This window comes from Salvelinus sp. IW2-2015, unplaced genomic scaffold (assembly GCF_002910315.2).
Source record: "Salvelinus sp. IW2-2015 unplaced genomic scaffold, ASM291031v2 Un_scaffold1259, whole genome shotgun sequence".
Taxonomy (NCBI): Eukaryota; Metazoa; Chordata; class Actinopteri; order Salmoniformes; family Salmonidae; genus Salvelinus; species Salvelinus sp. IW2-2015.
In genome coordinates this window covers 1-72,089 of record NW_019942804.1, presented here as the reverse complement: position 1 = coordinate 72,089, position 72,089 = coordinate 1, and the positions used below count along the sequence as shown (strand labels likewise).

General features: G+C 42.2%; 3 protein-coding genes across 6 annotated transcripts; all 3 read right to left on the bottom strand.

The window, feature by feature from the left end:
- Positions 1 to 7,536: 7,536 nt before the first annotated feature.
- On the bottom strand, positions 7,537 to 11,799 carry LOC112070215 (delayed-rectifier potassium channel regulatory subunit KCNS3-like). The gene is made up of 2 exons (XM_024137638.2): positions 11,650 to 11,799; positions 7,537 to 10,144 (listed from the first exon to the last, which is right to left on the bottom strand). Exon 2 carries the CDS (start codon positions 10,047 to 10,049, stop codon positions 8,544 to 8,546), a length of 1,506 nt encoding a protein of 501 aa, XP_023993406.1. The 5' UTR covers positions 10,050 to 10,144; positions 11,650 to 11,799; the 3' UTR covers positions 7,537 to 8,543.
- Positions 11,800 to 15,868: 4,069 nt separating this feature from the next.
- On the bottom strand, positions 15,869 to 60,192 carry wdr35 (WD repeat domain 35). 2 transcript variants are annotated; one of them, XM_024137635.2, is made up of 28 exons: positions 59,848 to 60,192; positions 59,374 to 59,491; positions 58,040 to 58,111; positions 57,869 to 57,961; positions 56,714 to 56,842; positions 56,282 to 56,415; positions 55,938 to 56,103; positions 46,571 to 46,710; positions 46,088 to 46,213; positions 41,723 to 41,908; positions 40,757 to 40,792; positions 40,300 to 40,360; positions 39,273 to 39,417; positions 34,583 to 34,652; positions 34,347 to 34,400; positions 34,119 to 34,228; positions 33,632 to 33,851; positions 33,160 to 33,240; positions 32,724 to 32,860; positions 26,901 to 27,104; positions 26,482 to 26,628; positions 25,729 to 25,861; positions 24,951 to 25,061; positions 23,472 to 23,636; positions 22,713 to 22,853; positions 22,047 to 22,203; positions 19,085 to 19,325; positions 15,869 to 18,262 (listed from the first exon to the last, which is right to left on the bottom strand). In XM_024137635.2, exons 1-28 carry the CDS (start codon positions 59,869 to 59,871, stop codon positions 18,112 to 18,114), a joined length of 3,552 nt encoding a protein of 1,183 aa, XP_023993403.1. In that variant the 5' UTR covers positions 59,872 to 60,192; the 3' UTR covers positions 15,869 to 18,111. The 2 variants fall into 2 exon arrangements, with proteins under 2 accessions (XP_023993403.1, XP_023993404.1); XM_024137636.2 differs by lacking the exon at positions 40,757 to 40,792.
- Positions 60,193 to 60,955: 763 nt separating this feature from the next.
- LOC112070212 (matrilin-3) lies at positions 60,956 to 69,344 on the bottom strand. 3 transcript variants are annotated; one of them, XM_070438876.1, is made up of 6 exons: positions 68,941 to 69,344; positions 66,064 to 66,633; positions 64,702 to 64,827; positions 64,184 to 64,267; positions 61,766 to 61,877; positions 60,956 to 61,557 (listed from the first exon to the last, which is right to left on the bottom strand). In XM_070438876.1, the coding sequence occupies exons 1-6, from the start codon at positions 69,122 to 69,124 to the stop codon at positions 61,509 to 61,511; spliced, it is 1,125 nt and encodes a 374-aa protein (XP_070294977.1). In that variant the 5' UTR covers positions 69,125 to 69,344; the 3' UTR covers positions 60,956 to 61,508. The 3 variants fall into 3 exon arrangements, with proteins under 3 accessions (XP_070294977.1, XP_070294976.1, XP_070294978.1); XM_070438875.1 differs by having other exon boundaries at positions 64,184 to 64,270; positions 68,941 to 69,343; XM_070438877.1 differs by lacking the exon at positions 64,184 to 64,267.
- Positions 69,345 to 72,089: the final 2,745 nt, after the last annotated feature.

Below are 72,089 nucleotides of genomic sequence, written 5' to 3'. Positions count from 1 at the left end.
ACCGTATTGAGGGGAGGATGGATGGGGCCATGTATCGCGAGATCAATAAAATGCAAATTAATTACTTAAAAATCATACAACGTGATTTTCTGGATTTTTGTTTTAGATTCCGTCTCTCACAGTTGAAGTGTACCTATGATAAAAATTACAGACCTCTACATGCTTTGTAAGTAGGAAAACCTTCAAAATCGGCAGTGTATCAAATACTTGTTCTCCCCACTGTACGTATGAGATGAGTAAAGCAGAATGTAAACATTATTTAAACATTATTATAGTGACTAGTGTTCCATTATTAAAGTGGCTAGTGATTCCAAATCTATGTATATATATATATATATATGTATCAATGAGTATAAAGATTATTCTGCGTTAGAAATGAACAAATTATTTTTATGATGATGCATCACTGCTACAGTTCCATGGCTTTAATTAATAGCTAACTAGCAGAAGAACAAACTCGTCAGCCAGTATTAGGTAAGGGAGTATAATGCAGTTTAAATGCTGTATTTACAACTACAAGAAATCTAATCTAAAGTGTATCACACATACAGTGGCCGTGTCCGAATACACATACAGTGGCCGTGTCCGAATACACATACTTGCATCCTAATAGTAGGCCGTTTTGAGAATGTGGAAAAAATTATAATATGCAACATTTCGAAAATCGAGTATACTTTAAATGCCCGGATGTCATAGTCATTTTGGCTTTGACAACAGCTGATGAATTAGATATTGGGACGTGCTACCGAAATCAACGAATAGCGAGAAACAAAGCAATCACCTATGACAAAAATGAAAGCGCAATAGTAACGTTTAGAAAATGGAGTATGKTTTAAATGCCAGGATGTTATACTCGTGTAGGCTGTCCATCTAGTAGGATTCGATGCACAYTTTTCCACAATGCATTGGCTGCGAGTGGTAGGCCCTAGTTCTCTTCAAGTAGCCAACAACAAAACTAGGCTACCTAATTGGGAAGACGCCCAAAGSTTCTGCGCTGATGTTCAAATGTAGGCTTAAGTCGTTTTGGTTCTCCTTAAAATGATCACGAGCATCGCATCGTAGGCTACATCTTTGAAAATATATAAATTTAATACCCGAAGTGGATTTTCTATTTTCTCACTGAAAAGTGTTTCTTGTTTTTTTGGGGGCCTTCATCAGAGCTTTTAAACTAAATAATAAACCATCTGTTGATTTCTGAATGTGTCGGTCCCGGGGACTCGGCCTGTGGCTGCATCACTGATGTCATGTTGATCAGGCCTTTTGATTTGAACAGCTTGTTTTAGTTTTGTAGGCTACTTATTGAATTATTTAATTTATGGGTCAAGCCTTAGCAATCATTCTGATCTTGTTCCCAATGATCAGTGCTTTAGTTGATGTATTAAAACCACATGCTGTCCGGTGGTTCCACGTTTTTCTGTGCAATAGCCTTTTGATTTGAACATTTGAAARGTTTTWGTGTTTTTATTTTTKATATAATTTATATATGTTACAGCACTTTGGTTTCACTAATAAATATGTTGAAATGGAACCAAATGATCTGTTTCTTTCTTCAGTCCTTTTCAAATAGGATAGATGGGCTATATGGCAGAGGTGTGGACTCGAGTCACTTGACTTGGACTCGAGTCAGACTCGAGTCACAAATATGATGACTTGCAACTCGACTTTGACTTTAACACCAATGACTCCTGACTTAACTTGGACTTGAACCTTATGACTCCACCTGACTTGATACCCTCCCCAAGCTGACCTGATACCCTCCCAGAGCCCAAATATAAAAAATTATGCAATTAAAAAAAGTGTGCAGCGTATCAACTCTTCATTTAACGGATTACAGTTTGAATCGGACAGCAGCCAATCAAATTGTGCCAGCTGAGAAAAAGTTGTGCGTTGCTATGCAGAGGAACATAGGCRGGTGAATTCAGATGGAGTCCTTGGAAAGATGATACCCAAAATTATTATTTTCGGATACAAAGACGAAGCTGTATCAACAAAACGGAWTGCAACTTGCAAAACATGCGGGAAGAAAATTACAGATGGAGGCGCAACAATTTCCAACTTTGTTCGACATTTGAAGCTGCACAAAGAACGGTAAGTTGTGGCTAATATAGCCGACAGCTATATATTTTATTACTTTACTAGTGTATAATGTAGGCTAACGTAACGTTAAATCAATGAGCCTGCCTCCACACAATCAGTCAGTGTGGGAACGTGATCATTGCACCCAAGATTGAGCTACAACTGGCTAGGCAGTTGGTAGCCTAAATCCKGTCTGATGTTACTGCTGTTCCTAAAACCATTGACATACGTTAGCCTACTGTAACCACACAGTGTGTGTTTGTGTTAAGGTTGGGCGATTGTGTACAAGCCTACATCGCCCGATTGCGCCCCATAGCGATCCTCAATAGTCATCACTATTGGAGGGGTGTGTCTTTCTCATGGCTACCCATGTATTTCCATGGAAATTTAACGTTTATTTGGAAAGTTATAAATATATAGATATTTTTAAAAGCATTCATGATTTGTGTAAATGTAATATACTATTACTCTTGTTAAAAATATGAAAGGGTATTACATTTGGTGAAGAGCACATTATGACTTGTTTAGGACTCAAAATTCAAAGTTTAGGACTTGAGACTTGACTTGATACTTGACGGTCTTGACTTGAGACTTGACWCGGACTTGCCTGTCTTAACTTGGGACTTGAGTGTTAAGACTTGAGACTTACTTGTGACTTGTAAAACAATGACTTGGTCCCACCTCTGCTATATGGTCTACTAMGGTATAGGTCTAATGTGAAAGTCTGCCTATAACCAGCCTGAGTAGACCTATCACTCCATTCCTATTCTATTCAGAGTTTAAAGAAACGAATCACATTGGAAATGAGCTATTATCAGGATGGTTAATGTGATGCATTAACCATCCATTGTTAAAATCCACCCTCACTTCGGCCCGACCCACCTCCTCAGCCAACCAGGAGCCGCTACTGCATTGCGACTGTGGCACACTGCATACTGTTTACTAAACACTAAATATTATGTGACGATGAGTATATTGTATGCAGTTTAAGTATGTAGTACGCTAGTATGGGTATTCGGACATGGCAAGTGCCTTCAGAAGGTATTCATACCCGTTGATTTTTTCCCCCACATTTTGTTGTGTTACAGCCTGAATTTGAACTGGATTCAATTGAGATTTTTGTCACTTGCATACACCCAAATACCCAATAATGTCAAAGTGGAATTATGTTTTTAAGAAATGTTCACAAATTAATTAAAACATTAAATCTAAAATTTCTTGAGTCAATAAGTATTCAACCCCTTTGTTATGGCAAGCCTAAATAAGTTCAGGAGTAAAAATGTAACAAGTTTCAGTAGGCATAGTATTGCTGGTATGAGAACATTGTCAATTATATTGCTCTGCCACATACAAATATTGGTAAATAGATTAGGCTTATAATATTGTGGACGACAATAACGGTTTACTGCAGCTGTCTACTACAACTGTGATATTCAATCATCAACCAACCTCTGGGGCTACAATAAAAGGTCACGTCATGGATATCGCGAAAGGGGAATGACACACACTCTGCAGTGCTGATGTAAACGTTTGTTTGAATGTCAGTTTCACCACCAGGCTACTTAGCCATCTCTGACAATTGCAGCTTGCTGCCAAAAAAGGCCAATGTCATTTCAATATACGCTCACATCGGTAGAACAGTTTGTGCTTGCCTTAGCGTGTCCTCATTTCAGTAGATGCTTCTCATGGTCTGTATTCACCGTTTGCTGTGGTGGATAATAAATAGGGAAACATCTGCTAACAGAAAACATAGACATTCTATATGTGAATACGTGTGCCTACTAAACAGTAACCCTTTTATTGCTTTTTCTTTCAAAGTCCCATCTTTGTTGCATTCATGGAATACTTCCAGACTTCCATTTTAAAGACAAAGAACCTGTGTGTCTGGGTAATACAGCCCAGCTACTCTGATGACCAGAGCTTTCAGACATTACAACAGTTGTGTTTGTGTGTTTTGGGGAGCAGACCTGAAGACAAAGTCTCAGATGGACTAATAATGTACTATTCAAGGTGATAAGCGTTGTCAAAAATCCTAAGAAATACAGATTTTGATGTACCTATACCAAACCAACCTCATTTACAATATTTTAAGTGGTTCCGCTTCTGCCACGTTTTAGAGTAATAGCGTGGAGAAAAACATAATTGACAGACGACACTAGTAAATACAGATTACTTTTATACTTGTAGAGAGTTACCTGCTGCGACAGGTGCGATTGGAATTGAGTTGAGACACTTTCAATTTGATTTGAACAGAGACACTTTGATCAATGATCGCCTCCTAAATAAGATCAAWTCAATTGGATTAACAGTGGCACTTGGAAGCACTTTTGTCTGGGTCATTACACTGTAACTCTTGGATGACCGCCTTAATGTTTGGCCTTTCTCTCTCTGATCGATCTGATATACACATCTTAATCTGAGAAAAKAGAGAGACGTCCCTCTGAGTGCATTCAGGAAGATCAGATGGATGGGATGAGGAGAAGTGAAAAAGAGAGACGAGAGAGTGAGAGAGAGAAATAGACAGGCAAAGCACATTTTATGCACCTACGAACAATATCAAGTTGTTGAAATTGCGGTAAATTAAAAACGTGTTCAAAACCCTTAAGCTTCACAGATGGCGTAGAAAACAGTCATGTGTAACAAATGTTCTGTAGACTGTATGTTTGTGCTGTATGTGTGCCTGTCATATTTGCTGAGCAGTGCCTTTTCTGGCATGGCTAACTGATGTGGGAAATATGTTATGACCTAAAACAGGTAAACGTGCCATAACTGATTGTTACAGTGCATTCGGAAAGTTCAGACCCTTTCACTTTCCCACATTCTGTTAGGTTACTGCCTTATTCTAAAATGGATTAAATACATTTTGTCATCATTCTACACACCATACCCCACAATGTCAAAGCAGGTTTTTGGAAATTTTTGCACATTTATGACAAATAAAAAACAAAAATACCTTATTTACATAAGTACTCCTTTGCTATGGGACTCGAAATTGACATGTTTCCACAACTTGATTGGAGTCCACCTGTGGTAAATTCAATTGATTGGACATTATTTGGAAAGGCACACACCTGTCTATATCAGATCCAACATGTGACAGTGCATGTCAGAGCAAAAACCAAGCCATGAGGTCGAAGGAATTGTCCCTAGAGCTCCGAGACAGGATTGTGTTGAGGCAYGGATCTGGGGAAGGGTACCAAAACAATTATGCAGCATCGAAGGTTCCCAAGAACACATTGGCCTCCATTATTCTTAAATGGAAGAAGTTTGGAACCACAAAGACTCTTCCTAGACCTGGCCGCCCGGCCAAACTGAGCAATCGGGGGAGAAAGACAACCATCTCTGCAGCACTCCACCAATCAGGCCTTTATGGTAGAGTGGCTGGTTGGAAACCACTTCTCAGTAAAAGGCACATGACAGCCCACTTGGAGTTTGCCAAACGGCCCCTAAAAACTCAACAGACCATGAAAAACAAGATTCTCTGGTCTGATGAAACCAAGATTGAACTCTTTGGCCTGAATGGCAACCGTCACGTCTGGAGGAAACCTGGCACCATCCCTACGGTGAAGCATGGTGGTGGCAGCATCATGCTGTGGGGATATTTTTCAGGGTTAGGGTTAGGGAAAGATGAACGGAGCAGAGTACAGAGAGATCCTTGATGAAAATGTGCTCCAGAGTGCTCAGGACCTCAGACTGGTGCTAAGGTTCACCTTCCAACAGGACAATGACCCTAAGCACAGCCAAGACAACGTGGCTTGGGACAAGTCTCTGAAGTGTCCTTGAGTGGCCCAGCCAGAACCCGGATCTGCAAAGAAGAATGAGAGAAACTCCACAAATAGAGTTGTGCCAAGCTTGTAGCGTCATAGCCAAGAAGACTCAAGGCTGTAATTGCTGCCAAAGGTGCTTCAACAAAGTACTGAGTAAAGGGTCTGAATACTTATGTAAATGTGATGTCGGTTGTTTTTTATTTATTTGCAAAACTCATACTTTATTACAGCAATCCCCCTATGCTGACTTTATCCTTAAAGCACACATACAGTCGTCTCTTTCAACTATTAGCATAGAACAGAAATGCAGTAGCATGCCATGAAGTACAAAATATACTTCTGTTTCAGTCACTTTCTTCTTTCCCACTGGTTGAATTAGTGTTGTTTCAACATCATTTGTCAATGTATTGTGACGTGGAATCTATGTGGAAAATACACTGAACAAAAATATAAACATKTAATGTGTTGGTCCCATGGTTTCATGAGTTGAAATAAAAGATCCCAGAAATGTTCCATACGCACAAAAAGCTTTAGAAGTATTTCTGTCTGTAATAAAGCCCTTTTGTGGGGGAAAAACTCATTCTGATTGGCTGGGCCTGGCTCCCCAGTGGGGAAGTTTAATTAAATCTGAGCATACTCATATCATAAATTATGCTAGTTAGGTCTATACTGTATAGCATTTGCAAAGTCATCAACAGCAATTGTTTCAATTCAACAGAAAATGTAACTAAAAAATAGACAATACCATTTATTTTTTCATTATTTTACTAGGCAAGTCAGTTAAGAACAAATTCTTATTTTCAAGGACGGTCTAGGAACAGTGCTTTGTTCAGGGGCAGAAAGACAGCTTTGTACCTTGTCAGCTCAGGGATTCGAACTTGCAACCTTTTGGTTACTAGTCCAACACTCTAACCACTAGGCTACCCTGCCGCCCCACAATAGGCTAAAGGTTTCAAGCTCTGAGTGATTTCAAGTGTAATGATATTTAGTGATATTGAATTGTGTTTGGTTGTCAAGGATATTTATCTTCTGYTTGGATGGTTCCATCTGTACCACTGACTTAGTCTGGCTTTAATTCTAGTTTTTCTACAAATTAATAATTGATATGTCGCATTCACTTCAACCATCTCAACCAAAAATTAAAGTTAAAGAATAGGATTAAATTAAATCAAAGTTACATTTAAAGTTTGATTTAGTCCTATTCTTTAACTTGGATTGTTGGTTGAGATGGAGACAWGAATCCAACATATCCATTATTCATTTGTAGACAAACTGGAATTAAAGCCAGACTAAACCAGGAATTAAAGCCAGACTAAGTCAGTGGTACAGATGGAACCATCAGCAGTGGATTCTTTTGATCTATTTTTTACTTAACACTTATTTTTCTTAAAACGGCATTGTTGGTTAAGGACTTGCAAGTAAGCATTTCACTGTAAGGTCTACACCTGTTGTATTTGGCTCATGTGACAAATAAGATTTGAGATAAATCTCCTCCAAATGTTGATATTTGGTTGCGTTCTCAACCAAACACAATTTAATATCACTTTTGTAAGACAGTAAATAGCCTAAAATTTAGGCTGTTTTACAAACTAATGTAACATTCGACCTTAAAATGAGTAAAACATCCATGGCCACATTTAGAGGTGACTGTAACTATACATGTCTTCTTATGTAATCATATAAAGCGGCATGTTCAAGATGGCATGCAAAGGTCACCGCAGGTCAGTGGAGAACTTCACATTGCTGTAATAATCTGTCAGAATCTCAAACGCCATTGATCACCATGCAGTCCTGGTTGTTTGGTTCTGCTATTAGATGAAGCACAGTGACAACACATGAATCTGTTGTATAAATAAACAACATATCTGACATTGTTTTCCCATTTTAACTTTGCTGTGCTTTTAAATAGTTGAAAGCGCAGTGATAAACATTTGGGTGACAAATAAACCAAAAACCATACATTGTTTTTCCATTGGAATTTGGTTGTGAATTTAGATGGTTCAAGGCATAGTGATAACACATTGGAAATGCAACACATTTTTGTCTGTCTTTTTGAGTGGGTGAAAATAGCTTGTAATCTCATTGATCAACGTCTCAACCAAATATGACCTAATTATCCATGTTGAAATGACGTGGTGTGCCCAGTGGGTTGTTTCAAACAATGGCTGTTTCGTTCCATATGATTGGACCCMAAAAAAATATTGATTCAAAAGAAATGTTAACAGAAACTGCTCAACTTCAAAGTAGGTTCTCAAGTCATGGATGAAAAACAGGCCAATTTTTAGGCCTAATGGATCATAGTCTCTAAGGAGGAGAGTGTAGAGAGATCACAGTGTCTAAGGAGGAGAGCGTGAAGAGATACAGCTCACTTTCACCCTGAGAACCATAAAGTGCTTATTGCCATGTCCAGCTTATTTTAAGAAGCCTCAGGTGAAAACAGGGTGGCCCTATTTCACCTCCCTGCTCTCAACTGTGGCCACACTGTAAGAAAGACAGCATCCACTGTTCCAGTCCCCGACTTGGAACCCACAAGGCAAAGGAAACCGTGGGAGACTAAGGAACACCTGGAGAAGATCTGCAGAGATGCAGAGATGGAACTACTCATGGAAAGAACCAAAAAAATAATAAGATCATTTGTGGATGACCTACAGTATGCTCCTCAATGAGTAAAAAAAGGTTTAAGTCGAGTAAGTTAAGCTCTCAAGTGTCCCTCAGGATACAAGTCGTCTCTCCACCCTGGATGCTCGACGCGTCCGTGTCTTCCTCACTGCCGACRCTGCTCCTGACAGAGATATTGGTGATGAATGAGTTCATCTTTAAGGTGTACTGGTCGCCGACATTAAAGTATGTTAGACTGGGGTCGGGGATCTTAATGTCGTTATTATTATTGCATTGGTCGGTCTCATTATTGCTCTGATTGGCATCCATGGCCTTTTGCCTCTGGTAGTACATGGAGAACTTGTTGAAGATAATGGTGATGGGCAGGGCCACCACTAGTATCCCACAGACGATGCATATGGTGGCCACCAGCTTCCCTACAACCGTCACCGGGCAGGTGTCGCCGTAGCCCACTGTTGTCATGCTAATAGTGGCCCACCACCAGCCTACGGGGATGGTCGTTATGTCCGACTCTTCTGACTCCTTCTCCACAAAGTAGATAAGCGCAGAGAAAATGGATATACCCACAGAGAGAAAGAGAATCAGGAGGCCCACCTCGTGGTAGCTGTGCCTTAGCGTGGCACCCAGTGAGCGCAGCCCCACCGAGTGACGCGCCAGCTTGAGGATGCGGAAGATTCGCATCAGTCGCAGGATCTGAACCACCTTGCCCACGTTCTCCAGTTCCTCGTTCTCCTCGTCCACTGTCTCAAAGGCCAGTGTGGCGTAGAAGGGAACGATGGAAACAAAGTCGATGATGTTGAGAGCGTCGCTCATGAATTTACGGGCGCACGGCGCCACTGCCAGCCGCACCAGGAACTCCACAGAGAAGCAGATGACGCACACAGCCTCGAAGATGGCCAGCACCGGGTCTTCAATCTCCTTGTCGTTGAGGTCCACCTGGTGGAACTCAGGCATGCTGTGGACGCACATGGCCACGATGGAGGTCAGCACCACAGCCAGCGAGGCCACGGCGATCCCCTTGGCCAAACACGAGTAGCCCGGGTTCTCCAGGTGCAGCCAGATGTTCTTGCGGACCTCCGAGCACCAGGTACCCTCGAACTTCTCCAGGTCCTTGTCCATAGTTGAGAGCTCCTCCATGGACGAGTCAATGCTCCCAAACTGCTGCTGCTGCTCACCACTCCTCCGGTCCCAGTCCTTGTCCTCTGCAAACTGTCTCTGCTCCTGAAACTTGTTGCTGCAGCAGGAGTCCAGGTGGAGCGCCTTGATGCCCCAGTACTCAATCTCCTGGCTGAAGGAGAAGACGCACAGCTCCTCCATCAGGTGGATCTTGCCCGTGTGGTAGAAGTTGAGGACATTGCGGAAGAAGCACGGGTTGCGGTCAAAGTAGTATTCCCTGTCGGTGGGGCTGAAGTCGTCGCAGAGCTCCAGGATGGCCTCCTCAGAGACGCAGCACAGCAGGCGTCCCAGGCGGGTCCTGGGGAAGCGCTGCAGGATGCTGCGCTCCACGCGCTGCTTAAAGCCACCCACGTTCAGGTTGAGGAAGCTATCGTCCGGGCCGCGCCTGTGAAGGATCTGGCCGTACTGCATGGTGGAACTGTGGCATGGGTGGTGCCTTACAAGAAGGTAGAGGAGGTCACTGCTCAATGCTGGCTCAGGTCACTTCCCAGCTGAGGATCCATCACCTACACAAGGAAACAGGATGTAGACATCAATGACCGACACAAATCACAGCATTATTAAACTATATCTGTTTCAAACTGTGATATCAAGATGAAAACAAAATTATTTGCACACTTTTATAAGAAAAGCTACCCTCGTTTGATACATTGTGTGAATGAATACTTCTTGCACAAAAGAGTTTGGTTCTGAAACTCACCAAACAAATAGTACATTATTGGTGTACTGTATCAGAAATAATTGTAACTTATAAAACATTATATACTGAACAAAAATATAAACACATTATGTAAAGTGTTGGTCCCATGTTTCATGAGCTGAAATTAAAGATCTCAGAATTTTTCTCTGAAATGTTGTGTACAAATGTGTTTACATCCCTGTTAGTGAGCCTTTCTCCTATGCCAAGATAACACATCCACCTGACAGGTGTGGCATATCAAGAAACTGATTAAACAGCATGATCATTACACAGGTGCTGAGGACAATAAAAGGCCAGTCTAAAATGTGCAGTTTTGTCACACACAATGCCACAGATGTCTCACGTTTTAAGGGACCATGCAATTGGCATGCTGACTACAAACATGTCCACCAGAGCTGTTGCCAGAGAATTTAATGTTAATTTCTCTACCATAAGCCACTTCCAAAGTTGTTTTAGAGAATTTGGCAGTACGTCCAACCTGCCTCACAATCGCAGACCACGTGTAACCATGCCAGCCCAGGACCTCCACATCCGGCTTCTTCATCTGCGGGATCGTCTGAGACCAGCCACCCGGACAGCTGATAAAACTGAGGAGTATTTCTCTCTGTAATAAAGCCCTTTTGTGGGGAAAGATGTATTCTGATTGGCTGGGCCTGACTCCCCTGTGGGTGAGCCTATGTCCTCCAAGGCCCACCCATGTATGCGCCCCTGCCCAGTCATGAAATCCATACATTAGGGATTAATGAATTTAATTAAATTGACTGATTTCCTTACGTGAACTGTAACTCAGTAAAATCGTTGAAATTGTTGTATGTTGCGTTTATACTTTTTTTTCAGTATAGTACTGTGCCTTATCATTGTGCTTACATTATCTGTTCCACAGTGTTGGGTTAATTTAAACCCAAATTGAGATATCATGCAACAACAAAAAATTACGATCTTAAACAATAAATATCCCATATTCATGCTACAAAAACTGTGCTTCATAAACGCACGCTATCCAACTTTTTTTTTTTTTATCCGATTTAAAAAGTATAAAAGATAAATTCTTTGAGTTTCTTCATTTATTCATTTTTATCTTAGAAATATATATAACAGACCCAGAGAGAAAATTATAAAAAGCAGTTAAGACCAAGAACGTACCTAAATCAATTTAATAATGAATAATTCGAAATATTCAGAAGAGTTGCATCTGAAGTGAACGCGACACAATACAAACTATAATAAAACCAACAGCACAGTTCACTATCTAAATAAGTAATGGTAGACTCCCCACAAACAACAACAACTCAACAGAGTCACATAGCCTACCTGTCTTTATATTAAATGACATTATTCCAGAGGCAATATATACATTTTGGCAAACTTATTTTGCTGAAAGGCGCTTCAACTCGCGCTCCTGTTTCTTCCATGTCTCATCACACTGTTTCAGCCGGGATGCTCCGGGCGTTTAGAAGAGAAGCTAAGTGATTCAGTGGCCAAGGGCAGGATCAATGCGTCACTCTCTGGTCCATTTTCTAGTGGCGTGCGCGCTGCGTCCCATGAGCCGACGCACGCGGCAAATAAACTGAGTAGAAATCGAAGTGAGATCTCGCATTTCAAGGATATAAGGTTTAAATTCAATTTGAAACTCGTAACGTGCAAGAAATGCTGAATTTATAACTCCAAAAACAAGACAAAGCATTTTGCACGAGGGCTTGTTATTAGTTGACATTGACAAATCTTTCATGTTTAGGCTACTTATATGTTCGACTGCTTATTCACCCCAAAAACATGACCAATATCATAGTATAGGACAATTATTATGCTGTATAATATTAAATGCTATACCGTTACTAGTCCCTCCTATTTTCCACATATTTCTTATGACATGAGCCTACCTATGTTTTTATCATAACATTACGATAGAAATATATTCTGTTTATGAGTGAATTGCCTATTATAGACTCATCTGGGGGCTTTCCACAATCTACTGACAGCAAAGCCAGCACTAACCGTGGCAAGACTGGGGATAACTGGCAACTGGGAAAAGTAAACCAATAGAAATGGGATCTTTGGTTGAATCAAGTTTCCAGTTCATTTGTCACGTGTAAAGAACATATTTTTCAAGCTGATAAATAAAGTTGCAAAGTGAAACAGGCCTATGCATCATCAGACTTTCAGTCAGCTAGAATCCACACTGCCTGTGGGTAGAAACTATCTCATGGGCCTTAAAACCTCTTATGGATCCATACATTTTTTTTACATTTTCGCCTTAAACAACATACCCAAATCTAACTGCCTGTAGCTCAGGACCTGAAGCCTGAAGCTCTTTTGCACACCAGTATCTCTACTTGCACAGCATCATCTGCTCATTTATCACACCCGTKTTAATCTGCTAAATTGTAATTATTTCGCTACTATGGCCTATWTATTGCMMACTTCCTCACKCCATTTRCACACAMTGTATATAGACTTTCTTTTTTTCTATTGTGTTATTGACWGTACGCTTGTTTAGTCCATGTGTAACTCTGTGTTGTTGTTTGTGTCGCACTGCKTTGCTTTATCTTGGCCAGGTCGCAGTTGTAAATGAGAACTTGTTCTCAACTAGCCTACCTGGTTAAATAAAGGTGAAATAAAAATGTAATAAAAAAAATGATATGTATATTATTGATACCATTTGAAAGGAAACACTTTGAAGTTTGTGAAAATGTAAAATTAATGCAGGAGAAAATAACACATCAGATCTGGTAAAAAGATAATAAAAGGAAAAACATGCATTTAAAAAATTGTACCATCATCTTTGAAATGCAAGAGAAAGGCCATAATGTATTATTCCAGCCCTGGCGCAATTTAGACTTTGGCCACTACATGGCAGCAGTGTATGTGCAACGTTTTAGACTGATCCAATTAACCATTGCATATCTGTTCAAAATGTTSTATCAAAACTGCTCAAATGTGCCTAATTGGTTTATTCATACATTTTCAAGTTCATAATTGTGCACTCGCCTCAGAAAATAGCATGGTATCCTTTCAATGTAATAGCTACTGTAAATTGGACATTGCAGTTAGATTAACAAGAATTTAAGCTTTCTGTCCAGGGATTTTTGTTTTGTTTCTTACAACCTCATGCTAATCACATTAGCCTACGTTAGCTCAACCGTCCCAGGGGGGGGGGGGGGCGATCCTGTATTGGTTATTAATTAAAGCTGGAGTTCTTAATGGTGAAAAAGCCACATCCATGTTTCTCCCCAGGGACATCCTCGCATGTCCGACAGAAGAGCACGATATGTGCTGCTTCACAACGCGGTTTTATCATGCTGCGAGATGCTCCACAGCTCCGGAACAGAAACCATGACAACGGTAGTGGTGTAAACAAACACTGTAGAGCTTCAAAACATGGTTCAAACTATACGTTTTATCTCATGGATGGCCAGCCTTTGCTTTTAAAAACTCCATCGTCTATAAATTTGAGTGGTTACATTTTTCTAGCACTATCCTTCAGCTGTTTACCAAAACAAGTGGCGGGCAGCATGTTTGTTGTTTTCCTATTCGCTAACATCATCTTCTGGTCTGTTGAAAACAGTTTATGACCGGGGTCCTTGATAATACAGAGGGTAGGAGTGGAGGGCAGGGCAAGAGCGGTTAGTGTATTGTCCTCTAGAGAAGGCAGCTTCCATAAATTAGCCTCTATCTCCATCTACAGGTTTAACATGGGACATGCAATGSTATCTACCAGAGCCTTCTACAGTCACCAAAAAGACTCTGGTATCCACAAGCGATGGTTGTTTTAACAGGTGCATCATCTCCCCATCGACTGTAATAAYAATACCACAACACTACACCCATACCACACAGTAACAAGATTGTTTATAAGGAGAGATGGTGTCCATTATCTCAGCATGCAAAAGATGCACTTCAAGTAATTGTCAAGTGAAGATCTCACGTTTAAAAGTTCATATTMTGTTGACTCCTACCCAAATAATGTTGTTGACATCCCATACTYGTATTTATTACCAAAGCATAAATTGGAGACAAAACACTTTAAAACACACTTCAAATTAGTATCTCAGACTTTTTCAAAAATGCTAGCTACAGTATGTCCTCATATAATTTGACATCACGTTGGCTCATTGGCTGAGCTGGCCAATCAGCTATTTAGTTGAATACTTTTAATGACTGGTATAACACACTTCTTTTGGTTTCTACATGATTCCATGTGTGTTATTTCATAGTTTGTCTTCACTATTATTCTACAATGTAGAACACAGTATAAAKWAAAACTCTTGRATGAGTAGGTGTGTTCAAACTTGACTAGTATTGTATGTATAAATGTATGTTTTTCACTTTTAAAAGTATTATTGTCATGTTTAACTTACTTGATATTCCATATCTTCTTGTGCTGCATGGTGCAATCATTTTTGATTCTAGCTTTTTGTGTGTTCTCTGTTCTGTGGAATTTAATAACCCTGTTCATATTGTTACCCATGTATGTAAATAATAAATCAAATTTACCCACACAATCAAATATCAATCAACCATATTTTATGCATTTCATGTTTTCCTCATTCGCCACTAGGAGCAAAACTACAACGGAACAAACAAAACAGGATCATACCTGGAGGAGCAGAGAGAGAGAGAGAGAAGTGATTAGTGAAACAGTTTAAATACTTAGAGCCCAGGTGACTCCAATCACTAACGACCCTCCTCTGCTTGCAGGAGGAACCGCCCCTGCAATGCAGAGGAGGAGCCGTGACAGAATATACACTTCAAATATAGGCGGTTCCCCGAGCACCGACGACGTGGATGTCGATTAAGGCAGCCCCCCGCACCTCTCTGATTCAGRGGGGTTGGGTTAAATGCGGAAGACACATTTCAGTTGAATACATTCAGTTGGACAACTGACTAGGTCCCCTTCTTAATTTTTTAAATGTATTGTGTGATACCAATTGTGGACCATAGGTGGCAGAAATAGACTGTACACTAGGCAAAGATCCCACTCCTGCTGCCAGCCTGACCTTGATCAACCTGATTTGAAGTTGSCTGTGTTTCCAAGGCAACAAACAAAACAAAACAGGGAGGGAGTATCTGTATGAAACAATCATTTTCCATCGTGTGCTTGTTGACATTAATTACATGACCAAATTATTTATTTAACTAGGCAAGTCAGTTAAGAACAAATTCTTATTTACAAAGATAGCCTACCGGGGAACAGTGTTTTAACTGCTTTGTTCAGATTTTTAACTTGTCAGCTCGGGGATTTGATCCAGCAACCTTTACGGTTACTGGCCCAATGCTCTAACCACTAGGCTACCTGCCGCCCTAAGCAAAATTTATAAGAAAAGTTTGGCAAACTCAGACCAAGCTCATTCCGGGAGATGAAATTMCTTCAACATTGTTAACATCAGTGGTTCATTTCATTCAGACATTAAGACAATCTCTCTGATTAGCATAGGTGCTCTACCAGCAGGTAAAGGTGGATTTCAAAGTCTCCTGGTAAGTCCAGTATAAACCTCTTTCCAATTAACAAATAAAACATGCAACAAAAGGATTCATATGTTATTTCATTTAATATACATTTTCATCAATATAAAAATGACATTCCATGTAATTATGTAAAGACAATATACTAAAATGGGTCCCTTTTCAATATTTTGTTCAGTAAAAATGAAGAGTAACAGTTTTATGAAACCAGTTGCACAAAATGTATATGCGTTGACACGTCACAAAAACATTTTAGTCTTTAAAATTAAGAGAACATCACTGCTTAATAAGAGTTTAAAAAAATATATGTGTAATATGTACTGTCAACAAACAAATGTAGCAAACCACATGAACATCAAAAACACCCTGGAAACGTTAGTGCTTAGATAAATGGAAAACAAGTTTAAATAAATTGATCATTATAATAWCATTTTGAGTTCTGTATCACTATGTGAAGTATGTCATCTAATAGACAGAGCTCCATCATGTTGACACCCCATGCCAATCCATAATCAATACATTTGTTATGCAAAACAAATGAAGTAATGACTGGACAGGCTGACATGGTGTGTGTCAGATTCACAGATCTCCGATACACTGCAATAAGGACGGAATTACAGTGCCTTCAGAAAGTATTCACACCCCTTGACTTTTCCACATTTAGTTGTGTAACAGCTTGAATTTTAAATGGATTGAACTGAGATTGTTTTAGTCACTGGCCTACACAAAATACCCCATGTCAAAGWGGAATTATGTTTTCGATTTTTTTTTTTACAAATCAGTAAAAAAATGAACAGCTGTCTTGAGTCAATAAGTATTCACCCCATTGTTATGGCAAGCCTAAATAAGTCCTGGAGAAAAACTTTGCTTAACAAGTCACATAATAAGTTGCATGGACTCACTCTGTGTGCAATAATAGTGTTTAAAATGACTTTTGAATGACTACCTCATCTCTGTACCCCACACATACAATTATGTGTAAGGTCCATCAGTCGAGCAGGGAATTTCAAACACAGATTCAACCACAAAGACCAGGGACCAAGGGAGGTTTTCCAATGCCTCGCAAAGAAGGGCACCTATTGGTAGATGGTTTAAAATAAAAAAGCAGACATGGAATATCCCTTTCAACATGGTGAAGTTATTAATTACACTTTGGATGGTGTATCAATACACCCAGTCACTACAAAGATACAGGTGTCCTTCCTAACTCAGTTGACAGACAGCAAGGAAACTGCTCAAGGATTTCACCATAAGTCCAATGGAGACTTTAAAACAGTTAGTTTATTGACTGTGATAGGAGAAAAGGATGGATCAACAACATGGTAGTTACTCCACAATACTAACCTAATTGACGGAGTGAAAAGAAGGAATTCAAATATTCCAAAACATGCATCCTGTTTGCAACAAGCCACTACAGTAATACTGCAAAAAATGTGGCAAAGCAATTAACTTTTTGTCCTGAATACAAAGTGTTATGTTCGGGGCAAATCCAATACAACACATTACTGAGTTCCACTCTCCAAATTTTCAAGCATAGTGCTGGCTGCATCAGGTTATGGGTATGCTTGTAATCGTTAAGGACTGGGGAGTTTTTCAGGATAAAAAAGAAACAGAATGGAGCTAAGCACAGGCAAAATCCTAGATGAAAACCTGGTCCAGTCTGCTTTCCACCAGACACTGGGAGATTAATGAACCTTTCAGCAGGACGATAACCTAAAACACAAGGCCAAAGTTAAACGAGAGTTGCTCACCAAGAAGACACTGAATGTTCCTGAGTGGCCGAGGTACAGTTTTGACTTCAATCTACTTGAAAATCTATGGCAAGACCTGAAAATTGTTGTCTAGCAATGATCAACAACCAATTTGACAGAGCTTGAAGAATAAAAATWAAAAAAATTGCCAAATGTTGCACAGTACCGATGTGGAAAGCTCTTAGAGACGTACCCAGAAAGACTYACAGCTGTAATCACTGCCAAAGGTGCTTCTACAAATTATTGACTCAGGGGTGTGAATACTTATGTAAATAAGATATTTCTGTTTTTTATTTTCAATAAATTAGCAAAAATTTCTAAAAAACAGTTTTCACTTTGTCATTATGTGTGTAGATGGGTGAGATTTTTTTTTTTTAACCCATGTTGAATTCAGGCTGTAACAACAAAATGTGGAATAAATCCAGGGGTATGAATACTTTCTGAAGGCACTGTATTTAGTTAGCCTGAGTGTAGTGTGAGCCGTAGCTGCCCTGTTCTCGGGGCTTATCCTTGGAAACTCAAAAGTTTGCAGTACTGATTGACTTAAAGATCTTGGACTTTATGCCAGCGAGCTGTGGCACAGAGGGCAGAAGTTGTGGCTGCCAATCTCGTTTTCCAGTGCACAGTGCTTACACACGCTGCACATCCAGAACTGGTACTCTGAGATGGTCCAGCCGGTCACGATGCAGGTGGGCAGCTTCCCCTCAGCCCTGGAAGAGAACAGAATGATGGTTGGAGAAGATGAAGCTTTACTAACTACAGGCCTGTCACGTGGAACAGTGGACGTTTTGCTAATACTTTGTTTTACAGCCTGGTTAAAGCTGGTACCTTCCTGGTATGTATATAGTACTAACTAAGAAACTAAGTGGGAACAATAAATACTATCTGGTACTTACCTGAAAGGATTCAACTCAATCAGTATCTACATAGTACCAATTGTTACCCGGGGATGCTTGTGTCACTGAAGCTCAAAATAAAACCAAGTGTAGAATGATCAGGTAATTACCATTTAACTAAGTAAGTACTACAATGAGACAGCCGTAGTCCTGTTATATTACATAGACAGAGCAATTACACAAGCCACAGTTGGAACCTGCGTAGGGCTTTTTCCAACAAGGGGAAATGACCACAATGTATATTAGTAATCCCTGATGATCAGCAGAGAGAGAAAAGGAGAGACGGAGAGAGAGAGAGAGAGAAAAGGAGAGTGTAACTGTAGCTATCAGTGGTACAACAGTCCAGACCAGGGTACAAGAAGGACAGGGTTTAGCAGTCCAGACCAGGGTACAAGAAGGACAGGGTTTAGCAGTCCAGACCAGGGATCAAGAAGGACAGGGTTTAGCAGTCCAGACCAGGGTACAAGATGGACAGGGTTTAGCAGTCCAGACCAGGGTACAAGATGGACAGGGTTTAGTACTCAACCATTAAGCCAGCCGGCAGGCAAGCTCAACCAAGCACAGCTAAAATATTCATAAAAATTATATATATCCTATTTGAACCCAGGCCTGTAATGCAGTGGTCATGGCCCTCACCCCTCAGGAGCGTTGTCCTGTCCAGACATGTGGTTGTTCTTGGGGCTGTGTTTGGTGAAGATCTCCAGGGCCAGGTCTTCGTAGAGCTGTCTCTGCTCAGGGCTCAGGCTCTCCAGGGACTCCAGCTTGATGAAGGCTCTGGAACACGTACTGAAAGCCCGGTTGGCTGACGAGCAGATGGCCAGCAGGGAGTAGATCTCAACCACTGGGATGATGTCCTCATAGTCCCGTAGGTGGAGAGCTGGTAAGGAGTKGAGATTGGTTGAGTAGAGGTTTATTATTATTATTATTGCTAAAAGGTACTGCATAGGTGTAAACATACTTTTTTTTTTTTTTAGAAAGAGACAGCACTTGTACAGCCTAAAAAAGTAGCAGAAATGTGCAGAAAGTAGTTTTTAATGCATTTTATTGAAGGGAAACAATAACAGTCTAACATTTTTGGCAACATAGTGATATATTCTTATATACTGTACAATGAGGAATTCAACTTCAAAATACTAGTCTTCTCCCATTTTATGAAACATTGTTAACCACCCACATGGTGTATAAACAACAACAATAAATAAGAATAAAATAAGATAATAGATACAAAACAAAAACGTGAAGAACATAAATCAATCCACTCTAATTAGCACAAGTAGAACAATATGCAAGTGTGTGCATGGACTTTGCAGATGTATTTCTCACATGTGYAGCACATAGTATTTGTTTTACAGTCCTTTGAGTGGAAGAATTGGCATCTCCTTCACTTGCCTGCCCGAGCTGCAGCCTCAGGTGGATCAGGACAAGATTCAGCCCCCTGAACAGCTTTCACAAGCGCTGCAGAGGCTGCTGTGCAGGGGAGGCGCTCCCTTCTTTGAATGTGTGGGGTTACAAGTGCCTTTCCCAGCTGTTCCAGGAACACCCTCCTCTTGTTCCGCTTTTCAGGCATCCAGGTAGGGTTGATCTTGTTCCATATCATGAAGGCATTGWATGAGSACACATCAATGATGTTATGGAAGCTGACCAGGGGCCWGCGGGCAGTCATCCTCCTGCAGCTGTAAGTTCCAATCACCTTGTCCAGGTTGTCCACGCCTTCTTTCTTGTGGATGTAGTCCAGGATRATGGCTGGCTTCCTGTCCTCACGATCAACGATCTCAGCGGTTTTGTGCAGTATGCTCAGGAGGACCACATTCTTGTTCCTCTTTGGGAGGTAAGAAACTAGAGTAGTGGTGGGGGTGCAGGGGGGAGCTCAGGCTTGTTCTTTCTAACTGTGCCAACCATGGTGATCTTCCTCTTCAGGAGCTGCTGGCTGATGAGTTCAAAAGAGGTGAAGAAATTGTGACGTGTGACATTGGGCCACCTCAGTCCATTTTTTTTATAACTACAGGGTCAAAAAATAATCTTTGTACCCTGGTGRTGTACAGCTTTCATGGAAATATGAACAAAGGAGATGTTTCACTTTTTCTAATGTTGGGGTTATTCTAGGAAAAGTCATCATTTTTTTTGTTGAAAAAATATAATTTAGGGGGTTTTCTCTGCTGTTAAACATAGTGGCGGGTCATGTCTGACCCTTAAGACAACACAAGGGTTAAGGTCAGTGCTGGTCAAACATTGTACAAGCAATTTATACATGAATAGGTAACCTACATTTCTACAACACAACTATTTTCCAAGAAACTGACATGTGACCACATTCCGCAAACACCCTTAGAATACAGATACCTGTTCAGCTAAACCAAGCTAATCACACCCTGAATACATATAGCTGTTCAGTTAAACCAAGCTAATCACACCCTGAATACATATAGCTGTTCAGCTAAACCAAGCTAATCACACCCTGAATACATATAGCTGTTCAGTTAAACCAAGCTAATCACACCCTGAATAGTTACAATAGGACTTAGTGTTTTTGGTTAATTGAAATTGTTCATGTAAATTATTGGTAATTATTCTGTTTCATTTGTTCCAAAGGAGGGGAAGGGGAATGCACCTTGTGAGTGTTTAGGTGAGAGGCCTACATCACCAGTAGTATTTAATCTGTCTATGCACACTAGGTAAGACCTGGGCGGACCACCCCCTGTATTTAGGTTAGAGCGCCAGGTGGTGCTAAAGGTTAGGTAAGAAGTGGGACGGCAGCTAAGGTAGGAGAGGGGAATCTAACTTTTYACTTTCTTTGCTTTGGTTCCGTCCATCCYTTTTCCTCCACTTTTTACTGTGTGAAGGAATAATACATTTCCTGTAAACTGTATTTTTCTCTGCCTCTGTCGTCATTCCCCGCACCTACGATCACATACGTTTTCACTCCACGGGGAGTTGAGATATAACAGGGTGTTGCGTTCCCTCCAAGAGGTGTACGTAACAGTTCTTAACTGACTTGCCTAGTTAAATAAATAAAACAAAGACCAGGGAGGTTTTCCAAAGCCTTGCACCTATTGGTAGGGAATACAGGAACCTGTTCAGTTAAACCAAGCTCATAAAAAAAAAAAAGAAACCTTTCAAGGTGGTCTTGATGAATATAGACATTTACTCCGGTATAGGCTTTTGTCATGGTCTCCATTGAGATTTAGTTTGCTAATTCTGTGTGCTTTCAGAAAGAGTGGAGATAAACAATCTAATAATAATATGATGTGTCATTTAACAGACGCTTTTATACAAAGCATTTTATGTACGGGTGGTCGCGGGAATCGAACCCACTTATCCTGGCGTTGCACGCACCACGCTCTACCAAGTGAGCTACAGCAGACCAGATCATTTGATGGTGCTACAGAGTGATTTAACAGTTTGAATGTATGAACAGAGGGCTAGTAAAAAAAAAAAAAAAAAAAAACTCAAGGATGAATGAGAACGGTTTACGTGCACAGTCATACATTCTTTTAACAAGCGTCTATTAAAGTGTGAGGACTGTCTTTGATATTTGCAGTGTCTTTTCATACCGGGTGACGCGAGAAGGATAGAAAATGTGACAAAGAGAGGGGGGTACCTGTCTTCATGGCTTTCACCATGTAGCCTTCGTAGAGCTGCCTCTGAGCCAGCAGGAAGAAGTGGTAGGCCTCGGCCCCACGCCAGGCGCTGTCCACCATGCGGTTATCTGATGAGGTGGCGTCCTCCTCCAGCAGGCCAGCTAGAGCAGATGTAGCCTGAAGGAAGAGAAGGGAGTAGCTGACAGGTTCAAAATACATGGGAATGAACACTGTTGTACACCTGTTATCAGAGGGGAATTAAACACCAAGATATGGTATCAGTACATCTGTTATCAGAGGGGAATTAAACACCAAGATATGGTATCAGTACATCTGTTATCAGAGGGGAATTAAACACCAAACTATTGATATGCTTAATCTGTATTCACTTTTGGAAAATAACAAGTGCTCCCTTTGCACTGGTGTAAACACTATATAAATCAGACCTTTGTAGCCAACAACTCCAACAAATTGTAAATGACATTACTGTTAGCATTAAATAGCATTTATTTATTATTTTTTTACTTTGCATTATTGGAAAAGCAACCGTAAGTGAGCTGTTAGTCTACACCTGTTGTTTACAAAGCGTGTGACAAATAACATTTGATTTGATAGCAGCCAACAAACCACAATGACACATAGGACCTAAAGGATTGCATGTCTTAATGATTGTGTGGGTTGTGTACCTCTGACGTCTTCCCCTTGGCCTTGTTCTGCTGGGAGGTCTTCACTTGGCTGTGGTAGTTCTCCACTAGCAGGGCTGCAAGCACATAAAGCTTCTTCACCCTCAAGGGCCGGGTCCTCCTCTTAGCCTCCTCATCCGCTATCTGACAAGTTAACAGWGCAGACGACAGATGTGTCTCTGACACCAGTGTACTGGAGAATAATAAGAGCTCAGCCAGGGGTCTTTGTCTAATCCGGTTCGAGGCACAATGTAGTTGAATACCTCTGAAGGTTATTAGCTAAGGACTGAATTGAATGATAAGTATTAGATTTTACTGTAGTGGTGAATGAAGTGTGGTATTTACTGAAGTGGGGAACTGTGGTATTTACTGTAGTGGGGAAGTGTGGTATTTGGGGAAGGGTGGTATTTACTGAAGTGGTGAAGTGTGGTATTTGGTGAAGTGTGGTATTTACTGTAGTGGTGAAGTGTGGTATTTACTGTAGTGGGGAAGTGTGGTATTTACTGTAGTGGGGAAGTGTGGTATTTGGTGAAGTGTGGTACTTACTGTAGTGGTGAAGTGTGGTATTTACTGTAGTGGTGAAGTGTGGTATTTATTATTGGAAGTGTTGCAGACTACACTGCAGATTTTTCTATTGGTTGATCATGTCCCCTTATGTGTGCCCTACCAATTACATTCCAACATTTGCCTTCTTTAGCCAGAAGCCACTTCAAAACAAGAATGTGACTTTACATGGTGTTAAGGCATAATCGTTGGCAGTACCTTGAACATGAGTTTAGCTGCTTCTAGGAAATGGTGGGCTTTACGGTACAACTCCACGGCCTCCAAAGGCTTGTTCTTCTCCAGCAGGTGAGAGGCATACTTGGCCAGAAGAGAGTTGATCTCTTTCATGTTGTGGTTTTTGGCCAGCTCCACAGCTTTGTTCCACTGTGAAAAAGCAGACACAGTGATGAACTAATAAAATGCACCTGATATGAATGTATAAGTGTGAGACAGAACAATGTTGTGTCTTTGTGTTTACATTTGGTGTGGAAAGTAGTGTTTTGTTGTTGGGTAATTGTGATATGTTCGTATGTGTTGTGAATAAATAATTGTTTAATATACAGTACCAGTCAAAAGTTTGGACACGCCTGCCAAGAGTGTGCAAAGCTGTCATCAAGGCAAAGGGTGGCTACTTTGAAGAATCTCAAATATAAAATATATTTTGATTTTGGTTTGTACATGATTCCATATGTGTTATTTCATAGTTTTGATGTCTTCACTATTATTCTACAATGTAGAAAATACAAAAAAATCAAGAAAAACCCTGGAATGAGTACCAGTAGGTGTGAGTACCGGTAGATGTGAGTACCGGTAGGTGTGAGTACCGGTAGGTGTGAGTACCGGTAGGTGTGAGTACCGGTGAGTACCGGTAGGTGTGAGTACCGGTAGGTGTGAGTACCGGTAGGTGTGTCCAAACTTTTGACTGGTACTGTATATTTTCTTATATATTTGAAAATATAGAAATTAGATTGAAAAAAACAATATGTTACGGCTTTGGAAAAAAGAACCAGTTGAAAGATAATTTAAAAGCTATTGGTGTGAGCCTAATGCTGGAGGTCCTGGCCATATGTGGTTTTCAACACAACAGGAAATGGGAGAAAAGTATCATGATTAAAGCATGTGTATCAGGAAAACTGTGGCCACAATAACATGCTKTTAATAGACTGCCTTGAGCTAAATGATCTATCACATACCCTAACACTTCTCTCCTGGTCACATTTACATCGGGCAATTCTGTTATGATGCCAAGCTTCAGTTACACTCAAAATCAGCAAAGTAGTACGATGCCTCAAAAGAAACGTGGCACATTAAAGAAAATAGTGTTGCTCATGTCTGTCGTGCTCATGCTGACATCTGAAAAAACACACTTCAATAGTAAAAACCAGTCACAGTGCAGTGACAAAACCATTCACAGTGCAATGACAAAACCATTCACAGTGCAATGACAAAACCATTCACAGTGCAATGACAAAAGAATTGACAGTGCAATCCTCAGAACAGAAAGTCCTACTGTGGTCTGCCACTGGTGCAGTGATATCATCTGGTGTAGTGATGTCAAAACCTAGTTGGTGGAGGACAGTGGGGACTGCCAGTTTCCACTTTCCAATTTGGAATCAGCACTGAATAGATAAACTGTCCTAAGCTCAGAACCACAACCCCTCTGGAGGTCTCTGACCGTCTCGTTTGTCCGTCTCTCACCTGGTTTAGATGAACGCAGGCGTCGACAGCAGCTTTGGGCTGGTTGCACTTCAGGTAGGCGTTCACCGTCTGCTCACACATGCCTACGGTGACAAACATCTGGCCGATGTCCTACGACGTGCAAACATAAAAGATAGATGAGGGGAAAGGTTTTCTTTGCACACGTGGAAATGGCTGAATGGGGGAAATTACCAATTGAAGCCTTTAAAGTTAAGGTGATATTTATGGATTTGAGTCCATTTAGTCAAGAAGTGAAATTCAATTCATCAATTAAAAATTGCCCATTGTTCTCCTTTTAATTTCATGAAGTGAATTTCAGGTATCACTTCCTGAATTGATTGGGTTGAAAATGAAAACCAAATTGACCCCAACCGTGGTAGAAACCTACTAAACCCACTGTATTTATTGACATGCTGATGGCAGCCAGACGGACGGGTAGGAGAGGTGAGTGAGAGAAAGTGGAGAACCAACACAAAACACTAGCTCAGAGGTGGCAGACAGACATTTACAGTCTCTTCACTCTATCCAGCTAGTTAACAATCGGAGAAACTTCAAAAATTCCCCCAAAACAATTAAACATAGACATAGGATAGAGGACTATTTTTTGCACATTTTGATGGCAACGAAATATCACCAATTTTCAGTGCGGCCCTCCAGACCTCATTGAATACTGACGACAAGAAGTGGCCCCTGCACTAGCTTTTTAACTGTCACGTAGGTATAAAGCACTACTGGACACTTATCTCATGTCCTCTCTTTTCTACAGGGCAGCCCTCACCGGTAGCAGTTTGTGGTTCTCCGGTAGAGAACTAGCCAGTCGTTCCAGTCCGTCGTAATCCTCCAGCATGTAGTAACACTCTGCCAGCCTCTCCTGGTTGCGCCCCTGAAGGTAGTATTGGACCGCATTCACCCTGGAGAGGAACATTGGCAACAAAGCATTTGCAGACTACAATACTAGTACACTCACACGATATTATGAAACCACAAGTGTCAAATTTTAAATGTCAACATGAGAGACAAAATGCTGAGGGAAAGGATCCTGGCAGACCACTGGACTCTGTTCTGTTGTCTAGAATCACACGTGCAAGGATGGCCTCCCGAGTGGCGCAGCCCGGGTTGGATCCCAGGCTGTGTCACAACCGGCCGTGACCGGGAGTCCCATAGGGCGGCGCACAATTGGCTCAGCGTCGTCCGGGTTAGGGGAGGGTTTGACCGGGGTGGCTTTACTTGGCTCATCRTGTTCTAGTGAATCCTTGTGGCGGGGCCGGGCGCCTGCAGGCTGACTTAGGTCGTCAGTTGAACAGTATTTCCCCCAACAGATGGCTTCCAGGTTAAGCGAGCGGGTGTTAAGAAATGCAGTTTGGCGGGTCATGTTTCGGAGGACGCATGACCCAACCTTCGTCTCTCCAGAGGCCCGTTGGGAAGTTGCAGCGATGAGACAAGATCGCAATTGGATATCATGAAATTGGGGAGAAAAAGGGGGTAAAATACCATTCACCATCTTGAAATATAAATACTGAAAGACTCGTACCACTTCTGTCGGTCTGCAAAGTAGTCCCCGATGGCATTGTACGCCTGCTCCAGCAGTGCATCATCACAGTCACCTGATCCCGTCTTCAGGAGCTGCAGGACGCGGAACCAGTCCCCCAGCTTAATCCTCAGGCTGATAGCCAGGTCCCTAAAGAGAGAGAGATGTTATCTGTCGTTAGCTGTAAAATACGGCATCCATATTAGGACAGCATCACACGTCCATGGAAGTTAAGTCAATAGTGAAAAACTTCAACACCATTTTACCAACTTTAATCAACAAGGTAACATTGCGTTAACATTCTAAAACATAACAAAAAGTAAGAGCAAAACAAGGGTATCCTTTATTGTTTAGTGTCTTCAATACTTAGCATAATCCATACAGGTAAAGCACAACATCCTACTTGACATCCAACACCTTACCTGCGATCCATGTCCAGGTACATTCTCTCGGCCTCCTCGAACCTGCCAAAGTAGGCCGCCACCTCGGCCTGTTTCATGGCTTCGCTCTGCAGGTTGCCCAGGCTCTTGACGAACTCGATGCCCTGGTAGTCCTTACAGCGGACAAAAGCCTGCTCAGCCGTCTTCAGGTCCAGCTTCTGGAGGGCCGCCTCGGCCAACAGGCGCCTGGGAGCAGATCAATAGCAGGGTGAAGACTATAATTTTGTGAAATGTCTCTTGAGAAGGTTCAGAACATTTATACAGGCTCACTATATGTGATTAGGGTTGTAAAATTCAGTAACTCACCCAAAATCCACATGTTCACCAGAAATAGTGGTTAGAGGAATCCGAATTCGCTCCTGATTCTGGGAATCTTCCAACCACGATTACTGTAATTTTGCAACCCTACATGCAAATGCAATACAATCATAACCTGTGGTATACCAACAAAACCCCTCCTGAAAAAACACACATTTTGAAAATAGTCCACACTTTAGTGTTGTCACACAGTTGAAGTCGGAAGTTTACATACACCTTAGCCAAATACATTTAAACTCTTTTTTTTTCACATTTCCTAACATTTACTCATTGTAAAAATTCCTTGTCTTAGGTCAGTTAGGATCACCACTTTATTTTTAGAATGTTAAATGTCAGAATAATAGTAGAGAGAATGATTTATTTCAGATTTTATTTCTTTCATCACATTCCCAGTGGGTCAGAAGTTTACATACACTCAATTAGTATTCGGTAGCATTGCCTTTAAATTGTTTAACTTGGGGTCAAATGTTTCGGGTAGCCTTCAACAAGCTTCCCACAATAAGTTGGGTGAATTTTGGCCCAATCCTCCTGACAGAGCTGGTCAGGTTTGTAGGATCCTTGCTCGCACACGCTTTCTCAGTTCTGCTGACAAATTTTCTATAGGATGAGGTCAGAGCTTTGTGATGGCCACTCCAATACCTTGACTTTGTTGTCCTTAAGCCATTTTGCAACAACTTTGGAAGTATGCTTGGGGTCATTGTCCATTTGGAAAACCCATTTGCGACCAAGCATTAACTTCCTGACTGATGTCTTGAGATGTTGCTTCAATATATCCACGTACTTTTCCTTTCACATGATGCCATCTATTTTGTGAAGTGCACCAGTCCCTCCTGCAGCAAATCACCCCCACAACATGATGCTGCCACCCCCGTGTTTCACGGTTGGAATGGTGTTCTTCGGCTTGCAAGCCTCCCCTTTTTCCTCCAAACTTAACGATGGTCATTATGGCCAAACAGTTCTATTTTTGTTTCAACAGACCTGAGGACATTTCTCCAAAAAGTATGATATTTGTCCCCATGTGAAGTTGCAAACCGTAGTCTGGCTTTTTTATGGCGGTTTTGGAGCAGTGGCTTCTTCCTTGCTGAGCGGCCTTTCAGGTTATGTCGATATAGGACTTGTTTACTGTGGATATAGATACTTTTGTACCTGTTTCCTTCAGCATCTTCACAAGGTCCTTTGCTGTTGTTCTGGGATTGATTTTCACTTTTCGCACCAAAGTACGTTCATCTCTAGGAGATAGAATGCGTCTCCTTCCTGAGCGGTATGACGGCTGCGTGGTCCCATGGTACTTGCGTACTATTGTTTGTACAGATGAACGTGGTACCTTCAGGCGTTTGGAAATTGCTCCCAAGGATGAACCAGACTTGTGAAGGTCTACAATTTTTCTGAGGTCTTGGCTGATTTCTTTGGATTTTCTCATGATGTCAAGCAAAGAGTCACAGAGTTTGAAGGTAGGCCTTGAAATACATCCACAGATACACCTCCAATTGACTCAAATTATGACAATTAGCCTATCAGAAGCTTCTAAAGCCATGACATAATTTTCAGTAATTTTCCAAGCTGTTTAAAGGCACAGTCAACTTAGTGTATGTAAACTTCTGACCCACTGGAATTGTGATACAGTGAATTAGAAGTGAAATAATCTGTTTGTAAACAATTGTTGAAAAAATTACTTGTGTCATGCACAAAGTAGATGTCCTAACTGACTTGCCAAAACTAGTTTGTTAACAAGAAATTTGTGGAGTGGTTGAAAAACTAGTTTTAATGACTCCAATCTAACTGTATGTAAACTTCCAACTTCAACTGTATGTCACAATAAGACTCTTTCTCCAGAGTGGCGCAGCTGTCTAACACGAAACCCAAACCGGCTGCGCACGTGCGCCATCGTGCGTCATCATGCATAAATTTATTTTGTCCCCTACACCAAACGCGATCACGACACGCAGGTTAAAATATCAAAACAAACTCTGAAACAATGACATTAATTTGGGGACAGGTCGAAAAGCATTAAACATGTATGGCAATTTAGCTAGTTAGCTTGCACTTACTAGCTAATTTGTCCTATTTAGCTAGCTTGCTGTTGCTAGCTAATTTGTCCTGGGATATAAACATTGAGTTGTTATTTTACCTGAAATGCACAAGGTATTCTACTCCGACAATTAATGCACACATAAAACGGCCAACCGAATCGTTTCTAGTCATCTCTCCTCCTTCCAGGCCTTTTCATCTTTGAACTTATATGGTGATTGGCATCTACACTTCACCACGACAACCGGCAAAACATTTCGACTTTCAATCACCCACGTGGGTATAACCAATGAGGAGATGGCACGTGGGTACCTGCTTCTATAAACCAATGAGGAGATGGGAGAGGCAGGACTTTCAGCGCGATCTGCGTCAGAAATAGAAAGGAGTTCTATTTTAGCCCTTGGCATCGCAGGCACTCGTTGGCGCGCGCAAGCAGTGTGGGTGCAATAATTGAATAACATGGATTTCTAAATTTATTTTGCGTTGCTCGCACACGTGACGTGTCCGGTCTGGTCAGCATGTAAGGCACTGCATCTCAGTACTAGAGGCATCACACCTGGTTCGATTCCAGGCTGTATAATAACCGTCCGTGATTGGGAGTCCCATAGGGCGGCGCACAATTGGCCCAGCATCGTCCGGGTTTGGCCGGTGTAAGCCGTCATTGTAAATAAGAATTTGTACTTAACTGACTTGCCTAGTTAAATAAATGTTTAAAAAAATAAAAAATGACAATGGTGGAAAATGGTGGAGTGTTCTGAATCAGACTGGGGGTGGAGTGTTCTGAATCAGACTGGGGGTGTCGGGGTGGAGTGTTCTGAATCAGACAGGGGTGTCGGGGTGAAGTGTTCTGAATCAGACTGGAGTGGAGTGTTCTGAATCAGACTGGGGTGGAGTGTTCTGAATCAGACTGGGGGTGTTGGGGTGGAGTGTTCTGAATCAGACTGGGGGTGTGGGGTGGAGTTGTTCTGAATCAGACTGGGGGTGTTGGGGGTGGAGTGTTCTGAATCAGACAGGGGTGTGGGGTGAAGTGTTCTGAATAAGACTGGGGGTGTTGGGTGGAGTGTTCTGAATCAGACTGGGGGTTGTTGGGGTGGAGTGTTCTGAATCAGACTGGGGGTGTTGGGGTGGAGTTCTGAATCAGACTGGGGGTGTTGGGGTGGAGTGTTCTGAATAGACTGGGGTGTTGGGGTGGAGTGTTCTGAATCAGACAGGGGTGTCGGGGTGAAGTGTTCTGAATCAGACTGGGGGTGTTGGGTGGAGTGTTCTGAATCAGACTGGGGGTGTTGTGTTCTGAATCAGACTGGGGTGTTGGGGTGGAGTGTTCTGAATCAAGACTGGGGTGTTGGGGTGGAGTGTTCTGAATCAAACAGGGGTGTCGGGGTGAAGTGTTCTGAATCAGACTGGGGTGTTGGGGTGGAGTGTTTCTGAATCAGACTGGGGGTGTTGGGGTGGAGTGTTCTGAATCAGACTGGGGTGTTCTGAATAGACTGGGGGTGTCGGGGTGGAGTGTTCTGAATAAGACTGGGGGTGTTGGGGTGGAGTGTTCTGAATCAGACTGGGGTGTTGGGGTGGAGTGTTCTGGAATCAGACTGGGTGTCGGGGTGAAGTGTTCTGAATCAGACTGGGGGTGTCGGGGTGGAGTGTTCTGAATCAGCTGGGGTGTTGGGTGGAGTGTTCTGAATCAGACTGGGGTGTTGGGGTGGAGTGTTCTGAATCAGACTGGGGTGGAGTGTTCTGAATAGACTGGGGGGTGTTGGGGGTGGAGTGTTCTGATCAGACTGGGGTGTCGGGTGGAGTGTTTCTGAATCAGACAGGGTGAAGTGTTCTGAATCAGACTGGGGTGGAGTGTTTCTGAATCAGACTGGGGTGGAGTGTTCTGAATCAGACTGGGTGGAGTGTTCTGAATCAGACTGGAGTGGAGTGTTCTGAATCAGACTGGAGTGGAGTGTTCTGAATCAGACTGGGGTGTCGGGGTGGAGTGTTCTGAATCAGACTGGAGTGGAGTGTTCTGAATCAGACTGGAGTGGAGTGTTTCTGAATCAGACTGGGATGAAGTGTTGTGAATCAGATGGGGGTGTCGAGGTGGGATTTTGTGTGTGTGTGTGTGTGTGTGTGTGTGTGTGTGTGTGTGTGTGTGTGTGACGAAAGTTGTTCTTACAACTTTTGCTACACCTGAACTTCTGATCCTGAAAATGACTAGCTACCTTTGGTATGCGTCTTGTACACGGAGCACCTTAGAAATGGAACATTTGCGGGCAATACAGGCATGTCAAAATATCTGTGGCACATCAGGTCTCTACCACTACACCTTGTTCAGTCAATCAAAGGGACTTCTCACCCCTGACAGGTTGGTTTCAGCACCAAGGGGCGGAAAGGGACATTTCTTCCCCAAAGTTTCCAAATTCCTCGAGTCGGTGTGAAAAATGACACGGGGAGCCGAAGTCCTCTTTCAACCAGAATCCTTTAGCTGAGTGCTACCAAAACAGCGAGATAAATCAACCATACTCCGTCGCGCCAGCGTGGGGATTCTCCCACATAACCAGATGAATATTAGCCTTTGATTAAAAAAAAGGACAGTGATGCTTTCAACCTGTATCAGGGATGGAAAGCCTAGGCTCACCTCAAATGATGTTCCTCAAATACGAGCATACAACTAAACTGAAAATGTGACTAGGACTGATATTTTAAGAATAGGCCAAATCTCCTTCTGTAAATCTCTGTGTTGTAAGACATTCCACATGCCACAGTTTCTCCTCTGTTTGTTCTTTGAGGAGAACATCATTAAAGAGACCATAAACTTGTAAAAAGCATTGAGTTCCCACCTTCTGACGTCACTAGGTCCTGCAAATATATTTTGACCCCCGACCCAACCGTCTTTGTGGCACGTTTTCTGAGCAAACTGATGCTTGCTGGGTGTGAGCGCCTACTGGAAAGGCTGCAAAGGCTCAGGGTAGACATTGATGTCAATACAAGAGTCCATTCAAACTGGGCAAGAATGGAGGACTGACTGACAGAATAGATTCTTGAAAGGCCTTAAAGAGACAGTTCACTCCAATATCAAATGATAAGTCATTTTCAGACTTTAAAAGTAGTCTAATGTCAAGAAGAATCACAAGCCAACAATCGTGTAGATCGAGCTGCATGCCTCAGAACCAAATTAAACACATTTWWWAAAAAAACTGGATATTGTGTTTATCTTTTCCATCCATTTTGGATATTTTCCATTTTGGACATTTAGGCATATAGCTGGATGTACACATCAGATGGCCAGGGACCTGGACTTATCTCAACAGAAGACAACTTATGAGGTGTTCTGAAAGCATCTGACAAACTATCATTTTGGAGTGAACTGTCCCTTTAAGTGGCTCCATGACATGCAGGGTTACTGTCTATGTAACCTCGTCCGCAGGCTTTTGCCCAAAGGGGGCCGGGAACAAGATGACTGTCCCATGTATTTACCAGAGTCTGGGGTGAGGGTTGTCTTCGATGAACTGGGAGGCGTCCTCGATGCCCACTTTCTCGATCAGCGCGCGGCTGTCGCGGAGGGAGCGGATCTCAAAGTTGATGAGGTAATCCTTGTTCGGCCTCTCCGGATCCTAAGAGGAAATCTGGGATCACTCCACATTCCCATTGCATCATCGGTATTCCAGACCTTTTGGCATCCGACTCCATTAAGCAAAGTATACTTTACATAACTAACAGAAATAGACACGTCTTTGCTGTTGTTGTGCACATTCATTTGTGTTCTGCTGTATGTATGTATTCCAATAGCCTGTATGTATTCCAATAGCAATAGTAAACATATGTTCCCATACAGCTAACTGCCTAACTTTGTTTGCTGTCATATTACCGGTATTACGAAAAGTGTGACTTTTGCATATGAAAAAAAGGTTACCTTCATGATTTCATCTAGCAGGACCGATTTGATTTCCAGGTCTTCAAAGTTGCAAATGTATCCAGACGTTTGAATGGGTTCCTGATTCATATGGAATATTAAAATTATGAGAAATTGTATGTCAAAAAAACAAACACAGCAGAGTGAAGGAAAAGCAGCCAACAAGTGCTCAGCCTATGTGGGAACTCCTTCAAGACTGTTGGAAAAGCATTCCAGGTGAAGCAGGTTGAGAGAATGCCAAGAGTGTGCAAAGCTTTCATCAAGACACAGGGTGGTTATTTTGACGAATCTCAAATGTTAAATATATTTAGATTTGTTTAACACTTTTTTGGTTACTACATGATTCCATATGTGTTATTTCATAGTTTTGATGTCTTCTACAAATGTAGAAAATAGTAAAAATAAAGAAAAACCCTGGAATGAGTAGGTGTGTCCAAACTTTTGACTGGTACTGTATGTCAGAGGGACACACCTCTGGGTCCAGGTTCCTGAACACGTACATCCTGGTCTTTTCCATCATGGCAAACAGATCAGGGTTGTCATTGGCCCACTGCATGTCCCAGACGTCCTTACGCTCAAACTTGGAGGGGTCGCCTGTCCCCGCCTGGCTTCCAGAGTCATCATCCGAAGACGAACGCACCTCCAGGTCCAAAAACGTCAGCACTCCCGAAATGTCAATAATCGCCAGGCGGCTAAAGAAAAACATGGGTTTTTATCAATACAAGATTTTACAATATTATTATTATTTTTTTTAAATAACGTCACTTTGTTTCTGCATGAAGTTCACCAAACAGCTTTCGGACCAGGTAATAACTGTTCAGATGGTTCATAGCAATGCTATGTCGGTTGTACTTCTGTACTGCAAGCAATAAGCTTCATTGTTATAAACTCTTATCAAGATCTGCTACTGAAACACCACGTATGGTGTAATATTACAGTAACCAGCCAACAGTCCTGACCTGGAGGTACAGTTGAGTGAGAGCTGGTAGGCCCGGTAGTTTAAGGAGTATTTCTGCACCAGAGCGACGTTAGGGAGGCTGTATTTGTGGATGGTACCAGACTCACGGCCCTTTGARCACAAACAGACAAACACGGTAAAAAAAAAAACATTTCCAAACTGAACTTTTCTGACCCTTGATAGACTGATGAACTTAATACTCATTTAAAATCCTGAGAGAAATACCTACCACAATCAGTGTCTTGTCTGTTGCTGTGGTGCAACAAATGGGGTCTCGTGTTGCCTAAAACAGAAAAGGAAAATATATGAGGCAATGGGATAAGAATTAACGATTTCCATGCAACTTTATTGAATGTATTTTTGATAGCTCTATCTTGGAGTTTTAACAGGCATTGTAACCGAGGGTGACATATTCAGCTTGTGTTAACAAAGTGGGTGTTGTGTGCTTCTAAAAATGCAACTCACAGTGAAGGCCTTGGCAAAGTCCAAGGGGCCCTCAGTGGTCCCAGATGGACTATCATCAATATGATAAACCCTACAGAGAGAGACAGAGAAAATCCTCTGTATTAACATTAACAGCAGACAAATACATTTCCTCMGTGAAAACAATGTACTGAGCAAATGTCAAATTGGCTTTTTAACAAATTATCGTACGACAGACCACGTATTCACCCTGCACACCCTAATTAACAAACAAACAAACCAAAACAAAGGCAAAGTCTTCTCATGCTTTGTTGATTTCAAAAAAGCCGAATCAATTTGGCATGAGGGTCTGCTATACAAATTGATGGAAAGTGGTGTTGGGGGTAAAACATACGACATTATAAAAGCCGTGTGCGGTTAAAATTTGGAAAAAACACATGTCTTCCCACAGGGCCRTGGGGTGAGACAGAGATGCAGCTTAAGCCCCACCCTCTTCAACATATATATCAACGAATTGGTGATGGCACTAGAACAGTCTGCACCACCAGGCCTCACCTTACATGAATCTGAAGTAAAATGTGTACTGTTTGCTGATGATCTGGTGCTTCTGTCACCAACCAAGGACGGCCTACAGCAGCAGCTAGATCTTCTGCACAGATTCTGACAGACCTGGGCCCTGACAGTAAATCTCAGTAAGACCAAAATAATGGTGTTCCAAAAAAAGTCCAGTCGCCAGGACCACAAATACAAATTCCATCTAGACACCATTGCCCTAGAGCACACAAAAAACTATACATACCTTGGCTTAAACATCAGCGCCACAGGTAACTTCCACAAAGCTGTGAACAATCTGAGAGGCAAAAAGGCCATTCTATGCCATCAAAAGGAACATAAAATTGAACATACCAATTAGGATCTGGCTAAAAATACTTGAATCAGTTATAGAACCCATTGCCCTTTATGGTTGTAAGGTCTGGGGTCCGCTCACCAACCAAGAATTCACAAAATGGGACAAACACCAAATTGAGACTCTGCATGCAAAAATATCCTCTGCGTACAACGTAAAACCCAAAATAATGCATGTAGAGCAGAATTAGGCCGATACCTGCTAATTATCAAAATCCAGAAAAGAGACGTTAAATTCTACAACCACCTAAAAAGAAGTGATTTCCAAACCTTCCATAACAAAGCCATCACCTACAGAGAGATGAACCCGGAGAAGAGTACCCTAAGCAAGCTGGTCCTGGGGCTCTGTTCACAAACACAAACTGACCCCACAGAGCCCCAGGACAGAAACACAATTAGACCCAACCAAATCATGATAAAACAAAAAGATAATTACTTGACACATTGGAAAAAAATTACAAAAAAAACAGAGCAAACTAGAATGCTATTTGGCCCTAAACAGAGAGTACACAGTGGCAGAATACCTGACCACTGTGACTGACCCAAACTTAAGGAAAGCTTTGTGACTATGTACAGACTCAGTGAGCATAGCCTTGCTATTGAGAAAGGCTGCCGTAGGCAGACCTGAGGTGGAAACTGAGCTGCACTTCCTAACCTCTTGCCAAATGTATGACTATATCAGACACATATTTCCTTCAGATTACACAGATCCACAAAGAACTTGAAAACTAACCCAATTTTGATAAACTCCCATATCTACTGGGTGAAATACCACAGTGTGCCATCACAGCAGCAAGATTTGTGACCTGTTGCCACAAGAAAAGGTGCAACCAGTGAAGGACAAGCACCATTGTAAATACAACCCATATATAGGTTTATTTATTGTCCCTTTTGTACTTTAACCATTTGCACATCGTTACAACACTGTATATACATAATATGACATTTGTAATGTCTTTATTATTTTGTAACTCTGTGAGTGTAATGTTTACCATTCATTTTTATTGTTCATTTCACTTTTGCATATTATCTACTTCACTTGCTTTGGCAATGTTAACATATGTTTCCCATGCCAATAAAGCCCCTTGAATTTAATTGACAGACAGACATGTCAAGAAAGAGAGAGACAGACAGACAGGGAGAGAGACAGACAGACAGACAGAGACTGTCAGACAGAGTGAGTGAGTGAGTGAGTGAATGAGTGAGTGACAGGGAGAGACCGACAGAAAGGGAGAGAAAGAGAGACAGACAGGAAGAGAAAGACAGACAAAGAAAGACAGCTAGACAGAGACAGACAGGATGCGAAAGAGACTGCGAAAGAGACTGCCAGACAGACAGAGACAGAGATGGGGAGGGTCAGAGAAACAGACAGACAGGGAGAGAAAGAGAGAAACAGCCAGACAGAAATGGGCGGGTTCAGGAAGATATTGTGGTGCAGAGAGATGGGTGAGAGGGCGTTGGGTGGGCAGAGACAGACAGCAAGAGAGAGAGACAGAGAGTGAGAAAGAGAGAGCATATTAGACTTTCCTTCAAGCTGATGTGTTGGCATGCAGACAGGAACATCCCTGGCAGGACAGTAGGTCCTATTCTTGCCTGTCTGTCTGAGGTCAGTATCACTGACTCACTGGTCAACCCGCTGTCTACTGGTTCAGGCAGATGAATGGACATTTTTCATATCAATGTCAACACCTTGCACAGGATCAAACAAGCCAGAGACTAGGGCGGCAGGTAGCCTAGCGGTTAGAGAGGGGAGCCAGCAACCGGAAGGTTACCAGTTCGAATCCCGGGTCTGACCAGAAAAATCTGTCGGGAAGTGAGCTGGAAATCCAAGATGCCATTGCCTGCCGTGGTTAAGTGCCAAAGGTACTTAACCTCCACAACAAGTTCTTCATGAGTGCACAGTCCGGCAGTCCTCCACTCCGACCTGTACAGAGCCTTGCAAAAGTATTCATCCCCCTTGGCGTTTTTCCTATTTTGTTGCATTACAACCTGTAACTTAAATTGATTTTTATTTGGATTTCATGTACTGGACATCCACAAAATAGTCCAAAGTGATGAAGTGAAATGGAAGAAATTACTTGTTTAAATACATTTTTWAAAATATGTCATACGGAAAAGTGGTGCGTGCATATGTATTCACCCCCTTTGCTATGAAGCCCCTAAATAAGATCTGGTGCAACCAATTACCTTCAGAAGTCACATAATTAGTTAAGTAAAATCCACCTGTGTGCAATCTAAGTGTCACATGATCTCAGTATATATACACCTGTTCTGAAAGGCCCCAGAGTCTGCAACACCACTAAGCAAGGGGTACCATGAAGACCAACGAGCTCTCCAAACAGGTCAGGGACAAAGTTGTGGAGAAGTACAGATCAGGGTTGGGTTATAAAAAAATATCAGAAACGTTGAACATCCCACGGAGCACCATTAAATACATTATTAAAAAATTGAAAGAATATTGCACCACAACAAACCTGCCAAGAGAGGGCCGCCCACCAAAACTCACAGACCAGGCAAGGAGAGCATTAATCAGAGGCAACAAAGAGACCAAAGATAACCCTGAAGGAACTGCAAAGCTCCACAGCGGAGATTGGAGTATCTGTCCATAGGACCACTTTCAACACTACACTCCACAGAGCTGGGCTTTACAGAAGAGTGGCTAGAAAAAAGCCATTGCTTAAAGAAAAAAATGTGGTGTTCGCCAAAGGGCATGTGGGAGACACTCCAAACATATGGAACAAGGTACTCTGGTCAAGTGAGACCAAAATGTAGCTTTTTGGCCATCAATGAAAACGCTATGTCTGGCGCAAACTCAACACCTTATCACCCCGAGAACACTATCCCACAGTGGAGCATGGTGGTGGCAGCAACATGCTATGGGGATGTTTTTCATCGGCAGGGACTGGGAAACTGGTCAGAATTTAAGGAAATGGATGGCACTAAATACAGGGAAATTCTTGAGGGAAACCTGTTTCAGTCTTCCAGAGATTTGAGACTGGGACGGAGGTTCACCTTCCAGCAGGACAATGACCCTAAGCATACTGCTAAAGGAAACATTTAAATGTATTTGATTSGCCTAGTCAAAGCCCAGACCWCAATCCAATTGAGAATCTGTGGTATGACTTAAAGATTGCTGTACGCCAGCGGAACCCATCCAACTTGAAGAAGCTAGAGCAGTTTTGCCTTGAAGAATGCGCAAAAATCCCAGTGGCTAGATGTGCCAAGCTTATTGTGTAAATCATGTTGTATAYATCAAATGATACAAACCCCTAAAAAAATCTATTTTAATTCCAGGTTGTAAAGCAACAAAATAGGAAAAAGGTCAAGGGGGGTGAATACGTTCGCAAGACACTGTGTGTCTTTCAGAGGGGTTGGGATTAAGCAGAAGTCAAAATTTGGTTGGACCTTGTGTACAATTCACAAATAAAGTGATTTTCTACACCAGCATTGCTTGCTGTTTGGGGTTTTAGGCTGGGTTTCTGTATAGCATTTTGTGACATCAGCTGATGTAAGAAGGGCTTTATAAATACATTTGATTGATTGATCTTAATCTTAAACATCTTCTGACCCCCCCAAAAACCTGCAAAACTCACTTGTTTCATGATATTAGTGCCACAGGCCAAATCAACAGTTCAGAATAACGTCATGTCGAGGGGTGGTTCCGTTCAGTTTATTTGGTTTCATTCTGGATATTTTCTCATAAATGACAGAAGATCTTATTCTGGTTTGTTGCTCTTGCTCTCTTTCTGGATAGAAATGGAATGAATAGAGCTGACATGATTCCCTATTCTATCCTCTGAACAGGCCCGGTACCGGCAGCACTCACCTCTCCCTACCCTCCTTCCTGGTTCTGGACACCTGGTTGATCTCCATGGCAGTTAGCTTCTTGGCCACGCGGTACTGCCAGGTGTAGAAAGCCTCCTTGGACGCAGCGATCACATGGGTCTTAGTCATGGTCACGAACAGAGGATCTGTCGAGGTGACATGGTCCAAGGTTATTTCAGTAAACTAAGGATCCTAAATTCAATCAAAATCTGTAACCAAGGTCGTGTTCAGTGGGACACACTGGAGCAAAACGTAGCAACAGAAACCAAAAATGTAATTATATCATTCATAAAATCAGTGATACAAGGAAAAACTTCACAGCTAAAATAATATTCTGACTAAATAAACAATGACATTATAATTTTCAGAAACTAAAACAGTGACAGGCACATTCTTTCAATGCAACGCTCCAGGCCCACGAAGAGGTCTACTCAGGTCACAGTGAGGAGGATACACCACAAAGAGGAAGTATACATCCTTCACTGTTGATTCAGCATGCTCTGACACGTGGATCTCATTTAGGCTCTCCCAGCCCTCTCAGGTGACAGACTTTGAACTGCCTCCGCTATGGTCTTGGGTAAACGTTTGGCCAGTAGCACAGACTTGGCTTGCAACGCGGCAGAAGGAATATTACAGAATGTGTAGGAGACCTATAGATGGGGGGGAATCTTCAGGGTGTATGTCATGAACAAGCCCATGAAAGGGAAGGATTGTTGGTGGGTAGAACCGCAGACGAGACAGCAGCTCTTTGAAACTGGGTGACAGATCAGCGGTAGGAAGTGTTGGGCTTTCTCATTCCAGAGGAATCTGGTACAAAGCCTGCCAAAGTGTTTAAACTATTCACATTATCCAAAACGGCAAGGTGTCTCTCCACTTCTTGACATTTCTGACGTCTCCACTTTTGAATCGTTATTAGGGAAATTGAACGAAACTATCGTTGATACATTGTGAAACAACACACTGTTCCAGTTTATTAAAAACCTGCTTTAAACAGAATATTCTCTTATCCTTCCAAAAAAATCACTCACCAATGTCAATGTATTTTGAATCCAGCGGGGTCCCAATGGAGTTACAGAGAACCAGCACATACTGGGAAAACAAGACAAAGTCATTCATTTCTTCAACAGTCATACAAAACTCAATCACCTTCATCATATATGGTCAAATTCAGAGGGTGTATTTTACCATACAGGGTCATATTCAGAGGGATTTACATTACCATCCAGGGTCATATTCAGAGGGATTTACATTACCATCCAGGGTCATATTCAGAGGGTGTACATTACCATCCAGGGTCATATTCAGAGGGATTTACATTACCATCCAGGGTCATATTCAGAGGGTGTACATTACCACACAGGGTCATATTCAGAGGGTGTACATTACCACACAGGGTCATATTTAGAGGGTGTACATTACCACACAGGGTAATATTTAGAGGGTGTACATTACCACACAGGGTCATATTCAGAGGGTGTACATTACCATGGCATTATTTCCCGACTCTACGTCAGCATCCTCCTTTGTGGCAATGAATTTGAAAACAAGAGAAGGCATGACACGCAGAGAGATACTGACATGAGACTGATCAAGCTACAAAGTTGTTTCTTACAGTACTTCCAAGTTCTACTTTCTCTTACTGCTTGTCAGATTTGAGTAACACTTTACTTGGAACTGTTAAACAGTTTGATGCTTTGAACATAAATGTGGATGTTTGGTCAAGCCAAGTTCAATATGACGTGTCATTYAAGTAAAGTATTAGGCCTCTCCTATATCAACAACTACTCCCTTTGAAAATGTAGTCTTGATTCCATTCGACATAGTTGTAGTTAGTGCTTGGCGACCCGGCGAGGTCTGCCAGCTCCCTGTCTGCCTGTTGTCAATCGTGTGTACCAGGTCTGGTGTGTACATTGTACTGTGTACCTTTTATTTAACTAGGCAAGTCAGTTGAGAACAAATTCTTTTTACAATGACGGACTACACCGGCCAAACCAGACGACGCTGGGCCAATTGTGCGCCACCTTATGGGACTCCCAATCACGGCCGGTTGTGATGCAGCTGGATTCAAACCAGGGTGTCTGTAGTGACGCCTCTAGCACTGAGATGCAGTGCCGCTGTGAGCGGCTAAGGGAGCCCTGTACCAGTGTGTACCTGTGTATTGTACCAGTATGTGTGTACCTGTGGGGTGTGTGTGTACCACTACCAGTGTGATGGTATGTGTATGTGCCTGCCTGCTGTGTGGTGTGTGGGTGTGTGTGTGTGTGTGTGTTGTGTGTGTGTGTGTAGACAGTGTTTACCTGTGGATGTGTGTGGTACCAGTACCAGTGTGTGGTACCAGACAGTGTGGTGTACAGTGTGTGGTGGTGTGTTGTGTGTGTGTCTGTGTATCCAGTATATGTGTGTACCAGTACCAGTGTGTGTACCAGACAGTGTGTGTACCAGTGTATGTACCTGTGGGTGTGTGTCATCTGCCTTGGTGGCCAGGATGCAGAAGTCTCCGGACGTGGTGATGGACATGAGGCTCTTGACGTACTTCACAAACTTCTCGTTGTTCTTGGTGTCCCAGAACACCACACAGTATTCCAGCCGGTCAGGCTTGGTGTAGGCATACACCACTGTGTTGGAGCAGTAGCCCCACTGTTGAGAGAGAGAAACAGAGACAGAGAGAGAATGAGACAGAGAGAGATGAGATGGAGAGTAAATCAGTGGTGTCTATTCATGAATGCCAATGGAAGCCAGGCTTTCCCCAAATACTTGACCAATAAAACAAATATATATATATTTTTTAAATGATCTTTCGTCTTTCTGTGTTTTCATTATTTCGCTGAATCTACAGTATCTCGCCGTAGAAATCATACAAGAGAGGGAAACAGCACCTCTCTGTCTCAGTATATGTAGACCAAGTAGCCGATGCAGTCTGGACAGTGAAACAGCACCGCTCTGTCTCAGTATGTGTAGACCATGTATCTGATGCTGTCTGGACAGTGAAACAGCACCTCTCTGTCTCAGTATGTGTAGACCATGTATCTGATGCTGTCTGGGAACTAGTGACAACCCAGACCTCGTCTGTCTCAGTATGTGTAGACCATGTATCTGATGCTGTCTGGACAGTGAAACAGCACCTCTCTGTCTCAGTATGTGTAGACCATGTATCTGATGCTGTCTGGACAGGAAACAGCACCTCTCTGTCTCAGTATTGTGAGACCATGTATCTGATGCTGTCTGGACAATGAAACAGCACCTCTCTGTCTCAGTTGTGTTAGACCATGTATCTGATGCTGTCTGGACAGTGAAACAGCACCTCTCTGTCTCAGTATGTGTAGACCATGTACTGATGTCTGTCTGGACAGTGAAACAGCACCTCTCTGTCTCAGTATGTGTAGACCATGTACTGATGCGTCTGACAGTGAAACAGCACCCTCTGTCTCAGTATGTGTAGACCATGTATCTGATGCTGTCTGGACAGTGAAACAGCACCTCTCTGTCTCAGTATGTGTAGCCATTATCTGATGCTGTCTGGACAGGGAAACAGCACCTCTCTGTCTCAGTATGTGTAGACCATGTATCTGATGCTGTCTGGACAGTGAAACAGCACCTCTCTGTCTCAGTATGTGTAGACCATGTATCTGATGCTGTCTGGACAGTGAAACAGCACCTCTCTGTCTCAGTATGTGTAGACCATGTACTGATGCTGTCTGGACAGTGAAACAGCACCTCTCTGTCTCAGTATGTGTAGACCATGTATCTGATGCTGTCTGGACAGTGAAACAGCACCTCTCTGTCTCAGTATGTGTAGACCATGTATCTGAGCTGTCTGGACAGTGAAAAAGCACCTCTCTGTCTCAGTATGTGTAGACCATGTATCTGATGCTGTCTGGACAGTGAAACAGCACCTCTCTGTCTCAGTATGTGTAGACCATGTTACGATGCGTTCTGGACAGTGAAACAGCACCTCTCTGTCTCAGTATGTGTAGACCATGTATCTGATGCTGTCTGGACAGTGAAACAGCACCTCTCTGTCTCAGTATGTGTAGACCATGTATCTGATGCTGTCTGGACAGGGAAACAGCACCTCTCTGTCTCAGTATGTGTAGACCATGTATCTGATGCTCTGGACAAAAAGAGTATGACATGTTGCCGTCGTCACATTTGATTGATGCCAGCAAGCATTTGACCTGAAATAAATAAACAATTAGCCAATTAGCTCAACTGTTGTTAGTCCTGGTGATGCAAAACACCCCGAGGGAGGCCCTTTTGGATTGGAGTCACACCAACTGTAGGAGCCAAATAGATCATATTGTAATTTGCATGTTCTCAATTCATGATGCATCCTGTTGTATGTATGTGTGTTTGCCATTGATCCCCTGTCAAGTCTGTGTACCCCCTCTTTAGGCCAATAGAGAATACAGTTAAAAGGCATACCTGCTCCGAGGCCTACTGGAAGTGACTGGAATGGCAGCACAGTCTTTTGACCATACAAGATCATGTTTACCATACTGTTTGTTTCTTTTAGTTTAATGATAAGAATTTGTTTGGTAGAATTCTATAAATGTTTTTGTATCCCAGTTAAGAAACAAATAGATGTATTATTATTTTCAACTTTAATCCAACTCTGGATATTGGATATGTCTGCGTCAAGACAAACATTTCACCACTCTCCATTGTGGCTAAAGGATCAGAACGGAAATTGTATTGGGACAATTGTATTGGACWATTTAACCACTACACCAACCAAATCACATCAAAAGCAAAACGTAATTGTTTCCGGTGTGCTTGTGTTGATGTTCTGCAGTAGCTAGCTAGCTAAATGGTCCCTTTCCTAAGCCATGTACGGAGATGGGGATTTGGACTTCATTCTCCATACAGACCAATGATTATAAAGGTGATTCTGATCTAAYTATAAATKAATATATTGTGCCACTGGCCTGAGACGATTGAAGTTCAATATGTAGCCTAGTAGACTCACGTTAACTAGCTAGCTAACTTAGCTGGTTCATTGTTGCCCATGCAAKGAAGCTAGGCTAGTAGGCATATTATCCAGGGAGCCTATCACAACAAAAAGTAAAAGCCTGCACTACTGAGTTTAGACGAGACTGACTTTATGACCTAAATTATCCTATTTACACTTTGTAGTCAACTAGAATAACTTTTTCCTGACTCATATCGATGCCACATAGCCCATTTTCAAAGGGATTCATTGCTTTTTAAAGGCAGTCACTCTTTAACCTGGGGCARCAGGTAGCCTAGTGGTTATAGCATTGGGCCAGTAACCGAAAGGTAACCGAACTGATAGGGTAAAAATCTGTCGTTCTGCCACTGAACAAGGTAGTTAACCCACTGTTCCCCGGTAGGCCGTCATTGTAAATAAGAATTTGTTCTTAACTGACTTGCCTAGTTAAATAAAGGTTAAATAAAGGATTAAAAAAATGTAATAATGTTTGAAGTTGAAACGGTGCTGGAGGTAGTGCTCCTGTTGTCTTTGTGCTGACTTGCAATAACTCTCTGGGGTTGTAAATCAGTTGTTTAACTRATTTAACAGAAACATTMAYKTGCTTGCCCATRCTGCAGGTCATGCAACTRTTTGTTACATGCTATAGTTGCTTTGTGGACCGGACTCTCCGGTTTTGTGATGAAACAAATGTAYGTRTGGTTGAATTTATTCTGCCGCTGTGTAACTGTTGTCTTTTTGTTGTCTCGGCCTCATTGTATATCACGGTGACGTATTGGGGCGGCAGGGTAGCCTAGTGGTTAGCGCGTTGGACTAGTAACCCGAAAGGTTGCAAGTTCAAATCCCCGAGCTGACAAGGTACAAATCTGTCGTTCTGCCACTGAACAAGGCAGTTAACCCACTGTTCCTAGGCCGTCATTGAAAATAAGAATTTGTTCTTAACTGACTTGCCTAGTTAAATAAAGTTAAAAAAATAAAAATTAACGAACGGGTTATAGAACAAACAACACAATTATCACAACACAGGTTGCAATATGGCTTGGCTTCCCCAGTGATTGTACCCATGCACTGCTACTGGACAGAATGAAAGCATTTTAAATAAAATACTACAGTAGGTAYAGTAAGTACTGCTACAACAGAGCTGTGTCATCTCTGCTAGTGTTCATTTTGTTAGGATCTTTAACTCAGGGGTCTCTAACAGGTCGATAGCTACCAGTAGCTCGCAGATCACCTATGAGTAGCTCCCCAAACAATTCTGAAACTACATGCAATTTTCACTTGTTCCACCGCAAACTGTCATCAACAAATCTCAAAAGTATCAGACACCGCAAGCTCTCAGCTACTATCTAATCAACACAACATTGACAACATCCCACCCCTGGTTAGCAACTATTGGCTTAAAAAGCAAAACCTAAAGAAGACATTATCATTAGATAGCAGTATGAGGGCTACGAGAGCGAACCGCAAACACATTCTCATGGCATGTTCGTTGCTTCCTCAATTGTATCAAATACTAAATCACTGATGCATTCTGTTCATGTATTATGAGAAACTTAAATAAAATGTTGCAATAAGTTTAATAAATGTTTTAAACAGCCACACTATGTTCTAAGCATCAAACGGTTTAACTGGTGAATTCTGTTTCAATGTCTGTATTCCGTGATTCCGTCTGCATTCTCTGCATCGCAGATTTTATAAGGCCCTAAATGGCTTACCTCTCACACTAAAATCATTTTCATTTCATATTAATCTCCATTTACAAACAGCTTGTGTTAACAGTTTTTAAACACAGAGAATTTAACCAAAGTACAAGAAACCCTGTTRCCCCTTCAAGCGGAGCCGATTATTCCCCCAGATGATTGTTTTACCTTGTAATCRGGCCTTATGTTGGCAAAGTAAATGTAGGAGTCCACAGCCAGTCCAATCCTCAGTCCTCCCCCTTCCCAAGCAACCTCTGTCATCTGCTTGCCAGGTACCTTCAAAGTTCGCAAATGCTATGCAAAAGGGAGTAAAAATTGCTTTGGTCAAATGCCATATAGMCTAATGACAATATTGTGTACTCTGTAGGGRCCCGAATCMTAACTRGAGATCTATGCAACTGGAGTCACATAGAATCCTTTTGACATCAATGCCGATCTGCCACGACTTTGTATCCATACAACTTATTAAAGAACTTTTTATTTACACAAACTTCATTTATTTCGGTTAGTATGATTCAGTCTAACTCAGAAAGCCGGTTGACTGAAACTAAAAAACAAGTCATGTTTGCCTGCAACTTTCCACATTGACAGGGAACATCTGAAAGCTATGMTATGAGAGGTAGGTCGTCTGGGATGTCCTGGCTCTCTCACCTCTCCGAATGGGGTGTAGAACTGCACCACGTTGACCTCCTTCTCCATGCCCCTCAGGGAGCCTGCCACAGCCAGCACGCTGCCACACTGGTTCCACTGGATACTGGCCACGTTCATCAGTGTGTCTATGAACACTGGGCCTGGAGATGGACAGGAGAAAGGGTTACACGGGAAGGGGAAATGGCGGTGGAGCAAGGACCTTCATTGTCATTATCACRATATTACCCCAAACTTACTCAAATGTAACAAACTTAGCCAGGGGTTTCCACCCAGCAGGCAAAACTGATTGGAATGATGTTCAAATGAAAACATGTAAATATCTCTTTTACTGTTTAGACCTTGAGGTTCTGGCATAATTTGGCAATAAGACATTACAGCAGACATTTAACTGTCAAGGATTGTGCAATCTCCACAAAGCTCCATTTTCTCCCGCCGCATTCCGCTCCCCATTCCGCTCTCTCCCCATTCCCCTCACCCCTTTCTAACTCCCCATTCCACCCCCCCCATTCCGCTCGCTCCCCATTCCGCTCTCTCCCCATTCCCCTCACCCCTTTCTAACTCCCAATTCCACCCCCCCATTCCGCTCGCTCCCCATTCCCCCCCCCATTCCGCTCGCTCCCCATTCCACCCCCCCACACCCCTTTCTAACTCCCCATTCCACCCCATCTTTTCAGCCTCCTGAGGGGGAAGAGGCATTGTCGTGCCTTCTTCACGACTGTGTTGGTGTGTGTAGACCATGTTAATTCCTTAATGATGTGGAACTTAAAAGTTCTCAAATCGCTCTACTACGGCTTCGTCGATGTGGATGGGGGCGTGCTCGGCCCGCCGTTTACTGTAGTCCACGACCAGCTCCTTTGTCTTGCTGACGTTGAGGTAGAGGTTGTTGTCCTGGCACCACACTGCCATGTACTACTGACCTCCTCYCTATTGGCTGTCTCATCGTCGTCAGGGATCAGGCCTACCACCGTCATGACCACCGTCATGTCATCAGTGAACTTAATGATGGTGTTGGGGTCGTACATATTCGCTTATACATGCAGTATAGGGTGAACAGGGAGTACAGGAGGGGACTAAGCACACACCCCTAAGGGGCACCCGTGTTGAGGGTCAGCGTGGCGGATGTGTCGTTGCTTACCCTTACCACCTGGGGGCGGCCCATCAGGAAGTCCAGGATCCAGTTGCAGAGGTAGGTATTTGGTCCCAGGGTCCTGAGCTTTATGATAAGCTTGGAGKGCACTATGGTGTTGAACTGACCTGTAGTCAATGAACAGCATTCTCACATAGATGTTCCTCTTATCCAGGTGGGARAAGGCAGTGTGGAGTGCAATAGAGATAGTGTTATGTTGGGGCGTTATGCGAATTGGAGTGGATCCAGGGTGTCTGGGATGATGGTGTTGATGTGAGCCATGACCAGCCATTCAAAGCATTTCATGGCTACAGATGTGAGTACTACAGGGTGATTTAGACAGGTTACCTTGGCGTTCTTGGGCACAGGGGCTATGGTGGTCTGCTTGAAACATGTAGGTATTACAGACTCGGTCAGGGAGAAATTGAAAATGTCAGTGAAGACACCTGCCAGCTGGTCAGCGCATGCTCAGAGTACGCATACTGGTAATCTGTTTGGCCCTGCGGCTTTCTGAATGTTAACCTGTTTAAACGTCTTGCTCACAGCGAGATCACACAGCGAGATCACACAGTTGTCCGGAACAACTGGTGCTTTCATGCATGGTTCAGTGTTGCTTGCCTTGAAGTGAGCATAGAAGGTATTTAGCTTGTCTGGTAGGCTYGCGTCGCTGGGCAGCTCACGGCAGGGTTTTCCTTTGTAATCCATGATAGTTTACAAGCCCAGCCACATCTGACGAGCATCAGAGCCGGTGTAGTAGGACTCAATCTTAGTCCTGTATTGACACTTTTCCTGTTTGATGATTTGTCGGAGGTGGCAGCGCAATTTTTTTATAAGCGCCCGCATTATTGTGCCGCTCCCTGATAACGACAGCCTTTAACTCAATTCAGATGTTGCATGTAATCCACGGCTTCTGATTGGGATATGTACGTACGGTCACTGTGAGGACAACGGCATCAATTCACTTATTAATGAAGCCGGTGGCTGATTCATCCCGGAACATATTGCAGTCTGTGCTGGCGAAACAGTCCTACCAGTCACTCAGATTTTTTACCAGCCAAAATATTTTGGGGGATGCAGAAATTACACCAAAAAACTACAAAGAAACGGATGAGCATGCTTTGTAATGTTTCTAATACATGTATTACTACTAGTAAGAAGTAACTAATGTGATAYATTGAATGATGACATTTGTATTACCAAAAATATCACAGATGAGACAAAAAATGTCACCTGCCCCTTTAATAAGGGCGRGAGGTTACCGTGGTAGCGTGTCTCAAGTCATGTTTGTGCCTATGAGATTGAGTCTGACTAGTAGAAGCGTGGTCTTCACTTCCCTAGCAGTTGAAAMTTAAACATAGAAAAACAACCGAGCTTGTTAACAATGTAAATTGGCAAGAAACACAAAGGACAAAAGTCTCTCTTCAGTAGACTTTAGTTTTAAGTAAATTAGACCAAATTTTATGCCTGTGCGCAGCTCTTCTAAAAATGTATCTTTCACTCAGCTCTTCACGTGCGCAGAAAACCCAGCCAGGCAGTGTTGCAGCGCGAGGTGAAATAGGCCATATAGGACTCATAGTTCTTTGACTTTGTGTGACTCATTTATCAGCTTTGAAACAAAATAGCTACCACATATGCTAAGCATAAATTAGCTGCTTTTCCTTTACTCTGCGGTCCAACTCATCCCAAACCATCTAAATTGGGTTGAGGTCGGGTGATTGTGGAGGCCAGGTCATCTGATGCAGCACCAACTCACTCTCCGTCTTGGTCGGAGAGCCCTTACACAGCCTGGAGATGTGTAGGGTTATTGTCCTGTTGAAAAACAAATCATAGTCCCACTAAGCGCAAACCAGATGGGATGGAGTATCCCACACCATCACACCTCCTCCATGTTTCACTGTGGAAACCACACATGCGGAGATCATCCATTCACCTACTCTGCATCTCACAAAGACATGTCGGTTGGAACCGAAAATCTCAACAGTTGGACTCAGACCAAAGGACAGATTTCTACCAGTATAATGTCCATTGCTTGTGTTTCTTGGCCGAAGCAAGTCTCTTCTTCTTATTGGTGTCCTTTAGTAGTGGTTTCTTTGCAGAAATTTGACCATGAAGGCCTGATGCATGCAGTCTCCACTGAACAGTTGATGTTGAGATATGTCTGTACTTACAAAACACCAGTCTCAACGCTAACAGTGAAGAGGCGACTCCGGGATGCTGGCCTTCTAGGCAAAGTTCAGTGGCTGTGTTCTTTTGCCCATCTTAATCTTTTTCGCTGTTTCTGGCCATTTTGAGCCTGTAATCAAACCCACATATGCTGATGCTCCAGATACTCAACTAGTCTAAAGAAGGCCAGTTTTATTGCTTCTTTAATCAGCACAACAGTTTTCAGCTGTGCTCACATAATTGCAAAAGGGTTTTCTAATGATCAATTAGCCTTTTAAATGATAAACTTGGATTAGCTAACACAACGTGCCATTGGAACACAGGAGTGATGGTTGCTGATAATGGGCCTCTGTACGCCTATGTAGATATTCCATTTAAAAAATCTGCCATTTCCAGCTACAATAGTCATTTACAACATTAACAATGGCTACACTGTATATCTGATGAATTTGACAAAAAAAAWGTTTTTCTTCAAAAAACAAAGACATTTCTAAGTTACCCCATCATTCTGTGGAGATGTTTTTCAGCGGCAGGGACTGGGAGACTAGTCAGGATCGAGGGAAAGATAAACAGAGCAAAATACAGAGAGATCCTTGATGAAAACCTGCTCAGGACCTCAGACTGGGGCAAAGGTTCACCTTCCAACAGGACAATGACCCTAAGCACACTGAATGTCCTTGAGTGGCCCAGCCAGAGCCCGGACTTGAACCCGATCAAACAACTCTGGAGAGACCTGAAAATAGCTGTGCTGCGACGCTCCCCATACAACCTGACAGAGTTTGAGAGGATCTGCAGAGAAGAATGTGAGAATCCCCAAATACAGGGTTGCCAAGCATGTAACGTCATACCCAAGAAAACTCGAAGCTGCAATCGCTGCGAAAGGTGCTTCAAAAAAGTACTGAGTAATGGGTCTGAATACTTATGTAAATGTGGTATTCTAGTTTTTATTTGTAATACATTTTCAAAAAATTCTAAAAACCTGTTTATGCTTTGTCATTATGAAGTATTGTGTGTAGATTGATGAGGGGAAAAAACTATTGAATCCATTTTAGACTGTAACGTAACAAAATGTGGAAAAAGTCAAGTGGTCTGAAAACTTTCCGAATGCACTGTATATAAACTCAACAAAAAAAAGGAACGTCCCTTTTTCAGGACCCTGTCTTTCAAAAATTATTTGTAAAACTCCAAATAACTTCACAGATCTTCATTGTAAAGGGTTTAAACACTGTTTCCCATGCTTGTTCAATGAACCATAAACAATTAATGAACATGCATCTGTGGAAAGGTCGTTAAGACACTAACAGCTTACAGACGGTAGGCAATTAAGGTCACAGTTATGAAAACTTAGGACCCTACAGAGGCCTTTCTACCGACTCTGAAAAACACCAAAAGAAAGATGCACTGGGTCCCTGCTCATCTGAGTGAACATGCCTTAGACATGCTGCAAGGAGGCATGAGGACTGCAGATGTGGCCAGGGCAATAAATTGCAATGTCCGTACTGTGAGACGCCTAAGACAGCGCTACACGGACACAGGACGGACAGCTGATCGTCCTCGCAGTGGCAGACCACGTGTAACAATACCTGCACAGGATCGGTACATCCGAACATCACACCTGCGGGACAGGTACAGGATGGCCATACACCAGGAACGAACAATCCCTCCATCAGTGCTCAGACTGTCCGCAATAGGCTGAGAGAGGCTTGACTGAGGGCTTGTAGGCCTGTTGTAAAGCAGGTCCTCACCAGACATCACCGGCAACAACGTCGTCTATGGGCACAAACCCACCGTCGCTGGACCAGACAAGACTGGCAAAAAGTGCTCTCCACTGACGAGTCGCGGTTTTGTCTCACCAGGGGTGATGGTCGGATTCGCGTTTATGGGTGAAGGAATGAGTGTTACACCGAGGCCTGTACTCTAGAGCGGGATCGATTTGGAGGTGGAGTGTCCGTCATGGTTTGGGGCGGTGTGTCACAGCATCATCGGACTGAGCTTGTTGTTATTGCAGGCAATCTCAACGCTGTGCGTTACAGGGAAGACATCCTCCTCCCTCATGTGGTACCCTTCCTGCAGGCTCATCCTGACATGACCCCCCAGCATGACAATGCCACCAGCCATACTGCTCGTTCTGTGCGTGATTTCCTGCAAGAAAGGAATGTCAGTGTTCTGCCATGGCCAGCGAAGAGCCCGGATCTCAATCCCATTGAGCACATCTGGGACCTGTTGGATCGGAGAGTGAGGGCTAGGGCCAGTCCCCCCAGAAATGTCTGGGAACTTGCAGGTGCCTTGGTGGAAGAGTGGGGTAACATCTCACAGCAAGAACTGGCAAATTTGGTGCAGTCCATGAGGAGGAGATGCACTGCAGTACTTAATGCAGCTGGTGGCCAAACCAGATACTGACTGTTACTTTGGATTTTGACCCCCCCCCCCCTTTGTTCAGGGACACATTATTCCATTTCTGTTAGTCACATGTCTGTAGAACTTGTTCAGTTCATGTCTCAGTTGTTGAATCTTGTTATATTCAAACAAATATTTACACATGTTAAGTTTGCTGAAAATAAACGCAGTTGACAGTGAGAGGACGTATATTTTTCTGCTGAGTTTATATACATACAGTTGAAGTCGGAAGCTTACATACACCTTAGCCAAATACATTTAAACTCTGTTTTTCTCAATTCCTGATATTGAATCACAGTAAAAAAATCCATGTCTTAGGTCAGTTAGGATCACCACTTTATTTTAAGAATGTGAAATGTCAGAAAAATAGTACAGTCGTGGCCAAAAGTTTTGAGAATGACACAAAAATTAATTTTCAAAGTCTGCTGCCTCAGTTTGTATGATGGCAATTTGCATATACTCTAGAATGTTATGAAGAGTGATCAGATGAATTACAATTAATTGCAAAGTCTCTCTATGCCATCCAAATGAACTGAATCCCCCAAAAAACATTTCCACTGCATTTCAGCCCTGCCACAAAAGGACCAACAGACACCATGTCAGTGATTCTCTCGTTAACACAGGTGTGAGTGTTGACGAGGACAAGGCTGGAGATCACTCTGTCATGCTGATTGAGTTCGAATAACAGACTGAAAGGAGGGTGGTGCTTGGAATCATTGTTCACCCTCTGTCAACCATGGTTACCCGCAAGGAAACACCTGCCGTCATCATTGCTTTGCACAAAATTCTTCACAGGCAAGGATATTGCTGCCAGTAAGATTGCACCTAAATCAACCATTTATCGGATCACCAAGAACTTCAAGGAGAGCGGATCAATTGTTGTGAAGAAGGCTTCAGGGCGCCCAAGAAAGTCCAGCAAGCTCCAGGACCGTCTCCTAAAGTTGATTCAGCTGCGGGATCGGGGCACCACCAGTACAGAGCTTGCTCAGGAATGGCAGCAGGCAGGTGTGAGTCTATCTGCACGCACAGTGAGGCAAAGACTTTTGGGGAATGGCCTGGTGTCAAGAAGGGCAGCAAAGAAGCCACTTCTCTCCAGGAAAAACATCAGGGACAGACTGATATTCTGCAAAAGGTACAGGGATTGGACTGCTGAGGACTGGGGTACAGTCATTTTCTCTGATGAATCCCCTTTCCGATTGTTTGGGGCATCCGGAAAAAAGCTTGTCCGGAGAATCAAGGTGAGCGCTACCATCAGTCCTGTGTCATGCCAACAGTAAAGCATCCTGAGACCATTCATGTGTGGGGTTGCTTCTCAGCCAAGGGAGTGGGCTCCCTCACAATTTTGCCTAAGAACACAGCCATGAATAAAGAATGGTACCAACACATCCCCGAGAGCAACTTCTCCAATCATCCAGGAACAGTTTGGTGACGAACAATGCCTTTCCAGCATGATGGAGCACCTTGCCATAAGGCAAAAAGTGATAACTAAGTGGCTCGGGAACAAAACATCGATATTTTGGGTCCATGACCAGGAAACTCCTCAGACCTTAATCCCATTGAGAACTTGTAGTCAATCCTCAAGAGCGGGTGGACAAAACAAAAACCCACAAATTCTGACCAAACTCCAAGCATTAAAATATGCAAGAATGGCTGCCATCAGTCAGGATTGGGCCAGAAATTAATTGACAGCATGCCAGGGCGGATTGGCAGAGGTCTTGAAAAAGAAGGGTCAGCACTGCAAATATTGACTCTTTGCATCAAACTTAATGTAATTGTCAATAAAAAGCCTTTGACACTTATGAAATCGCTTATAATTAACTTCAGTATTCCATAGTAACATCTGACAAAATATCTAAAGACACTGAGCAGCAAAACTTTGTGGAAATTAATATTTGTGTCATTCTTCAAAACTTTTGGCCACGACCTGTAGAGAGAATGATTTATTTTAGCTTTTATATCTTTTCATCACATTCCAATGGGTCAGAAATTTACATACATTCAATTCGTATTTGGTAGCATTGCCTTTAAATTGTTTAACTTGGGTCAAATGTTTCGGGTAGCCCTTCCACAAGCTTCCCACAAAAAGTCGGGTGAATTTTGCCCATCCTGCTGACAGAGCTGGTGTAACCAAGTCAGTTTTTAGGCCTCCTTGCTCGCACACGCTTTTTCAGTTCTGCGACAAATTTTCTATAGGATTGAGGTCAGGCTTTGTGATGGCCACTCCAATACCTTGACTCTGTTGTCCTTAAGCCATTTGCCACAACTTTGGAAGTATGCTTGGGGTCATTGTCATTTGGAAGAGCCATTGCGACCAAGCTTTAACTTCCTGACTGATGTCTTGAGATGTTGCTTCAATATATCACATACTTTTCCTTTCTCATGATGCCATACTATTTTGTGAAGTGCACCATCTCTCCTGCAGCAAAGCACCCCCACAACATGATGCTGCCACCCCGGGGCTTCACGGTTGGGATGATGTTTCTCGGCTTGCAAGCATCCCCCTTTTTCCTACAAACATAACGATGTCATTCATGGCCAAACAGTTCTATTTGTTTCATCAGACCAGAGGACATTTCTCAAAAAGTACGATCTTTGTCCCCATGTGCATGTGGAAAGCATTGTCTGGCTTTTATATGCAGTTTTGGGAGCAGTGGCTTCTTCCTTGCTGTGCGGCCTTTCAGGTTATGTCGATATAGGACTCGATTTACTGTGGATATAGATACTTTTGTACCCGTTTCCTCCAGCATCTTCACAAATCAAAGGATTGATTTGCACTTTTCGCACCAAAGTACGTTCATCTCTAGGAGACAGAACGCGTCTTTTTCCTGAGCGGTATGACGGCTGTGTGGTCCAATGGTGTTTATACTTCCGTACTATCGTTTGTACAGATGAACGTGGTACCTTCAGGAGTTTGGAAATTGCTCCCAAGGATGAACCAGGAGGTCTACAATTTATTTTCTGAGGTCTTGGCTGATTTCTTTTGATTTCCCCATGATGTCAACCAAAGAGGCACTGAGTTTGTAGGTAGGCCTTGAAATACATCCACAGGTACACCTCCAATTGACTCAAATTATGTCAATTAGCCTATCAGAAGCTTCTAAAGCCATGACATAATTTTCGGGTAATTTTCCAAGCTGTTTAAAGGCACAGTCAACTTAGTGTATGTAAACTTCTGACCCACTGGAATTGTGATACAGTGAATTAGAAGTGAAATAATCTGTGTGTAAACAATTGTTGGAAAAATTACTTGTGTCATGCACAAAGTAGATGTCATAATCGACTTGCCAAAACTATCATTTGTTAAAACAAGAAATTTGTGGAGTGGTTGAAAAACGAGTTTTAATGACTCCAACCTAAGTGTATGTAAACTTCCGACTTCAACTTTACATACACACATACATATATATATTTTTTTAACGTATTTATTATATTTTCCACTAACTTAACCACCCTTCTACTAATTGGAACAAACGAATGAACAACAACACCCAGGCTTCTACTTCCAGCTTAAACATACTATATACATTTTACAGGCACAATCTATGTTACAATAGTTCTATTTCGTCCTTCCTCTACCCTCAACCTCACCCATCTTTTTCTGATGTCCATCCAGTTTAATTTCTATTTGCCATATATTTTTAACTGTGCTGTTTCACAAAAGTTCTGAACCAATTCACTCACTTTCATCACTCTCGTATCGCATGACCTGACACCGTCCGTTATCGAAGCAGATGGCCAGGCAGGGGCAGTCTGGCTCCACGTAGCCCTCTGACCCTGCGTACCAGTGGATCCCTGCGATACTGATGGCTCCAGTCACGTTATGCAGACAGCTGACAGTCATCTTCATCTGCAACATAATGATTATCTCTAAGTCTCCTAGAACTAAGTTATCCACTCTTCAGAAGTGGGGTTGCATTAAACACTCTAAAACAATTGAAACGTGCACCTTTACTAAGTGTACAAAAAGCGCGATCCATTGTTACTTTTGGTGTGTTGCTATCTTTTTCAAAGGCTACCAGACTTACAATGAAGTTTCCCTGATTGTCGTAGATGTGGATTTCCCCATTGGCCATCCCAAAAAGGAGGATCTTGCTATCTGGCGACCAGGCCACGTGAGCGAGCTGAATTCCCTTGAGCTCTTTCCCCCAGATTCGGTTACCTAAAAAGACAAAAAACACAACCATTATAAAACAACCACGTGGCATATTCGTCATGATGCTTTTCTCATTACCATTATACTATACAACGGGTGTGAGAAATCAATAGCTATGCAATGACAACTTGTTCTGACTGTTAAAAACTGAAATAACCCAAWGGACCCAGTGAATGAATTAGAAAAACAATTCTTAGGGCATCCTCTTTTGGAAGTGTTTCTTAGCCCAAGACTAGGCTTAATCTCTGTTTGAGAAAACGAACCAAACTGTCCAGAGAGACGTGTTAAAAAGAGGAGCACTTACCATCTACAGATCCAACAATGACTGCCCCGTCCTCGTAAACAATACAAATCTTCTGGCCATCTGCATTCCAACTCATGCTCCTCACCACGGACTTGTTCCTGTTGTTAATCATCTCCTCGTACCAGCAGCCTAGTCACACACCATATCATTATAATCATCACATAGTCCCACACCATATCATTATAATCATCACATAATCACACACCATATCATTATAATCATCACATAATCACAACACCATATCATTATAATCATCACATAGTCACACACCATATCATTATAATCATCACATAGTCACACACCATATCATTATAACATCACATAATCACACACACCATATCATTATAATCATCACATAGTCACACACCATATCATTATAATCATCACCTAGTCCCACACCATATCATTATAATCATCACCTAGTCCCACACCATATCATTATAATCATCACATAGTCCCACACCACATTCATTATAATCATCACATAGTCCCACACCATATCATTATAATCATCACATAGTCCCCACACCATATCATTATAATCATCACATAATCACACAACCATATCATTATTAATCATCACATAATCACACCCATATCATTATAATCATCACCTATTCACACACCATATCATTATTAATCATCACATAGTCACACACCATATCATATAATCATCACATAATCACACACCATTATCATTATAATCATCACATAGTCACACACCATATCATTATAATCATCACCTAGTCCCACACCATTCATTATTAATCATCACCTAGTCCCACACCATATCATTATAATCATCACATAGTCACACACCATATCATTATTATCAATCACATAGTCCCACACCATATCTTATAAATCATCACATAGTCCCACACCATATCATTATAATCATCACATAGTCACACACCATATCATTATAATCATCACATAGTCACACACCATATCATTATGTCATACATTAAATAGTCAACAGAAATGGACAACGCTTCAAGATGGCTGAAGTGTTTCTCTGACTTGACATATCCTTCAAGTGTAATACGCCTACAGTCTTTCTGACCACAGGCATCCTGATGGATCTTGTGTTTTACCAACCCCCCCCCCCCCATACATTATTATCAGTACATGTGACTATACAGTGTAGCCTACCTTTGTAGAGCATCCACACAATAATGAGACCATTCTGGTCACTCGTGGTAAGCTTCTGGTACTGCTCATTCCACGTCACAACCTGGACTGCACCTGTGTCATACCAAACAACAAACAGAGTTCAGAGGTCCCACTGGCTCCCAGAAAGAGGCATAATAGCACTTTACTTACCACTGTGGCCTTCAAGTGTCTGATTCATTGACAAATTGCTGGGTGCTGCAAGTCCTTTGAGTTTGGCATCATCTGTTGAAAGTTCACAGCGCCAAAGAGAACAAGAAGTCATGTTTTTTGTGTGTGTGTTTTTTTACAATTACAGCGGCAACACTATTGTTTAGGCTACTTACATATATAGGACACTCCTAATTTCTTTATAGGATACTAGTACAGTAATTCCTAACACTAAGTAATTATTCCTTAAGTGTTTTTTTTTCTCTGGATACAAAGTGCCAATTTTTGCATGATTTGAAATCCTCAAGCCTAAACCAAGCCAATCTCGTCCATATATTTATATATCCAATCCATATATTTATATATTCTTAATTCCATTCCTTTACTTAGATTTGTGTGCATTAGGTATTTGTCGTGAAATTGTTAGATATTACTTGTTAGATATTACTGCACTGTCGGAACTAGAAGCACAAGCATTTCGCTACACCCACAATAACATCTGCTAAACACGTGTATGTGACCAATAACATTTGATTTGATTATCTAGCCTATAGTGAGTTAAATAAGCCTGTCAACATCACAAGCTTCTTGAATCATATCATAGCTCTAAAGTAGCCTAATACAGAGAAGCCCGAGCAAATAGGTCCCTGACACCATTATACTGCACTTCCACCTAAGACTTACCCCACACCAGTGTTTTATGTTAATGTAGGCTCTAGTGTAATTGTGTTTCCATCGGGAGTGTGACACTAAAGACTTGGGGTGAGCAGAATCAACAGGCTCTGCATCATCAAGACAGTTGCTTTGTGACAAGGTGTTCCCAGGTCCACAGTTAGCCATTGTTCTGTAAATGCCAGCTGAAAAGTACCGGTGGCCAGGCCTTAGCCCCAAGTCAGAGCAAGTCCGCCGTGGCCATGGTCCCGTGAGACATGAGTGCCAATGGAAACAGAAAAGTCTGAGCCCTTTAGGTAACACACTGGGGTAAAGCTCAGATAGAAACTCACCATCCTACTTTCTAATTGACATATTACTGCTGGCAGAATATGTCTACTGTTGCCAAGCTGATTTTGGTTTTAAACTGTTTTTCACATACAATTAGCTACTCTAGCTCTGTTTCACAAACATTTGGAATTAGGGAGGCAGGTACAATCACGGTTAAGAGCGTTGAGCCACTAAACCTAATTGCTCCTGTAAGTCACTCTGGATAAAAGTGTCTGCTAAATAACTAAAATGAATCTGAATCAAATGGGTTTGGAAACATTGCATAACATAGCTCAGATGGTACTCTCAGCAAATCTCAACTTATAGAGGTAACTTGTGTTGGAAAGCCAGTTCACCTGTCTGTGTCTCCAGCTTCAGGACTTTGAGAAGACCCTCATCCCCTCCACAGGCTATAAAGCCTTGGTCTTTGTTCCATGACACACACTTCAGCCGTATGTTGTTGGGGATGGCAATCTGAGAGGGGAAGAGGATTGTGCATTTAGATCATATTGATTATAACTGGTTGTTACTGTTGTAGGCAAAAGGGACATTTATTGTATTGCTTATGCCAACAGGCTCTGAAATATGTGCCTGCTGTCCCAGTTAGTAACATGCACAGTCATAATTAGATAGTTAGCAAGCAGTAAATGGCTGGCTCAACCATGCAAGAGACTGTGTGCATGATGGTGATGAATACAATATTAGCCAAATCATAATGGCATGTTGATGCGGCTCTCGTCTTGATAGGCAACAAGTGAGAGACGTATGGAAGCTTCACGCGTATCAACAAAACTATCTGACAGCTAAATGTCACCGAAATGGATGCCTACCTTCTTACTGAGATAAATAAACATCGTTGCTGCCAAGTGACCCAACACACGTTCACTAGAACTTGCTTGCTAAAGCTAACATTAGCCAGCTAGCGATGTTAGAGAGATAACGCAAGCAACTTGCTAGCTAGCTTATGGAAGTAACGTTAGCTAGCTGGAGATTCAGTCACCGTTGTCAAACAGTTTACAAACAAACTATTCTAGAATATAGCTAGCTAACTCCGCGCAAGATACATTCATAGTTGAGAATTTATTTCATTTCATAACTATGTGTTTCCTTCATAAACTAAATTCACAAGCCAGCTTTTTTTGCAGCACTTCGACGTCGCTTTCATCGGTATCCCTGGTAACCACACACCGGAAAGCTCTTTGTCGAGGCTTCCGCTCTCAACATTGCGGTAATTGTAGTCCATCATTATTTAAATCTGTGCTGTGTTGTAGTCCTTGTTCGTTGCACTCCCTTCTGCATGTTTGTCTCTTTACTCCAAGTTTATTATCTCCATGTGTAACAGTTTATCTTTACGTCCGTCCCCTCGCCCATACCCGCTAACTAGCTAGCCATTTCACATCCGTTACACATGCATTGTTCCCATTTGTGTATGTAAACACTTCTGAAATGGGAAATGTCAGAGCCATGTATTAGAATATCTACAGTATGGCTCAATCTGGGAAATGTTTGGCAACATTATGTGCATACTTTTTATCATCCAGCTAGTCTGTAAAATTCCTTGGTCATGTATGGCTCTCAGTTGGTAGATCATGGTGCTTGCAACACCAGGGTTGAGGGTTTGATTCACACRACCACCCATACATGAACAATGTAGTTACAACTGTATTCACTTTGGATGTAAGTATGCAAGCATGACCTAAAGTTGTTTTGGATTAAAGTGTCTGCGAAATGGCATATATGAATTTGACAATCCCTTTTCAGTCTCTCCTTTTTTAGGGGGGTTAATTATTCTCGATACAAATTGTTTAGTAGCTGGTGGACTTGGAGACAGCCAGCAAAGGTATTTCTTATGTTTTTTTATATTGTGCTTGACGTATATACAGTATATGCATGTAGCACTTTAATCTTTATGACAAAAAAATATGGACAGAAACAATGTTAATATGAGATTTGTTCAAAATATGTATTTAATGTGTACATTTGTACAAATATCCAAAATAGAACACTAGAAAATAGAACAATAGAACACCATATATTGACAGAAATTACATTTCGTGTCTCTGTCATTTATCTTGCACCACAATAAGGAAACAAATCACTTGTCAGTGATGGAGCCTGTATTGCTTCCTCTTTATTATAGGTTATGTGGTGGAAGATGGAATGTTGTTAAACTGGAAAGGTGCCACCATGGGGAGACAAATATTGTGCAAAAAAAGTCAACTTTGGTCTTTGTTCCTAGTTTTAACAATGAAATGGGGGACATCTGTTGTGAGCAAATGAAACATTATTGGCCATGTCATTCAATGGTAAATACATTGTTTTAGATCTAAAAACACATATATTGAAGGAGGGTATACAGTACGATAACTCCAAAATGGACTGTTGTCAATAATGACGGTCGCTAAAAATAGGAAAACTATACAGCCATTTTAGATTGAGGTTAACTGGGTGAGCTCTGAATGGTCTCTCTGCAGCGTCCTCTTCTTTAGAATCAACGCCTGCCTCCAAACTGGGTCACTTTCCTCGATAGGTCATCAAGTGGAAATAACAGTCAAGGAAATGACTTGTCTTCTTCAATGCATATACTGAAGTGTAATAGGGAAGTGTAACAGTTCAAAGTAGACCAATATACACATGGCCATACAACATTGCAGCTGGTGGTAGTGGCTTTGAGATCTTGTGTAAAGCCCTATATAAATACCACCCTTACCCATTATAAAAACGACCGATGAGGTTAAAAGGATATGTTTGTTGGTCAGCTGCTTTATGGTGGATTGCATCTTCATCTGGAACGCAATCTGAGCCTCACACATACAGGCGTCTTCACTCAGCTCATTCCCACTCATCTCATTCGCGTCCTCTGAAAAAGACATCAATGGCAATAATTAATAAATGCTACATTTTTTTATGAAAAACCTGACATTAAGTTACTGCAGTTACCAATAAACAACTTATCTGTTAGCTTTTCCTGTATTATTTTGGTCGTCTAAATATGATAGGCTACTCAGTATTACGCACAGGAGGTTGGTTGAGTAGGATGGGCTCGTGGTAATGGCTGGAGCAGGATAGGTGGAATGGTATCAAATAGAGCAAACACATAGTTTCCATGGTTTCCATGTGTTTGATGCCGTTCCATTCACTCCATTCCAGCCATTATTATGAGCCGTCCTCCCCTCAGCAGCCCCCTGTGTTACACAGTAGCTAGAAACATAAAGTGTCACTTCTTTCACACCTAGGGATCTATTAAAATCATTTTCCATAGTGGTTACAAGGAAACGAATTGTGTAGTTACAAATTGCACAATGCAATCAAATATTACATTTCCCTGTTACTATGAGGTTATTGGAGCAACGTAATGTAAAGTGTTACAACTAGTTCACTTAACGTAAAGTCAAAACTTCCAATACAGACAATGCATACAGTCAAGTGATGTCAAGTAGTTAGTCAAAGATCAGGTGAAGTTTTTTTAGATCATCGAGGGGAAGTCAATGGTAAATCAATTGGGTTTGGCAAAAGGTTAACAATCACTTCAAAGCTTTAATCAAGGCAGTAGGGCCAGCCATTCATTCAAGCTTTAGCCAAGGCAGTAGGGCCAGCCATTCATTCAAGCTTTAACCAAGGCAGTAGGTCAGCCATTAATTCAAGCTTTAACCAAGGCAGTAGGTCAGCCAATCATTCAAGCTTTAACCAAGGCAGTAGGTCAGCCATTCATTCAAGCTTTAACCAAGGCAGTAGACAAGCCCCTTCATTCAAGCACTTGTTCATCATAACACAAACCCATCATGTATACTTAGATTTTTCAAGGTCTCCCGTAGATGTGAAACAAACCACAGGTGACTGCATGCAATTTGAAATACCCAGGCATCAGTCCAACAAACGTATGAGGCCAAACACAAGTCAGTCGACCAGGCTCCTCCTTTGGGTCCTTCTCCTGGATCTAGCTGTTGTTCCCCTAGCGGCTAGCTCATGCTGCACCTTCCCATGCGTATCCATTTCCTTCTTCCTTACAGTGGCAGAACTTGCTCTTTATGGAGTCCACGGTGCTAAAGTCAGCCGAGTGAACGTAATGCTGGTTGTGGGGCTCAGAGGCAATCTCCAGGAGCTCGCTCTCCTCCGTTTAACCCACCGCATACATCTCCACACCTGAGGAAAGAGAGAAGGAAGACAGGACAGGACAAAGGTCACTCTTTAGACAAACTCAAAATTGTGATAGGGTGCATGATATACATCGGGTTGGAAGTTTAATTATTACACAGCTACGGTAGGAGGAAACATACATTCAAATAATGAACTCAAAAAATTTACTGGATGAACAAACAAAAAAAGTGAGTCATTTTAGAGTTTGGAGTTGTCATCTTACAATTTCAGATATGTTCAACTCAATAAAATGGTGTTACATTATACTGTTTAAGAAAAAGGTCTCTCACCTTGCTCTTTAAGGTTCCTGGCATGCTCCGAGATGTCGTTTTGCAACTGTCCATCCGTCAGCACGATGGCCACCCGGAGCACTTTGGCCTGGTGCCTTCTCCCTGTGTGAAGCTCCTGTCCAGCAGGTGGAGCAGGGTCAACACGGTCACGGAGCCCATGTACTGAACACCTCTCACTGCCTTCTTCAAAGCCTTGGTGGTGGTTTAAGGTGAACTAGGTCCGGACTCAGCTGGTGTACTGGATCAGGCCAAACTGGACAGTGCCAGCGCCGACTCATCACCAGCTCAAAGTTGTCCAGGCGGACGCTCTTGGAACCGCCGATAACCAAGGCAGGTCGAGAGCTTTAGCCCTGCAGCCTGGGCTACTCTGCAGCTCTGTGGGTTTTAATGCTAAATAAGCCACGCCGACGCATCACAACAAACTCACCATGTATTAGCCGTATAAGGTGAAGAGGGGACAAAGCAATGTTAGCTAGCAAAGATGGCGTAAACGCATTGGATAGTGGCATGCACAGTGCTTGACTTTGGCAGGAACACACAGGGACTGAGTTCCGGGGGCACCTTAAATGTTCCACATCATGAGTTTCTGCACCTGTTGTAGAATAATAAATATAACAGTACCAGCAGCCAGAATGACTGTGGCATCTATTTCAGTCCACTTCAAGCACTGGGCATGCATACCATAACAGCAGCACTTAGGATTTCTAGCCTATGAATTCTGAAATAAAGGTGCACCAACCGTTGGAACCTGATCCATTTTGGTTTGGGTTTGGGTTTTGGTTCTGGTTTTGGTTCTGGTTTTGGTTTTGGTTTTGCAAAGAACCTGCTGCCAAGGGTAAACATAAGACAAAATCTTTCACATTAATATTGACCTTTGCCCCTAAATACGAGGCTTGTTTTGATACCCTCCCATTTTCTGTACTACACAATAAATACAGTAAAAATGTCCCCTACACACAAAAACATTCCGGTAACACTTTATTTGAAGGCTACCTACATAAGTACTTCATAATACATTCATAACTCATACATGACATAACACCTTCATAAGCAGTACATGAGCATTTCATAAATACTTATGTCAACAATCGTTGAAATCTGCAGTATAAGTATCACAAAAATCAACCTGTGGTTGTTGGGAAATGCTTGCTTATATATGGGTTATTCATGGGTTATGAATGTGTTATGAAGTCCTTATGTAGGTACCTATCGAACAAAGTGCTATCCACATTCCCGATAGAGGCTTGTGGTCCTTACGTGAGCATGTTTTCTTGTCTGCATTCAGTGTATAGCCTTCTCGACACTTGCAGGCGTACGAGTTGTTGTTGTTGTTGTTGACACATATGTGGTCGCAGTCGTGTCCCAGGGCACAGGCGTCCACACCTGTAAACAAACATCCTCACAGCTGATTGGTTTAGTCTGACAACATCATCACCTTGAACAGGATTAATCAGGTTAGTATTAATTCAGGTAAATTATTAATTACTTTCTAATTGGTCAATTGAGGGTTATCATACGGAATCTATATATATTTTTTTTTTATCACTGTTTCACATTAAATGTTGAAATAATTATTACTATTAGTCAATGTTTTTTAGGTACAGGTGCACAACACCAGTCCTCGAGAGCTGCATCTGCTGGTTTCCATTCTTGATTTTTAAACAAAAGCTAGTTTAGACCTGGGAATCCTACAACTAGTTTAGATCTGGGAATCCTACAACTAGTTTAGATCTGGGAATCCTACAACTAGTTTAGATCTGGGAATCCAACACTACATTTAGACTGGGAAACCAACAACTAGTTTAGACCTGGGAATCCAACAACTAGTTTAGACCTGGGAATCCTACAACTAGTTTAGCCTGGGAATCCAACAACTAGTTTAGAACTGAACTGGGAATCCTACAAGTAGTTTAGACCTGGGAATCCAACAACTAGTTTAGAACTGAACTGGGAATCCTACAACTAGTTTAGATCTGGGAATCCTACAACTAGTTTAGATCTGGGAATCCAACAACTAGTTTAGATCTGGGAATCCAACAACTAGTTTAGACCTGGGAAACCAACAACTAGTTTAGACCTGGGAATCCAACAACTAGTTTAGAACTGAACTGGGAATCCTACAAGTAGTTTAGACCTGGGAATCCTACAACTAGTTTAGACCTGGGAATCCACAACTAGTTTAGACTGGGAATCCTACAACTAGTTTAGACCTGGGAATCCTACAACTAGTTTCGATCTGGGAACTCTACAACTAGTTTAGACCTGGGAATCAACAACTAGTTTAGACCTGGGATCCTACAACTAGTTTAGACCTGGGAATCCTACAACTAGTTTAGACCTGGGAATCCTACAACATAGTTAGACCTGGGAATCCAACAACTAGTTTAGACCTGGGAATCCAACAACTAGTATAGACCTGGGAAACCAACAACTAGTTTAGACCTAGGAAACCAGGTATGTTTCCTGGGTGGTCAGTAACATTAGTAGGTGTCAAGGACTGAAAGAAACTAAAACCAGCAGGACTGAGGCTCTTATTCAATTGTGCACCGCTATTATAGGAGGACTTGCAAACATGACTTATCTCTCACCTAAGCCTGAGCACTAGCCTCATTCTCTTACCACACAGCGTTTCCCTGAACTTGGACGTGAGCTTCTCGATGACGCCGTAGGTCTCCACGTAGAACACGTGTTCGTCCAATGGCAGACTGGCCATGAGACGCAGGGACTTCATGTCCGCCCTGTCCACCCCGACTGCGTAGATCTCGATGCCTGCCGCCCTCGCCGCCGCGGCAACCTCCTCCACCGTGTCCTGGGGCCGCCCGTCCGTCACGATGATGGCCACCTTGGCGATGTTCTTGTTGGTTAGCCGGGCGCCCGATCCCTCGGTGAAGGTCTCCTCCATGGCCGTCTTGATGGCTAGCCCCGTCATGGTGCCAGCCGCTAAGGATTCGATGCGCGCCAACGCTGCTTTCAGGCCCGGCTTGTCGAAGTGCGTCTTGAGCAGGAACTCAATCTTCACTGTGCTAGCGTAGTTCACAACGGCAACACGTGTGGCGTCTGCGCCAATCTCGAGGGTGTCGACCATGTCAGCCAAGAAGATTTTGACCTTCTCAAATTCTTGGGGGCGTACGCTACGGGAGCTGTCGATGATGAACACCAGATCTAGGGGGCGGCTTTTGCAGTGGGTTTCTGCGAGGGAATAGAACGTGACATAGGTTTTTACCACAGAGGGTGAAATGGTTTGCTCTACACACTTTGACAGGGAACTGCTAGCCAGACATCCTCTGTCATATACACTGAGTGTACAAAACATTAGGCACAACTTCCTAATATCGACTTGCACCACCCTCAAAACAGGCACAATTCATCGGGGTATGGACTCTACAAGGTGTTGAAAGTGTTCCACAGGGATGCTGGCCTATGTTGACTCCAATGCTTGACACAGTTGTGTCAAGTTGGCTGGATGTCCTTTCGGTGGTGGACCATTCTTGATACACACTGGAAACTTTTGAGCATGGAAAAACCCAGCAACGTTGCAGTTCTTGACACACTCAAACCGGTGCGCCTGGCACCTACTACCATACCCTGTTCAAAGGCACTTAAATATTTTGTCTTGCCCATTCCCCCTCTCAATGGCACACATACACAATCCATATCTCAATTGTCTCTAGTCTTCATCTACACTGATTGAAGTGGGTTTAACAAGTGACATCAATAAGGATGTATAGCTTTCACCTGGATTCACCTGGTCAGTCTGTGTTATGGAAAGAGCAGGTGTTCCTAATGTTTTGTACATTCAGTATATATATCAAACACATTCAGGCTTCACATTCATGCTTCACATTCAGGCTTCACATTCAGGCCTGGAGTTGCTTAAGGTTTTAGCAAGTCACCTTATTAACATGTGCTACTATTTAAAAAAAGATTGGATGGGAACGTTAGTTTTTAAGCGGGCGATCGTGCATGCTTCTTTACACACAGCAACGATATGCTACAAAAAAAAGCAGTAAAAATAAAAGTCTAAAGGAATCTGAAGTAAAGTGGATTAGGAATGGACACGAGATGAAACAAAGCTTCGTTTCTGACCTTTTCTGAGGGATGTAAACATGGTAACTAGGGACGGCAGATAGCCTAGCGGTTAGAGCATTGGGCCAGTAACCGAAAGGTTGCAGGATGGAATCCCTGAGCTGACAAGGTAAAAAAAAAAAAAAAATCTGTCACTCTACTGTTCCCCGGGTAGGCCGTGATTGTAAATAAGAATTTGTTCTTAACTGACTTGCCTAGCTAAATAAAGGTTAAATTTGAACTTGGAAGTCAATTCATCCCATGTAGTATAGTGAGCACATGTTTATCCTATTTCTCTCAAGATTCACCTGCAGAGGACATTAGAAAAACAATAGTGACTTTTACCACAGCACCTGCTCAATCATTGAACAGGATAAGAGACTGGGAAAAGGGGTAAGAGTACCAACAGAAGGGAGGGGTGTCAGATTTCTTCCCAGCAATCAATCAGTCCTTGGGGGGTTCATTAAAAATGACTTTTTTTTCTTCTTATACCTGTGACAGCACTGATGATGGGGGTGGGGGTGCAGGTCGAAGGGGTGGTGCGGTGAGCTGGAGGTACATGACTGGTGGCCATTTCCTGTGTGGCTGCTAGTACTAGTGATTATCGCCATGTGCTTTGGGCCACCACGAGGGAGGAAGATGCAGTAGAGCGATGGTTATTGTTTTTGGTCCAGCGCCTATGGCTTACATGGTGATGACGTGAAGTACAAAAAAACGCGTATAGCCTTAAGCATCAGTAAGAGGCTGGCTGCTAGCCTTAAGAATCGGTCCTGTCTGCTAGCAATTGAGTACAGATGCAAAAAAAACGATGAAAAATTTAAAATAAAGATTAAACATAACATTTCTACAGTAGTAATCGACATCATACAGTATCTTGTTTTCCATTTCTCACAATGTAACGTTGATGGGTTCTGAACTTTTAACTTTGAAATATAATAGCCGGAAGGATGAATTTAGCCCAAAGGACTGAGTAAGTTAGCCTACACATTGACAGTCCTTCCTTTGATGTGCTATTTGGTAACATGTTCGTACTAATGAATTTCTAAATGTATGTTATTGTCTGGCAAGATAAGAATGTATATTTACAGTATCAGATCATTTACAGAATTCTTTATTCTGTAATTCCAGACGACTGGCCAATACAGGAGATTTGATTACATTCGAAACTTTAATGCACATCATACATGGACGTCAATGGCAAATTATTAATTTAAATATATTATAATCTCAAATATAATTTAATATAAACAGCAGTCTGCGCTGAATATTCCAAATATCGGCTACCGCTGTCTGCGCACTATAGACAGAAAACATTGGCCTCTCTACAGAATAATGGACAAAGCATGAAAATGAACCAGCCTCCCAAATCAATAGTTCTTTGATTCTGAGACAACTGAGCTGGTTGCTGAACATTCCAAATGTGTTGCTGACCTTGCTGAACACTCTGAAATGGCTGTTGCTGTTGGAAGCTCCGCTGAAACGTTTGCCGTGGCRMGATRGGGCTGTCTGCCTGATGCTGCCGAGGATGGTATCCTCCATAAAGTCGGTATGTTGCTTGGACTTCCAGGGCAAGGAAGGAAATGCAAAAGACRAGTCCTCCGATTAACGATGTCATCCTGTGGCAGGCAGTTGGTTCTTTTAATAGGTCCGTATCAAGAAGCAATTCATAATACTAAACCACGAGTACAATCATTTGCTCTCTGGGGGCATATTTAAGTATCTCCGGCCGACACACGTGGGAGAAAGTTGTCCAATCGAAAACTAGACGTGGGAAGAAAAGATCACAGTTCGGTGTTGGTTCGGGGCAGGTGTGTGACCTGCTTTACGCACACTAGGCTAGGCAGACGATGTGATGGGGTTGGAGAGGATGCAATTTTGTTTGCCATTGTTCATGCAAAGTGTGACCCCGAGCGTCACATACAATCACATGCAAGCTTATTCGTGAGATCAGTTTTATTCTCAATTTGATATGCATAAATTATTAAACGTTTATTTTTAAAACGCTATAAATTTATTTGCTGAYATTTTTCGATTGTTAATTAATATTATTAGTGAAAATCATGAACAAACTTGTTCACAAAAATAGAAGCCACTGRWATTTGGTTAAATTGGTAAAAGAATAAAGAGTAAAATCATTAGTTGGACATAACAAATTTATTCTGGCCAAAACTGTACCTCTGAAATGCTTGTGCTCATATTAAAACAACTGTATAATTTTACTTTGTTTATGGAAAATCCTGAACCAAATTCCAATAATCTTTCCATAATGCATATTATTATTTTAGCAGAAAGCAAGACGGTAGAGGTGTGCAGGGATGAGGATCGTAGGGAGGACAAAGTTACAAGGCTGCTCTTGAATTAATATTGAAATGTGTTGTGCTTTCTGGCACTGCCATAGTATCATCCACTGGCTGACTAGCTGGCTGCAACCTGGTCTCTGAGAATTTCGTATTATTCTTTACGTAAATCTGGGAAATCAATTTATTTTGTATGTTATGTTTCATATGGTATGTATTAATTTGTTGTTTTCCATCACCAATCTCTTATGATATGTTAATAATTATGATTCGTCTTATATGTTAAGAATTTGAAAAACATACAATATGTTACGAATTCTAGCTAGGTGGCTTATGTTAGCTAGCTGGTTAAGGGTTAGGGGTTAGGGTTAAGATTAGGGTTAGCTAAAAGAGTTAGGTTTCAGCTAACATGCTAAATAGTTGCAAAGTAGCTAAAAAGTAGTAAGTAGTTAAGAAGTTGATAATTAGCTAAATTCTAAAGTTGTCCGTGATGAGATTCGAACTCACAACTTTTGGGTTGCTAATCAGCTGAAATGCTAAAGTTGTCCGTGATAAGATTGGAACTCACAAAGTTTGGGTTGCTAATGAACTAAAATGCTAAAGTTGTCTGTGATGAGATTCAAACTCACAGCCTTTGCGTTGCTAGACATTCGCATTATACACCTACCTATCTACCCCAACCAAACCACTCTTCTTTCATTTTTGCCTTAAATAACCATCTGTCTTATGTAACCATAACAAACATAACATATCATACTAATTTGAGTGTCCCAGATATACATTTACTATGTTACGTCAAGTCTATGAGACCAGGCTGCCCAAGTGGTCGCATTTGAGCCCTGCAGGTCTGATCTGTGTTCATACAGGGAGGAAGTGTATCAGTGGTGACACAATGTGGACCAACTGGTTCCTACACCTCGACTCTCACACAGTGTGCCAAACAAGGAAGAAGGTGGGCAGAGCCAAGCACAAGGAAACCAGATTCTATTGGCCTGTTTCAGCATGTATTTGCATATTTCCCTTATGGAATGGCTACTCTCTGAAGTTAACTCGGATGATCCTTTTTAACAACTTCATTTTTAGAAAGGTTGGCAATGAGTCAAATGTACCAAACTTGGTGTACTCAGTTGGAAACAGATGGAGGATGAAGACAAGATAGAGAGCAGACCTCAACACAGAGGGTGCAAATAGATCACAACTGTAAAATTGTGTGTTTGTGTGTGTGTGTGTGTGTGTGTGTGTGTGTGTGTGTGTGTGTGTGTGTGTGTGTGTGTGTGTGTGTGTGTGACACGTGTGATAGTTGCTGGGTGTGTGTGTCTGTTTGTGTAACACCAGAGTAATACAGTATATCCATGTGCTGTACTTACATAGAACGCTTTAGTTAGAAAGGGAATTAAGAGGTCAGATTTACTGTACTTGATTTAAGTGACAACCAGACAGGTGGGTTGTCTATTCTGGAGACATACAATCACATTGAACAATGTTTCCTTCAGATAAAAAGCTCTTATAGAAAAGTCTTAATTTGTCAGTAACTGTTTAAAAGAAGGACTAAATGTTAAGAACAAAGGTAGGTAGATAATATGATGAAGTCAATCCCTCCAGGAATTTTCTGAATCGTTTTGTTATAGTTAGGGGTAAAAATGCTTGATTTTGTGGCAACAATTCTTACATTTTGCATGGCAATTTGAAAGTTTTTTGTCAAATTTGTACAGTAATAGTGCTTGGAATTGTAATGTATTTCACAGTCCATCTAGGGCTTTTCTATAAATGGAATGGATAGAATGTAGACCAGCACGTTGCTAGGCTGCTGTGTTCTAGAGAATAAAATAGGTAGAATGTAGACCAACACGTTGCTAGGCTGCTGTGTTCTAGAGAATAGAATGGGTAGAATGTAGACCAGCATGTTTCTAGGCTGCTGTGTTCCAGAGAATAGAATGGGTAGAATGTAGACCAGCACGTTGCTAGGCTGCTGTGTTCTAGAGAATAGAATGGGTAGAATGTAGACCAGCACGTTGCTAGGCTGCGTGTTTCTAGAGAATAGAATGGGTAGAATGTAGACAGCATGTTGCTAGGCTGCTGTGTTCTAGAGAATGAGATGGGTAGAATGTAGACCAGCCCGTTGCTAGGCTGCTGTGTTCTAGGAAATAGAATGGGTAGAATGTAGACCAGCACGTTTCTTGCTGCTGTGTTCTAGAGAATAGAATGGGTAGAATGTAGACCAGCACGTTGCTAGGCTGCTGTGTTCTAGAGATAGAATGGGTAGAATGTAGACCAGCATGTTTG